The sequence below is a fragment of the Lactuca serriola genome, chromosome 2 (genome assembly GCF_051521515.1).
Source record: "Lactuca serriola cultivar US96UC23 chromosome 2, Lser_US96UC23_V15, whole genome shotgun sequence".
NCBI classification, from domain to species: Eukaryota; Viridiplantae; Streptophyta; class Magnoliopsida; order Asterales; family Asteraceae; genus Lactuca; species Lactuca serriola.
In genome coordinates this window covers 115831773-115903861 of record NC_136409.1, presented here as the reverse complement: position 1 = coordinate 115903861, position 72089 = coordinate 115831773, and the positions used below count along the sequence as shown (strand labels likewise).

Genomic DNA, 72089 nt, shown 5'->3' with positions numbered 1-72089 from the left:
CCCAACCATACCAATGGTGAAACCCTTAAACCACCAAATTTGAAGGATTTGGCAACCATACATGATTATAGACTACTGAATGGAATCTCCAATTTCAGTTCCATTGGAATCCACATACGAAACTCCTCCTTTAGTTCCATCTTGTAATAAACCAAAAAAAATCTTATAATTATTTAAAAGTCATGTAACAACTGAATGAACTGCTGTTGATGCTTTTAGGTATACAGGTGAAAATATAGATTTTGGAAGTGGAAGCCTTTTTTAGTTACCGATCAGAATAGAGCTCTCCCTCAAAAGAAACATAAGAGAATTGTCAAGACACCAACTCAAGTTGCAGCAGTAGAGATTTTGGTGATCTTGGAATCCAGGGGATTGGAATTTCAATAGGGAAGTTGGATTTATATGTTGCTGCAGCTGGAATAAACCCTCAAAGAGTAATTTTCACACTAATTTAATCTCACTACTTTAGTGTTCCTCTAAATATATATATTTATGGGTTAAAGGAGGATGCTAAAAGCCACAAATAAACAAAGATATGTTGTTATTTCTTGAAAATAGCTACATACTTCCATTTATTTGTTTATTATTGCATTATACTTTTGTTTCTTCATGTTATTTTTCTTTAATACATAATCATTTTTTCTTTTTATCAAAACAGGTGCTTCCTATTATGATTGATATTGGAACCAAGAATGAGGCCCTTCTTAAAGACCCTTTTGTGTATGATTCTTCCAATACTTTCCCTATTCTATAATGTTCACATATAATTGTTAATTATTTTAATAGCTTATATTCACGATAATGATAATAGTTCCTTTTTTTTCTATATTTAGTCCAAAATCGAAACCTTTTCCAGTTTTGGTCCTGATTTCAATGTTTCATATCGATTTTGATCCCTAGAACCTAGAAATAAGGACTAAAATGGATATAAAACCTTAAAATAAGGAGCAAAATCAGAAGTTCTATATACCAAAATTGATATGGAACTTTTAAATAAGGACAGAAATTGAAAAATGTTACAGTTTTGAACTAAACGTGGTAAAAATATCAGTGGTGAAGATATTGCAATAAGTTTATGGAAAGAATTCACCAGCACAGCTTGCAAATCCGTTGTGCATTTTAATTCCAGCACCATAGCGCCAACGGCGCACTGATTCCATTCTAGTTTAATATACAAAGTCAAATTGAATAAATTTAAAGTGTGAATAAGGTGATGATCTTCGGCAGTGATTCAAAAATTGCTTTTGTTAATTTGTTTCACTGATTGACATTTATAAAAATAAAAACCTAAATGTTACACTTTCATGAGTGATATAGCTTTCATATTCTCTCCAAATATTCTTCTTTGCAATTAAAGTTCTTCTCAAGGTTAGTAGTTTGATTTCGTTTAAAGTTATATAAATTACATTAATTTTTGTAACGCGTTATTAGCACGAAAGCTCTAATCAAGGTTATTAAACAAGTGGAAATCACATCTATCTAAATCAAGGTATGTATTACCTAGTAAAAACACTATTAATTATAAAAAGCCTCCATCATATAATAATTAGTAAAATTATACCAAGTAAAGTTATGTATTAATTATAGGTCTTATTAAATGATTTATAAAATACATATACATATATACACAACGGATATATGTATGCAACGGTTATAAACAACAAAAACAACAGCTATATTTTTTTTTTACCATAAATAAACATATTACCCTGCTGATTTTACCCACAACAAATATATCTCTATTCTATCAAACAAATCAATTTCAAGAAATCAAGCTTCAAGATGTTTCATCATTTTATGATAATCATGACTATAATAGTCATGTTACTTTTCATCCTAATCCTTAACATAGAAGATAATATGGAATTTCATCTACTTTTAGGCTTGTATGCAATGTTAGCTTTACCGCTTCTTTTTTGTGTAATATTAATTGAAATAAATGGATTTTAATTTTAATTTTAATTTTATATAAAATTTATAGTTACAATATGTCCAACATTGCAAAGCTTGAGTTTGCAGCACTTGAAGTTAGTGGTAAAAACTATGTGTCATGGATGATAGATGTAAAAATGCATCTTGAGTCCATGGGAATCCCAAATGCTATATATGAATTTAGTAATTTCTTAGCACAAGACAAAGCAAAAGAACAAGTTTTCCTTCGTAAGCATATTGATGAAATGTTAAGATTTGAATATCTTGATGTTACTAATCTAAGTATTCTCATGAATCTTTTGAAAGAAAGATTTGATCATCAAAAGGAAGTTATACTTCCAAATGCTAGAGATGAATGGAGAACACTGAGGTTTCAAGACTTCAAGAAAGTAAATGAATACAACTCATCTTTGTTTAGAATATGTTCACAACTCAAGTATTGTGGACAAAAAGTTACTGATGAAGATATGTTGGAGAAAACTTACTCCACATTTCATGCAACAAACATTACCTTGATGCAACAATATCGGATGCAAAAGTTCACAAGATATTCTGAATTGAATGCATGTCTATTTGTAGCTGAGTAATACAATGAACTCTTGATGAAAAACCATGAATCTCGTCTAACGTGATCAGTTGCACTTCCTGAAGCAAATGCTACAAATACTAATGGTCAATGAAACAATACACGTGGACGTTGGCGTGGCCGTGGTCGAGGACAAGGTCGTGGCTATTTTAATAGAAACCAAAGCCATAATCAGAACCATAATTTTGGTCATGGACAAGGTAATAATCGTGGTCGTGGCCAAAAAAGGAATAATTACCAATCTTCACAAAGAAACAATGTCCATACACAAGATAATGCCAAAGTGGCAAGGCATGACATTGGGACATCACAAAAATCTGATGGTTCATGTTATAGATGTGGTAGCACTGGCCATTGGTCTAAGACCTGTCGCAAACCTGCACATCTTTGTCAACTTTATCAAGAGTCCACTAAAGGAAAAGGAAAAGAAGAAAACCTCATTGATAATGTTGAATTCATGCTGCTAACTTAAGCTGATTTATGCAATGACATGGAAGACATAAACTAAAAATCTCTATTATTATTCTAACAAAACTTGTTTTTCCTTCATTTGTTTTTCATGTAATGTCTTTCCTACAATAAATGAACTTTCTTTATAATAATAATTATTATTATGATTATTCGCTTATTATTTCTTTCATATGTGAGGTTTAATATGAGTTCAACTGGAGCACAACACCAAGAAAAAGGTTGGAGATTTTTGTATAGCAGATAGTGGTAGTACACATACTATTCTGAAATCAAAGAAAAAATTTTCAAAATTAATACCAACAAAAACAGTCATACATACAATATCAGGTCCTTCAGACCTATTAGAGGGAACTGGGAAAGCCCATTTTTTATTACCAAATGGTACAAGCTTTTGTATAGAAAATGCCTTATTTTCTCCAAAGTCTAATAGAAACTTACTATGTTTCAATGACATATATTTCAAAGGATATGACACAAAAACTGTGACCATTGAAAATAAGAAAGATATGTATATTATAGACAAAAATCATGTGATTGAAAAACTACCAACACTCGATTATGGTCTGCATTATACATACATACACATGATTGAATCAAATATGGTAATCGAAGAAAAAATTGTGATCCTGGGATATTCAGTTTATGGCATGATAGGTTGGGCCACCTAGGATTAACAATGATGCGAAGGATAATTGAGAATACACATGGGCATTCATTGAAGGACCAAAAGTTCCCTCAATATAATAGCATAAAACCATGTACATCTTGGTCCCTTGGAAAGTTAAATATAAAACATTCTCCAATGAAAGTTGAAAGGGAGTCACCTAGATTTCTAGAAAGAATTCAAGGTGATATATGTGGACCGATTCACCCACCATATGGACCATTTAGATACTTTATGGTCTTAATAGATGCATCCAACAAATGGTCTCATGTTTGCCTATTATCAACTCGTAATATGGAATTTGCAAAGTTTCTTGACCAAATTATTAAATTAAGGGCACATTTCCCTGATTATACTATCAAAAGAGTGAGACTTGATAATGCTGGTGAATTTACATCACAAGCATTTAATGACTAGTGTATGTCTGTAGGAATTGTTGTTGAGCATCCAGTTGCTCATGTACACACACAAAATGGTTTTGTTGAATCATTGTTTAAACATCTCCAACTAATAGTTGGACCATTGATAATGAGGACCAAACTTCCTATTTCTATTTCGGGCCATGCAATCTTACATGTTGGATCATTGATACGCATGAGACCAAGTTCATATCATGTATATTCTCCACTACAACTTGCTTTTGGTTAAGAGCCAAATATATTGTATTTGAGAATTTTTGGGGTGTGCAGTATATGTCCATATTGCACCACCTCAACGGAAAAAAATGGGTCCTCAAAGAAGGTTGGAAATATATGTTGGTTATGAATCAGTCTTTATTATAAGATATCTTGAACCATTAACATGTGATGTTTTTATAGCACACCCTAGCAGATTGCCAATTCGATGAGGCATATTTCCCATCATTAGGGGGAGAAAAGAAGATTCTGGAAAAGGATGTGTCATGGCATAAGCCTTCTTTATCATATCTTGACCCTCACACAAAGCAATGTGACATGGAAGGTTAAAAGATAATGCATTTCCAATAAATGGCAAATCAATTACCTGATGCATTTACTAATACAAAAAGGGCGACTAAATCATATATACCAGCTGTCAATGTTTCAGTTCGAATTGAAATTCCACATGGACAATCTGATTATAAATTCACTCAAGAGTCTAAAACACGCCTGAAGCATGGAAGGCCATTTGGTTCTAAGGATAAGAACCCACAAAAAAGAAGACGAGCAGGAAATGCACTAGATCATGAGGAAAGTGTTCCTGGAGAAACACAAATTATTCAAATCCCCCTAGGAAAGGAGGATGACACACAAAATTATGGTCAAACAAATAGAATACGTGCAATATTTTCTTATTAATCGCATATGATATTATAAATTAGGATCCCAAACCACATTCTGTCATTGAATGTCAAAGAAGAAATGATCGGGCTAAATGGAAGGAAACTATGCAAGTTGAATTAAATTCTTTTAGCAAGAGAAAGGTTTTTGGGACCATTATCCTCACACCTGGAGTTGTGAAACCCATTAGGGTATAGACCGATCTTCGTACAAAAAAGAAATGAGAAATACAAAATTATAAGATACAAGGCCAGTTTTGTTGCTCAAGGTTTCTCTCAAAGACCTGGAATTGATTATGAAGAAGCTTATTCACCGGTAATGGATGCAACCACTTTTAGATATTTAATCAGCTTGGCAGTCTCTAAAAATTTAGAGATGCGTCTTATGGATGTCGTTACAACTTACTTGTATGGATCACTTGATAGCGATATTTATATAAAAATCCATAAAGGATTTAAAATACCTGAAGCATTAAGTGCAAAACCCAAAGAAATGTATTCTATAAAATTACAAAGATCTTTGTGTAGGTTAAAGCAATCTGGAAGCATGTGGTACAATCGTTTAATCGATTATTTGACAAGTAAAGGTTATAAAAATAACACTGTTTGTCCATGTGTATTTGTTAAGAAAACAACATCTAGGTATGTGATCATAGCAGTATATGTTGATGATCTAGAAATCATTGGAATGAATAAATAAATACTTGAAGTGATTAAACTTTTAAAGAACGAATTTGAAATAAAAGTTCTTAGAAAAACCGAATATTGTCTTGGTTTACAGATTGAGCATATGCCTAACGGAATACTTGTGCATCAATCAAATTACAAAGAAAGAGTCTTGAAACATTTCAATATGGACAATGCTAATCCTTTAAGCACTCCAATGGTTGTTAGATCATTAAATATTGACAAGTATCCATTTCGTCCAGGTGAAGAAAATGAAGAAGTCCTTGGTCCAGAAGTACCATACCTTAATGCAATTAGAGCTCTTATGTATCTTACCAATTGTAATAAACCTAACATTTCTTTCGCTGTAAACTTGCTAGCAAGATTTAGTTCAACCCCAACAAAAAGACATTGGAATGGAATCAAACATATTTTTTGATACCTTTCGAGGAACTAGTGATTTAGGGTTATTTTATCCTAACAATTCAAAAGAAGGCTTGATTGCTTATGCAGATGCATGTTATTTTTCTGATCCTCATAAAGCTATATCTTGAACTGGATACGTATCCATGAATGTTGGTACCGTAGTTTCCCGGCATTCTAAAAAGCAACACTTGTTGCCACATCCTCAAACATGCTGAAGTAATTACACTAAATGAATCTAGTAGAGAATGTACATGGTTAAGATCGATGACACAAACTAGTTTTAACTTCATGTGGACTTGAAAAGGATATAGGTCCGACTTTAATTTGTGAAGATAACTCGGCATGTGTCACTCAAATTAAAGAAGGATTGTGATATGCCATCTCGGGGCCTTTCGGGGCGAGGTTGTATTAGGGCAATTGGGGCTCGTTTGGAGCCCAAAGCATGTGGATCTATATAATTCTTCAAGAAGGAGGATCCTATTGTTAGTTCTTGTCATTTGGGATCGAAGGGGAGTTTTGCACCATGTCCTCAGGTTGGTCAGGGTAACTCATGAGGAGGCAGGGTAACTCATGAGGAGGAGGTCAGGAGTACTTCAGATGCTTTTACGGGTATGTCATCTTCTGTCTTCTTCTGGGTTGTTATCGGGAATTTGTATTGTGTTGGAATTTTTCTAGGTTTTGGTAAGTTACATTTCACATTTATTCTCTGCTAGTGTCTGGATTATATTATCAAGGATTGTGATATGCCATTCTGCATGCCGGGAGTCTTCGATGATTCTTCAGAGGGTCGTATCTTGTTGAGTAGGTTCAACTTGTTCTGTTGTTGTTCTGAGTCTTTGTCGGGATCAATTCAGGAGTATTTCTTGGAGGATCTTTGGTCAGGGTTAGCGGGTTAGTTCTCCAGTGAATTCATGGTTCAGTGGTTTTATCATATGTTCGAGTATGATCGGTAGTTTCGTATGGAAGAACTTTTGGGTTCAAGCACTACAGTTGTTAGGAAAGGAGCGGTTGTAGGAAGATGATGGTGTCAGTTCATGAGTTGTTTGGTCATTGGAAGTGCCAGGGGAGTTTTATACTCGCATGGGTTGTACATGGTTAGAGTCCAATGATTCTTCGAGAATGAAAGTTGGGGGTGAAGATTCGTTAGTTTAGGCCGAGGGTTGTGGTTTTAGTTACTAACATAAGAACTTAAGGAATTGGTATGGTATCATGGGAAGTGATTTTGATTGACAGTCTGTTTAAGAGTTCAAGAGTATTCTTCAGGATTTTAGGAATTCGATAATCATTGAGTTTGGGTAACAATGGAACATTAATATTGATTAGTGCAGGTCGTAGGCAGTTCATGCTATATAAGGTTGATGGGTTGGGAACCCATCAAGTTAAGGGATGAGAGAACTTCGTCTAATCCAAGTGGGGGAGAATCAATCGGGTTTTCCGGAAGGCATGAAGGGTGTAAACTAGGGCAAGTTTCACATCCTGGGTAGGAGGAGAGATAACTCAAGTGGCTGCTTATATTGAGGTTGTGCAAGTACGAGTTCAGTAAAATTCCAACCGCTGGTCGGCGTCCTCTTTATTATGCATAACAGGCTTGTGGTTGAGCCAAGGTTGAGGGCTTCGGAATTCGAAGTATGACCCAAACACCTGATTGGATGCAGTGGGATGAAGGTTTTGGCTCAGGATCAGTTGGGTTGTGATGGTTGAGGTATGGTAAGGCCATGGGTGGTATCCATGGTCTGCTTGAGGTGTTGTAAAACTGTGATGGGCTCATAACATTCACTAGTTCGAGGTAGACTACCATTGGAGGTAGCCATGAGCATATCGGGGGAATCAGTTTGTGCCTTGGGCAAGCCGACTAGGATTGTCGAGGAGTATTCTCTGTTTTAGTTTGAGGACAATTGGGTTCCAAGGCGGAATCGGTCATGAGTAGCTCTTGATGGGTTGGGCCCGTAGGCGAGGCTGCTTCGTGGTATAGTTGGGCGGGACCCGTGGGCGAGGCCCGTGTGATTATGGCAATCCAGGTGAGACCTGGTAGAGACCGTTGGGTCAAGGATTGGATCTTGAGTGGACGGATTAAGTGGGTGATCAGTATGTTACGTAGAGGGGTTTATAGGTTGGGTAGCCTTTTTATTTAGACTCTTTGGAACCTGGTGGTTGGACCAGGTGCAAGACTGGTAGTCTCAGCGATGGTTTCAGAACCTTTATATCTCGGTCTAGCAAGGGTTTATCATTATCAGAAGGTCTTGGGTGAAATGAAAGTGCACATCCATGGATCTCTGGTTATGAGTTGAGAATCAGGTTGGTTTTTAGGTAAGATCTCGAGTCGGGTATCGCAAGTGTTTTGTCCAGGATTTTCGTTTTTGTGAGATAAGGATCACGGTATCTATATGCCGATGGAATCAATCGAAGGGTTCAAGGGTAATGAATGGGTTCGGTTTTGATGGTTGATCATGCTCTTGTGATTATGTCTTGGATTGGTTCTATTTATGAAGGGCATCAAGATAAGTTAAAGCAATATTATTGATTTGGAACTCGTATGTGGAGTAGCTTGTTATTCAGAGGAGATGTTAGGTCACTTGTAGTTGGGATTGGATAATCTCAGAGTAAATGACTTGATCCTGTTACGCAGCTCTCGTCTGAGTCTAACCGTTGTAGGGATAAGTCTCTTACTCGATGGATTATCTGAGCCTTCTGTTAAGTATTAGTGTTCTGTAGGGATATTTCGTATGTGATTATTTTTCTAGTGGGAACCTCAACTTATCATAAGTTGAGTAGTCAGTTGGGAGACAAGTGGAATGGATTCAACAATGATTCAGTATGGGCGATCGGTCAGGGAGTCAGACTATCTTGAGACTTCAGATTCCATATTTAGTAAATGTGATTATGTTGCAATGGATTTTTTCATATTCGGGTTATAGAGCCCTGCGAGGGTTGGTTTCGGTTTCCTTGGGAAAGATGGGGTATGCTCGGGGTTATGGCCGTGTTGCTCAAGTTGTTGGCCATGATAGAGATGTTATGGAAAGATTTCGAGGAAGAAATCTAATTTAAGGGGGGGGGGGAGAGTTGTAACGCCATATTTTGAATCGTTCTCCATTTTGGAGTAGCGATCAAGGATTGGCTATGATCTAGCTTGGTACCCTTGAAGAATTGAGATTTGGACACATTTGGGGTTGGATAATGTAATTTGGATGATTCGAGTATTTCGTTTGTGTTTTGGAGTCAGAGGATATTTCGGTAACGCGTCAGCTCGGAATTTTATGGAAATTAGAGGTTTGTTTGGGGAATGGTAAGGTATGTATGGGTTGATTACAGTTTAGGGCTTCTCATTACCTTTTCATGCATATAAGGATCGTCAGAATCGGATTTATAACGAAGAAGTTATAGCCTTTAGAGTGGTTAAGGGTATAAGAGCGAACCCTAGTACGCAGGGCGTACTTAGGGAGTACGCGGGGCGTAATGATGAAAAGGGTATTACACTGCGTGTAATGTTGTTTACGCTTAGCATACTATGAGGGTCAAATTGGGGTTGTGAGACCTCGTACGCTGGGCGTACAAGGAGTACGTGAGGCGTACAAGGGGTAAAGGAAAACCCCTAATTTAGAAGTTGTATCCTATATAAACACATTAAGTCTTTTTAGCTGGCCTCTTTACCAGCCTCCTAGTCCTCAAAACCCTAAAAATCTTCTCTAAGCCTCCATGGTTGTGATTTGGAGCTCATGGTGTGCATTTTGTTGTTTTTGAGCCATTTCCAAGAAGATGGAGTTTGGTGCAATGTTGTGGATCAAGGAAGAGCTTGTGGATCTTCATTATATGCTTCATTTCCGGCTTGTTTGAGGTAAAAAGCTTTGATCTTGTTCATTGTTGGCTTAGATCTATGTTGTATGAGTTATTGTCCCTTTTGGCCCCAAGAATGAGATCTAGTGGTTTGGTACCACTACAGGAGCTATGAGTTGCCACTCTTGGTGTTTCTGAGGTTCTAGATGCTTAAAGTTGCCTCCTTTAGGGTTTGGAATTGCCCATGCATGAGATGGTGTCCTTTTGGTGAAGGTATAATGCTTTATCTTGAAGATTGGTTCTTTTACGACATGCAAAGTCACCAAGTCAGTGACTTTATGGTTCTAGACACTTGTGTGGGCTTAGATCTGCTATTTGGACTTCTGGACTTAAGCATTAACAGCTTAACGTTGAAATTGGCTTAATGGATGAGTTCTTTGGGCGTATAAGTTTGTACGCGTAGCGTACAAGCCAAATTGCATATACGCTTGGCGTAAATGTAACACCGTAAATTTACAAACAAAATTTTTAAATTTTAATACTCGGAATCACATAATTAATTTTCAAAATCACAAGTGTCGATGTCATAACATTTTCCAAAATAGTTTTCAAAAACAATTGTTCAAATCCAGGATCCTCGTTCATGACTCTTTCCTCGTGTGTGTGTGTGTGCAATCGAGCCACCGCCTTCCCACGATGATGATAGAAACCTGAAACACATAACACATAACATAGTAAGCACGAAGCTTAGTGAGTTCCCCAAAATACCACATACAACACATATTAGCCACTCGAGGCTATAACTCTGTTGACCCTCTGGGTAATGTGTCTCAGTGGGACCCTCCAGTCCCATAACTCTTCGGACCTCTGGTCCTAACTCTGTGGACCTTCCTGTCCTAACTCTGTGAACTCTGAATCATACATAGCACAAATCGCATAGAAATCACATCATATAAAGTGCATACAAAATACTTTGCCACATAACTCTAATTACTACTCTAGGTAAAGTATAGTGAGAAGACTCACCTCGGATGATGAACCACCCCTATAAACGATGTTGCTATGCACTGGCCAATAACTCTGTGCCAAGCCCACAATTATCTCATTTAGAAACTAAGCCCAACTCCCATTCTTTAGGTCTAAAGATAGCCCACTGAGCAGCCCAAAATTGACCTAAAACCCATTGGTCCCACCAAGGCCCAATTCTCAATCTAAATGCCAGACCCAACAAAATAAACTCCATAAGCCCACTAAAGGCCCACTTTAGCACTCTCTCCAATGGGCCTCACCCCAAGCCCAAATATTGTTGGATTAATGTCTAAGATCATAACTATATTTGGTATGTACTTGACCCGACCCGGCATTGTCCATTTAGGTTGCACTTCACCGGCACAATTTATATGGATAGTCTTTTAAGAATAATATATTTATGATTTATATTAATATATTATAAGTTCTAATATATTAATATATAATCATATTATTTAATTAGTATTGATCAAAGAATTAATTTATAATTAATTAATTGATCAAAATGAACTAATTAAATATAGACTCTTGGATATATATGTGTAGTAGGCCAAGTTCATTCAGGTTGGGCTAAGTCTCCATGGATAGTCCATGGAGCTTTAACCCATGGATCCTAGGAATTGAAAGGTCATGGGTATTAGGGTTTAACCCTCATCCTCCACACTATATAAAGGGTCTTATGGCTCATGAAATTTGGCGAGTGGCTAGTGTGGATACATTAAAGAGGGTAATAACCGATTTCATAAGTGTGAGCCAAGTATCCATATTCTCTAAAGGGTTTCCAAGGTGTTTTGGTGATTTGTGATTCCACTTGAGGCTTCCAGACTATTGGGGCTAATCTCTTAAAGTTCAATACTTCAAGCTTCATTAAAAGGTATGTATTCTAACTTGTTATGTTACCCAAGTATCAAGGATTGTATGCTAGATAGGGTAATACATTGGAATACTCATATTTGCATGTATAATAGAGAAAACATAGATCCAAGGTATTTAGGGTTGCATGTACATTTAGGAGTGTTAGAATGCTCAAAACCCAACAGTGGTATCAGAGCCATGGGTTGTTTTCTGTTATATTCATGCAAATGTTTGATTTTCAAAGTTGAAAAAAAAAGAAAAATAAAACATGAAGTTTGTCAAATTTTAAGATAATTACTTATTTTGTGAAAAACTAATTATTTGTAAAATTTAAATCATTTGCTATATGAGTTGAATTATGTCAAATTTAGTAAAAGATTAAATGATATGATTATTTTATTTGTTTTAAGAGTTTGATCTAAATGTTTTAAGGAGTTACAAATTTTGTCATAAAATTTTGGAGCTCAAAAGTTTTTTTTTTTAAAGTTGTGATCTTAAGTGTTTTGAAATCTCCATAAGTTATGGATATGAAAAAGTTTTAAAAAAAATTGATTCAAAGTTTTTATGGAGTTACAAAATTTGGTGTTAGTGTTTTAAAGAATTCCATAACTTATTCTTAAGTTATGGAACATGAAAAGTTTCATAATAAAACAAGCATTTAACTCCATAAGTTATGGATTACCAAAAGTTTTATGTTTCCTTGATTTATGAGTTAGTTTAGATTAATGGAAAAAAATTGTGTTTTAGTTGTTTTCAATCCTAATTAATCTAGAGGTAGTTCATAAAATGTGTTTTTGTAACTTGTCTTCAAATTACATAAAGGTCACATTTATGAATCTTAAAACTCATAAAAGTGCCATAGGTTACATAAAAAAAATGAAGAGTCTTTTTCATTAAATAGTATTATGACCCCATAACTTGTCATCAAGTTATGGATGTTTAAGAGTCACTTCTTTAAAAGTGTTATTAAAGAATAAGAGGTTACATAAAAAATGAAGAGTCTTCATTTTAATGAACCATTAAACTCATAAGTTAACCCATGAAATTACACTTTGCACTTTGCTTAAGTCAGTTAGTGGGGCGTGTGTGGTTAACCAACACACTAGCTTGATTTAACAAGGTATGCAAAGGGTAACTTAATGTTTATCATAGTATTGGTGGAGCATGTGTGGTTAACCGGCACATCGATTGAGGGGTAAATATTAAGGGTACCAAGTATATTTGAATGGTTATTCACACCTTGTTTTGTGATCCTCGGCATCCCAGTCACAAAACCTGAAGGGACACTCGAGACTGAAAGATGCCTTTGAAAAGTTCAATGAATCTCAAAAGAATCTAGGAGTTTCAAAACCAATTAAAACCTAATAATACATTTCGTTTATCTTGGTGGAAATTGGTGAATCGTCATTCACCTACCTTCAAATATTTTATAGCTTGGATTACGGCATCCCTCTTCCAAGTTATAAAATAGTTTGTTGGGTCCTCGCCTTAATATTTCATATTGGGGGTTATATTAAGGACTTTAGATCAACTATCTTGAATATCTCCCAAAAAGATGTCTGGTTCAGACATCTATGATCCTCCCAAATCTCTTGGAATTTCACTTCCTCCACCTCCTCCAATTATTCTCCCCAACCCACAAGTTCAAGGTCACTCAAGCCCTATTGGCAAGCAAGGTCTATGTCTGATCGCATCTTGGAGATGAAGTCACATACTGACAAGCCGGGAGAGTTGGGTGTCAAACTCTTGCGAAAGTTGGTGGTTCAATCACTTTCTAATTCACATAGTGAATTCCTTTGGGACTACTATGAAACAGACTATGACATGACCCTTAATGATCTTATCTATTTGCTTGGTGCTACTGAATCAACAATAATTTGGAGCACTGCGAGAGCAAATTTGATTAGTAGATCAACTTCCCAAACTACCATGGACATTGACAATGCTAACATTGGATATATAGAAAAGCCTTATCTTCCCAAGGAAATGGATTGACCATAGTCAACTAGGTTGACCAAATGGTAAAGAGAAAGGCTAAGTCTGCGATTGTCCCATGTACCATTCCCAAAGAGTCCCTACGTTTCTCTTGCCAAAGGAAGGGGCATTGATTGCGAAGCAACCTATTTACCTGAAAGATCATAAGGTTGATCAAGTCAAGAAGATTGACTCTACTTCAGGTAAAGTCCACTATCTAACTTTGTTAAGTTTCTATTATGAGATTCTTGTTACATGATGTGACTGGGTCACATATTGATGTTTTAAGAATCAAAGAAAAGTGAATAAACTTAAAGGAAGTATATGTTGATTCTGATCACGAAGATGGATCTCGATCGCATGGTTCTGTGATCAGAATTTTGAGTTGTTGCTTAGGAGTTACAATATATTGCTTAGGAATAGATAACAACAAAGTTTTTCATGTGCTTTTGCAGTATAAGGATAGTTTTTCCGCAAAGTTTTTAAAATAAAAGGAAAAAAATTGATTTTATTTATTTTAAAATATCCTTACAATGGCATTTGTGAAAACAAAAAAATTGTTGCTTATATGATTCCATTAATAGCAAGAGTGGAAATATGAATTTGATTCTTTCATTTGTGGTAGAGTCTAAATTTTCCAAATAAGGAAAGATTCTCATCACCCAAGTTTCAGTTGGATAGAAACTTGGAATCATGCAAGTTGTATAGTATGATGAATGAGAACTTTCAAGAGTTGGAAAATTAAGACTAATTACTTGTTCACATGGATGTGTGAGTCAAGTAAAGGACTAAGGGATCGAGTACACATTCTTGTGCACTGATCAACCCACCACAAATGTAACTTGAGTGACACATCTTAAAGAAGGTTTATTCACACTAGTGAAATGTAAGAGTAAAAGGCTTTCTACTCTTGTACATTTGAATTTGGTAAGTTGTGATGTTTTGGATAAAACAAAGACCAACTTAGGCCAATTGTGTTAAGTGTTTGTCTTGATTAGAATCCACACTATCTCTTGAATATTTGGCAAGAAAGTCTTATAGGTCAAGGAGACAATGGGAGTCTAAAAAATCCTGAAAGGGTTTCAAGAAGTAATCAAGATTTAAACCTGTATTTCATCACTAGCACACAACTAGAGGTTTATAACCAATCGTGTTGACATTTTTGTGTCCATTCCAGTTAAGTTGGCTATACATTTGAGTTCTACATGTTCTCATTTGTTTGCATAGCTACTTGGAAGCAACGGCAGGCCCTTGAGCTACCAGGTTGCAAGAGGTTAAGATTGCACAAGTTCAATCCATATGAGTTAGGATTTGTCACTAACCTAGTCTTGTGATTATGATTTGACAAATTCACATGGATAAGAACACATACACCATAAAATCTCAGTGTCATAAGGTTTCTCTCTGATTCATGGAAATGATGGTGAGGAAATTCTTTCACTAAGTAGATTTTAAGTAGATAGCAATTATGATATTTGCAGTTCTCAAAGTCGTTAGTGGAGCGTGCGTGGTTAACCGACATACTAACATGGACTTATGAAAAATGGCAAAGGTCTAAACAATTGAGACTATGATTACGACATCCCTTTTCATGGTTCTGAATTTGTTTAGACACACCTGTGAGCTATCTAAGATAAGGTCTATAATTTTGATAAAGCCTTATCAAAGTAATCTAGTATCAAAAATCTGAACTTTGGTAAGAATGTCAATAAAGTATTGACTTCTAGAGGTCCAACTGTTTTCTGGATTCATGTCAAAGCTAGTGGGAGCATAAGTGTTATGCTAATAATCATCATGTTAGTGGGAGCATGATAATTATGATAAGTATTGAAAGTTAACAATGTTAATTATAGATAACAAAAGTTTCAATACGTGAGGTTGCAGAGGTTGAAAAAGTTCTTTTACTATAATTAAGGGAGACGAAGTTATACTTCATTTCAATTCTAAAAAGCTTAGATTGAGTTTATAATCATTCTAAAGAGCTTATATTGAGATTTTAATCACCACTAGTCAAGAATATATATATATATATATATATATATATATATATATATATATATATATATTAATTTCATGTTGGATTGGTTCAACTTAAGAAAATTCTATATATTGCGTTCTCAAAATTCGATTATGATTACGACATCCCTTTTCATAGTGAAAATTTGAGAATATGGCAAACAAAAAATTATTATGGCAAAAGACTGGTCTAGAACCATCTCTTTATGTGAAACATCATGAATCGTGTCCCATTTACTTTGGGTACAAGATCGATTACATGTGCTATACTATTTATCCTTTCTAAATTTTCCAAATGCCTTGGGGCATTAAGGGGAACAATGTCTAGAATTGGATATGACTAAAGTGATTAAGCAATTATTGAGGACAATCTAAGGTTTACCAAAGATTGGTTGCTCAAGGACAGTGGGAAGTATACTGTTAATATTGAAAGGACCATATTGACATAGTCTGAAAAGAGGCAACTCTTGTTCAGAAGTGGTAGTCAAAATGGGAATATAGAGTTGTCTTCATAGGTGGAAGCAATCTATGTAAGGTTAAAGAAACTTAATGCAAGAAGCATGTTCAAAGCTATGCGCTTTGAATCTGAGACATCGTTTCCATGGAATTGCTCTCCATTGGGATACTCTATAACGATTGTTGCCAAGCCTTTGTGGCTTTGTGCATAATCATTACAAAGTTTAAAATCAAAACAAATTTCGATAAATGTTAGGAATTTGGAATTCTTACATTTAAGACAAGGATTTGGGAGTGTGAAAAGAGAATCATTGAAATTATGTTCAATCGATATAGTTCACAAAGTAAAGATCATAGATAAACATAGAGTGCATACTTGGTGTATGGCAAAGCTATTGTTTAGAAAAACATAGTGTACATGCTTGGAGCGTGGGACAACTAGTGTTTTTAATTCAAGTATAAAGTTGATAAAACTGAAAAAATGAATAATGAGTAACCAGTATGATGATAAATAAAAGTGGTCTATTTATATTCATAGGGTTTGATACCATATTTGATTCATTTATTATTGTGTTTCACTTTGCATGTTTTGACTTCCATAATAACTAGGTTATTCTTCCAGAATGACTAAGTTAGTTAAAGCATCCACACTCGGTCATATGTTAGAAGTAGATATGAATCAAGACTGTCATGGGTTGGCTTGTAGAGGTCCAAGTTGGTGGACAAAGTTGTGCTACAACACTCACGAGTGCTCATAAGTTATGAGTACTGGATTCAACACGCGCTCCTTTGAATCACCTCATGGATTTTATCACGAGTGATCATGAGACGATAATATCTTATATTATTTAAACCTAGAGATATGAGTTGTTACTATGAGTTGGTTGTACATTGATTGCACGAAAACGCATTCGGTAACTCGATGTTATAAAACGTGCCTTTGTGTATGATTCAACAGGTAGTACAACAAGCCATATGAGTTGAAGTTTATCCATTCTTTTTACCTTCGGGATAAAAGCGATATCTGTGGGCCCCTCAATGATTTAGTGGTGACACATGTGAGTGCTTGGCCAAGCCAGGACTGATTTCATTTGTTCACTCAGTCAGTCATCATAATCGAAAATCGGGAAACAACAAATGGACAGAGAGAATGATTGATAATCCTTGTCTCAGTCCATATGATATCTAGAAGGGAGGAATATATGATCCCTTATCTAATGGACAAGTCATTGACAAAGGTCAGAGTTCGTTGACAAGATCAGAGTTCGACAGCGGCTTTAAGAGCTACGATTGCCAGTTGGTTTTTAAAGTCATACTCAATAATAGTTTTAGACTTATCCTAGTAGGAGACTGTTGGATTAATGTCTAAGTCCATAACTATATTTGGTATGTACTTGACCCGACCCGGCATGGTCCATTTGGGTTGCACTTCACCGGCACAATTTATATGCATAGTCTTTTGAGAATAGTATATTTATGATTTATATTAATATATTATAAGTTCTAATATATTAATATATAATCATATTATTTAATTAGTATTGATCAAAGAATTAATTTATAATTAATAAAGTGATCAAAAGAAACTAATTAAATATGATATATATGTATATATATATATATATATATATATATGTGTGTGTGTGTGTGTGTGTGTGTGTGTAGTGGGCCAAGTTCATTTAGGTTGGGCTAAGTCTTCATGGATAGTCCATGGAGATTTAACCAATGGATCCTAGAAAATGAAAGGTCATGGGTATTAGGGTTTCACCCTAATCTTGCACACCATATAAAGGGTCTTATGGTTCATGAAATTTGGCGAGTGGCTAGTGTGGATACACTAAAGAGGGAAATAACCGATTTCATAAGTGTGAGCCAAGTATCCATATTATCTAAAGGTTTTCCAAGGTGTTTTGGTGATTTGTGATTCCACTTGAGGCTTCCACACTATTGGGGCTAAGCTCTTAAATTTCAAGACTTCAAGCTTCAATAAAAGGTATGTATTCTAACTTGTTATATTACCCAAGTATCAAGGATTGTATGCTAGATAGGGTAATACCTTGGAATACTCATATTTGCATTTTTAATAGAGAAAACATAGATCCAAGGTATTTAGCGTTGCATGTATACTTAGGAGTGTTAGAATGCTCAAAACCAAACAAATATATCGTAGGCCCATAACTTCAGACTATTGATGGCCCAACAGCCCAAAGCATGGCCCAATACACAAAGACCAATACAGACGAGTTACGCGGGGCGTACACCTATGTACGCTAAGCGTAACGACTTGATGGCGTGTACGTTGGGCGTACCTGCACGTACGCTCAGCGTAACCTTCCTGTTAAGCCGTTTTCCATTAAGTGCTTGTTACTTCATCCCAGAGGCTAAAAATTCAGATCCAAGACCTTATTATCCTCTTAATCCTTTAAGTCATAATCTTCGTGACTCGCAATCCACCAAATAAGCTCAAACCCAAAATAACCCTCTTGAAGACCAAAACACTCAAGGATGAAGATATGAGATGTTCCAGGGTTTCTATGAGGTTAGTGAACAAACAAGGAGGCTAGGGTTTGCTCTATAATGTTTTATAAATAGTGGCACACCCTAAATTTAGGGTTTTTGAACTCTAGGCGTACCCTGGGCGTACGCCAAGGAGCACCCGCGACCATTTCCCTTATACGCTAGGCATAACCCAGCCCTACGCTGGACGTACCCACGCGCTTTCAAATTCTCATGCATGGCTTTCCATGCCAACTTTTCTCCTTAAGGGACCAGTTATGTTAAAAACTTCTAAGTGTCATAGCTTCCTCACTTGATGTCCATTTTCGACAAACTTTATATCCTCGAAAGGGTAACGAGAAGCTCTACAGTTCTATCACCTTTATATATCCTAGAGCTCGCTCGAACCCATTTCCAAGGTTTATGAAATGACCAAACCAACACCTGTCGATACCCTTGGGACCTAAAACACAACCCAAACCCTTTTCTCACACAGTACACCTTATCCATATCCAAGAAGGCCTAAACATTTCTCCTTTAAAATCTCGAAACCTTCTCATATTCAGATTACGAGCCACGAGTCTTGAATCACAAACAATCTGAAACAAGATGTTACAATTCTACCCCACTTAATTTAGATTTCTCCCTCGAAATCGTTCCTTTTCTTCTCATAGCTCGAAACAAATATCCCGAGAAGCACAACCGGAAAATCCCCTAACATTCAACAATCCTCATTCTAGGACATTTGTCGTCAAATAGAAATTCCCAAGCCGAAGAAGGACGGACCCCTTTTTCGATCAAGGTACTTGCTCTGACTCTCTAGAACTGGAAACTTTAGTGGTATGTCTCCTCGATAGACCGCCCATGCCGAATATCAACCCGATAATCGCTCATCAAATGACGGACTCGGATAAAACACTCCCAACTCGGAGTACTTGGTCATCTCCCAATCCAAAGATTGAACCTCCAAGGGCTACCCCTGGCACACTTGATAAAATGACTTTACAACCCTCCTGCTCACCATAGCTATCTCAGCTCATCGCGACACATGAGTCACACAGTTCGCTTTACCCCAATAGAATACTACAACTTATCTGAAATCGTCTCACCTTCGACCTCTGTCGTCTACTAACCACTGATTCCATGCGGTTAACGGTTCTTCCCATACCAACGAACTAACTCACTCTGATCTAATACACCTGATGAAGAACAATACTTCTCAAATTGACCCCATCTACGAATCTGAAACCTCATCTTGCCTACTAAACACACAAACGAATCGAGACTCAAACTCGAGATTCGGATTCAACAACACAGTTGGAACCACTCAATTCCAAACTGGTACTCAACTTATGACCCCATGACTTGCAACCCACACTTATACCACTTCTCCAATTCCCTTGGGTTGCAACAACCACAACTCACTTCAGGGCATAACGATTCCCGAAGGATATGGAGACCCTGGTCACGCCCCTGGTTCGACCACTAGGCTCTGAAAAACTCAAATATTAGGGCTACTCAAACCTAAAACTCTTATGCGTCATGCTCTGACCAGAGAGTACCTCGCCACAACACCCCCTCGCTAACTAGTTAGTATTACGGCTCCCCGTGGCATCACAACAACCTCTCACTGACTAGTGAGTACTACAGCTCCCCGTAGCATCACAACATCCTCTCACTGACTAGTGAGTACTACGGCTCCTCGCAGTATCACAACAACCTCTCACTGACTAGTGAGTACTACAGCTCCCCGTAGTATCACAACAACCTCTCACTGACTAGTGAGTACTATGGCTCCCTACAGTATCACTACACCCCTTTGCTAACTCATGCATGCTGCAACTCCCTACAGCCTTACATCACTTTCTCTTATCACCCACGGTCTCAACCTCAAGTCAGCACCACACACTGCATCCATTAACCCACGTTCCACGGTCCATCATAGATAGGTGCACACATACCCATCCAAAAGTAAGCGTCACTACTCTTCACGACAACCGGCACAACAACTCCTTTTCTCGCTGAAATCCTCATTCTTTAATAATCTCCTTTAACATCAATTAGTCAAAGTGCCCCCACTGGAACCATGGATGCTTGCTACACCAGTTGCCAACTCTCAACTTAGAACTCAGAATAATCTAGGAATAAGGACATCATACTCGGATACCTTGGATCTCCAATCTCGAACCTCACGATGTTGTGCCCAATCTATTGATCTCACACTCACAACCCCATGCTTGGATACCGCATGATCTTGCAGAATCTCTCAACCGATCTCCCTCTCGCACCACTTGTAACCTCAGAGTATTCCATCTCCCAATTTGAAACACTGAGGCATCGCCAATGGCTCAGAAAATGATGTCGAAAACCCGAAACTCCCCCTCTACTAATCATTACTCACACGGAAATACTCATATCGACTCTAAAATTGGTTGACGAATCAACGGCTGCCCTTCCAGGGGTATAGATTACATTCTATACCTTTACTTGCAAACCTCAGCTATTGCATCCGCAATCCAGCGACCCAATCGCACTCAAACTCAACATATGCTAACCTCGAAAAGCACGGCCACAAAGAATCTTCCACTTTACTCATCATTTCTCAAACACATACCACATGCATTACCTCGATCTGTACCTAGCCTTGATCACCAATAACCTTGGACTCATGAGTCCGCACTGCAGGTCTTTATATCCAGATCTTTAACCGTTCTCGTACAAATCTCTGATCCCCTCAATAAAACACCTGGTTCTCCACCACTTAGGGTTTGAACTGTCATCAATTGGCGCACCAACAATCTATCCCACAGACTGTTTCCACTAGTAACATCGCACCTACTCTTGGAAGGTGCTACGCAGTGCTCAATGATCTCCCCGACAGAGATCAAGCAACTCCCAATACCCCAAATCTTAGATGAAATCCTCAAAACTTACCATCATGACTGCCTCTAGTCATTCAGAATCTCACACCATTACATCACCAGACCTCCCAACTGTCCAGTATCAACCCTGACTCTTAGTCTGGAAATAATGAACTATCATTCTACTCATCCTCGACTCCTCAACCAACGCTCCATCACATCACTTATGATAATAGCGGATCCCACATTACCGCTCTCGATACCCATCGAAGACAATGAGAGCCACCCGCCTGATATACTCTTCTTGATCGTCCGACGCTGCAGCTAACACATGCCCTACTATACTCAAATAGGGTGCATCCTGGTTCTTGACCATCTCAGTCCCCACTGACGACCTGATCGAGCTATATCTTTACCTCGCGGCATACCTACTCCCATATATTTTGATTGAAGATCACCATCAGTGAGATCCCACAGGGCTCACCCCTAAACTCAGAAACCGAAATCTCAACACCTCATACATCTCCCACAAGAAACAGAATTAGCACCACTCATGTCACAGAAAGTGACATCTCCACTATCGGCCGGTCGCCCAACCCAGACTGTATTCTTCCATAACGCACCATCCCTACTCATCCCTGAGTCTTGCGACTCCAACTGGCATCTCACAAACAATCCCTCGGAGCTAAATCGATTTCCCTCGCAAAGGATACTCCACTAAAACTTGTTCATCATGGCCCTCTGGCCCCGTATGCTTTCACATTTGCTCTCAATCTAGACAATCACCACGAAATAACCGATGAAACCAGAAGCACTAACCGCCACATGTCGTGGTACTCAACCCATGTGGTCACCTCTCGTTCTGCTATGAATCATGGTACCCGAACCATGACGTCACCTCTTGATCTGCTACAAATCATGGTACTCAAACCATGACATCACCTCTCGATCTGCTACAAATCATGGGACTCGAACCATGATGTCAACTCTTGATCTGCTACATAAATCCTCCAGAATACTCCCTGCATCGAGTATGGGACCTCTGCTTTCAATAGTACAGGCCCATACTACTTGCCACATCTACCCATACTCTCTACACGGACCATCCCAGATTCGCTAAGTAGCTGCTCAACCTCCTCAATCACCAATCCCAACACACGTGCTCGCTCCCCAGCGAAATGCTCTACTATGATAGCGTACTCATCTGACTAAGGCCACTTCCTAGGATCTTCCTAGGTTCTCACACTTCTCCTCCAACAGCTGCTGAGAAACTCCTTATGATGTCAGTCATCTACCTCCTGAATATCGTCACATTCACTTAGTAGTTGGCTCCCATCATCGGGAATTCCACAAAGCACGAAGCATGCAGCATTCGCGCATCGAATAAACACGTAAATCCCACTCTAGGTGATAACTCCACTTGCTCTACTCCTACTCAAAAGATATCACCGAACTCTACAACTCTACCCCTCGCGGGTATCTAACTACTCTCTCGATAGGCTCCATAAATGCTCATCTAGGTATCTCTCCAAGATTACTCCTATACTCAAATCCCTTTCTAAAGTATTCCTGCTGGATACTCTCACTCAGTACATACTCGAAAGCGCATCACAGATAGCACCAACTCCTAGGCTAAGGCATCACAATTTAGGCCACTCTAGTCCTAAAAATGAATACCTAGACTACTCTAGCATGCATAATATCTCATAATATCCTATAAAACATAAGTAAGGGTATTTTGGGAAATCACCGTTCGGGCGCTGGCTGATTGTACACACTGCTCGTTTCCTCTTTCACTTAAAATTCTCTTACTTATTTTTAGAAAAAAAATCGTTCCTTTTGAAAACTTTTCTCAAATCCTTAGTTTGAGTCCAGACATACCCGAAGGTGTATCCAAATCCCTCAAACCAAGCTCTGATACCAACTTGTAACACCGTAAATTTACAAACAAAATTTTTAAATTTTAAAACTCGATATCACATAATTAATTTTCAAAATCACAAGTGTCGATTTCATAACATTTTCCGAAATATTTTTCAAAAACAATTGTCCATATCTAGGATCCTCGTTCATGACTCTTTCCTCGTGTGTGTGTGTGTGTGTGTGTGTACAATCGAGCCGCCGCCTTCCCGCGATCCTGATAGAAACCTAAAACACATAACACATAACACAATAAGCACGAAGCTTAGTGAGTTCCCCAAAATACCACACACAACACATATTAGCCACTCGAGGTTATAAATCTGTTGACCCTCTAGTCAATGTGTCTCAGTGGGACCCTCCAGTCCCATAACTCTACGGACCCTCTGGTCCTAACTCTGTGGACCTTGCAGTCCTAACTCTGTGAACTATGAATCATACATAGCACAAATCACATAGAAATCACATCATATAAAATAGATACAAAATACTCTGTCACATAACTGTAATTACCACTCTAGGTAAAGTATAATGGGAAGACTCACCTCGGATGATGAACCACCCCTATAAACGTTGTTGCTACGCACCGGCCACTAACTCAGTGCCAAGCCCACAATTACCTCAATTAGAAACTAAGCCCAACTCCCACTCTTTAGGTCTAAAGATAGCCCACGGACCAGCCTAAAATTGACCTAAAACCCATTGGGCCCACCAAGGCCTAATTCTCAATCTAAATGGAAGACCCAACAAAATAAACTCCACAAGCCCACTAAAGGCCCACTTTTCTAAACTGGGTCCACTCCCTCCAATGGGCCTCACCCCAATCCCAAATATATCCTTCACCCAATACAGACGAGTTAGGTGGGGCGTACACCTATGTATGCTAAGCGTAACGACTCGATGGCGAGTACGCTAGGCGTACCTGCACGTACGCTCAGCGTAACCTTCCTGTTAAGCCCTTTTTCCATTAAGTTCTTATTACTTCATCCCAGAGGCTACAAATTCAGATCCAAGATCTTATTATCCTCTTCATCCTTAAAGTCATAATCTTGGTGACTTGCAATCCACCAAATAAGCTCAAACTCAAAAGGTAACAACATACTTTCATATCAAGGGCTAGACATCATGCATGAATACAAATGGGGCATCAAGATGGCAACTTTACTGCACAAGGGGTCCTTTTAGTTCTGAGGGTGGCAACCCTAAGCCTAAAACCGAGATTCCAACATAAAGGTCCAAACTTGTGACCAAAACAACTCCAAAACACCACTTTACAAGATCTATGCATTCATAAGTAAAGTTATGAACTTTATACCTCATAAGAGCTCCAAATGATGACGGTATTCCAGATTTATGAGCTCCAAGCTCCCAAGTTCTTTCTTTCCAACTTCTTCTTTTGAAAAACCCAAGGTTACATCACCAAAATAACCCTCTTGAAGACCAAAACACTCAAGGATGAAGATATGAGATGTTCCAGGGTTTCTTTGAGGTTAGGGAACAAACATGGAGGCTAGGGTTTGCTCTTTAATGTTCTATAAATAGTGGCACACCCTAATTTTAGGGTTTTTGAACTCTGGACGTACCCTGGGCGTACCTCTTGTATGTTGGGCGTACGCCAAGGAGCACCCACGACCATTTCCCTTATATGTTGGGTGTAACCCATCCCTACGATGGGCGTACCCACGCGCTTTCAAATTCTCATGCATGGCTTTCCATGCAAACTTTTCTCCTTAAGAGACCATTTATGTCAAAAACTTCTAAGTGTCATATCTTCCTTACCTGATGTCCGTTTTCGATGAACTTTATATCCACGAAAATGTAACGAGAAGCTCTACAGTTCTATCACCTTTATATATCCTAGAGCCCGCTTGAGCCCATATCCAAGGTTTATGAAAGGACCAAACCAACACCTGCCGATACCCTTGGGACCTAAAGCACAACCCAAACCCTTTTCTCACACAGTACACCTTATCCATATACAAGAAGGCCTAAACATTTCTCCTTCAAAATCTTGAAACCTTCTCATATTCCGATTAGGACCCACGAGTATTGAATCACAAACAATCTGAAACAGGATGTTACAGTAAAGCTGAGTAAGCCTCGCGTACTCAGTCAGGAGGGTTTTGGATTTTGGGCTTCGTGTTGGGCTTCCTTTTGGGGCTTGGGTGTTTGAGTTCTTAATTGGCCATCTGAGTACAAGTGTTTTGCACTAAGAAAATTGGTTGGGCCTTAGGTTAACGCCCATGTGAGGGATTTGGTCCCAATTTGGAAAATTGGGCCATATTTGGGCCTTGGTTGGTTATTTGGTTTTTGGGCCTTTCAGGATGTGAGTTTGGGCCTTGGTCTTCGACCAATCTAGGTTAGGGGTAAAATGGTCTTTTTACCATGAGTCTGGATTTATGGTTATGGTTTGGAACCTAATTGTTAATTGGGTGTTGTTTTGATATTGACAGTTCGAGGAATTTGTCAACCAGCAGCCAAGGATCGTCTGTGTGATTCGACAGTGCGAGGTGAGTTTTCTCACTGTATTTAATGGGACGAAGGAACCAATGAAGACCCATAGTTTTTATGTTAGAGTGCTAGATGTCTTCGTAACTCTTGCATACGTTATAAGATGGTATGCTTACCGGGCAAGGTCCGATGCTAGACGGGCCTGATGAGTATATTGTATGCTAGTTATTAGTATTTGTTTTTATGCTTACCGGGAAAAGCCCGATGTTAGGCGGGACTCGATGATGGTATGGTATGCTATAGTCTTTGTGATTATTGCATGTGTTAGTAAGGGTATATGTTTATATGATTATATTGTTATACGATTATGATTGTATCGGGTGAGGCCCAATGTCAGGCGGGGCCTTGTGAGTGACAAATTTGTAATCTGAGCGGGGTTCGATGCAGGGAGGGGCCTGACGCCGAGCGGGGCCAGAGGTCGAGTGGGACTCGAGACCGAGCGAGGCTCGATGAAAGGCGGGGCCCAGTATGTGATTTATGTATGTGTGGTATGAGGTATCTTGGGGAACTCACCAAGCTTTGTGCTTATGATGTTCAGTTTATATTTCAAGTACTCCGATTTTCAAATGGAAGGGCTCGGGATGATTGTAGAGCATACACCACATGCTTCCGTATTCTGTGAATTACTCTGATTTAATGATGTTTTTTAAATCTTGATTACCTTGGTTTTATGGAGATCGTATGTATTAACGATTTATTAATTTAAATACAAAAACTTTATGTCATTATTTTTGGGACGTTGCAATATATATATATATATATATATATATATATATATATATATATATATATATATCGGAAAACCTTAGGAACAATTATTAGGAACAATTATCTTTGTAGGGTTTAGATTTTTGCCACAGATGTTTGTGGGATTGGTTATTTTGGCTCCTGCCTCCTTAACATCCAATCAAGTTCTTACCTCCCGATCCTTCCACCTCCGATCACTTTATCCTCTCCCAAATTGAGTCTCCTCCAACTCCCGCTCCACCAAACTTCTTCCTTGCTGGAAACCCTCGACGCTCAAATCACAGTGCGTCGTCACCCTTATGACCTTCACGACGAAAAAGACAAAGAACAACAGTAGTCGTTGTGGAAGGCGAACGATTTCAAAGCTCGATATCGATTTGAATATAGAATTAGTCTACTTTATTAAGTCACACTCTCGATGTCGATGTTAACTTTGAAGTTCCAGAAAACGTCCAACGTTCGGCCGCATGGAACTATCGAAGCTCCACTGGACATCTATAAATCGTGAAAAGTTAAACAGATCATCTAGTTGCTTCTTGTCATGGGTCTTCTTGTTGCCGTTACAACCTAAAGCAACGAGTAAAAATGCGAACATTGCCCCCTTTTTAGCATTTGTCAACACTCAAAACAAAAAACAAAAAAATAAATAAAACATATTTATTCTCAAAAAGTTGGTGTTATATCTTGTTTCCCATTTCCTCACTTTGTGTTATAACACCATTTGCTTATGTGGCATGCGAGATGACACAACTTGATGTTGCATCTTGTTGCCCACACCTAATGGTCTAAGTTGAATTTCATGAATCCCATTGTTTAGTTGAAATCGAATTAAAAGTAAGCATATACATTTCCTTTTATACACAAGATCTCGACTTTGGGGTTCTCTATGGTATACATTTCCGCCGATTCTTACTTTCTGTCATTTTCAACTAAACACTGTCAGCTTCTTCCCTTGTGGGCATTCAACAGAAAAACGCCTATCAACAACATTAACAACATGGTTGATCATAAACCTAACCTTAATGCTTAGGTGAATATTCTTACTAAACCCTTATGGGGAAGACGGTGAAGGTAAGAATAAGCTTCCAACCTTCAATTTAATGTTAGATTCAGTAATTATTAGTTTTTTAATTATTTTGAATCCAACTATCTGTTATACACTTGGAAATTTGAGTTTCTTTCTTATATTCATTGGTTAGTGTCAATTTCGTCTTTTTAATGTGTATCCTACATTAACTGAAATTGAACTGTGTTTGTGGAGTCTTAGGGAGGGCAAGGTGGGCATGTGTCCAGGGCCCATTTTTTTAGGGGCCTAATTTTTTTCTAAGTATATTCATTACTTTGTTATTTAAAGATAAATACTGCTACTTGCCTCCCGGGATTTGTGAAACACATATCAAGAGGTAAGTCTAAGGAATGTAATCAATGATCATAACAAAATAAAAGGAAACAAATCAAATGGAAGAAGATAAGATTATGTATCTATAACTGTTCCTGAGAACTCGCTACCATAATCATCCGCTTCAAATTGAATCTTTACCATTGAAGTCATCCTCTCTTGGTTCTCACCATGCCGCTCGTCTTCATGGATCTATCCCACCGTTTGCACACTGGCCGTCTTCCTAGTCGCCAATCTTTGTTTGCATCTATTTCAAATGTGTCGTTGTCTTTCTGAGTTATTGTCTTTTAGGACGACCTTGACAAAGGTAATGCTTTTTTAATTTGTTTTGTTCTTTTGGGTTTGTCTGTCTAATTTGTTTTGTGTTTAATCAATTACTCATGACTTTTTTTTTTGTTACTGAACTCTATTTGTATCGAATGTGCTCCAACTGTCTATATTGATGCCTTGATTGATTTTTAGGTATATACGTTGGTGTTTGTTCTCTTTTTCTTTCTAAAGGGTCTAGTGTTCTCAATTATAAGTTTGAGTGTTATTCTTATGTTTAATTTAATTAGTTTTCCAATGAACACTTCTATCAAGTACGTAATGGTTTATTTAACTGTAATATAGGTACATGATTGTTTTTATATTTACATTTGTATTAATATTTAAGATTAGAAATTGTATGAACAATATATAAGTTTGCTTTTAGAATATCAATCTTAAAACAAACAAATTGGTATCACATACTACTAAATTGTCAATCATACAGGAGAAGCTTATCGTTTAGAGTTTGCTCTCATTGAAAACAATTTGGGTACTTCTATGTTTCTAAAATGTTAATCATATAGGATAAGCTTATTGTTTAGAGTTTGCTCTCATTTGAAAACAATTTGGGTACTTCTATGTTTTGGCCCCCTATTTCTATTGCTCGTGTTCCGTCCCTGGGTCTAAGGGCCATTTTTTTTTCTAGCTGGTCCTGGGTATTTGGCCTTTTTTTGCTGGCTCGTCCTGGGAAGATCGTATTCTTAACTTCTTTTTTGTGATTTCAGCTTACTAAAGAAGATGAAGTTCAGAAACGAAAGTTTATAATCGTAAAATACCACCATGTCTATAACATATACATAAATATATTATTATTATTATTTTAAATTTCTGATTTATTTACCCTCTCTAGGTGTTAAATGAATAATGAGAAGTAGAAAATTGTTTAACAGAGAAGACGCAACAGCAAGACTCACTTTCAACACATGATGATCCACTTCTTCTGTCATTTGATGTTAGAATGAAAGCAAAGGCGAAGGGAAAGTATACATATTGTTAAGTCATCACACAGTTCAAAAGTTTATTAAATTCCACATGTTAATTATCTAATATTTAATGAGAAACTTTTTTTAATTGTTACGTGAGATCTTTTTATCCTGCCTACACCATTAGTATTTTTTAATTGTTTATACCCTACATAGATTGAAAGATTACCTTGCTTGATTTTCTTAGTATTTATCAAGTTCTTCATAGCAAGCTCAATGTTTGTAGTCTCACATTTGTATTGATAATTTGATATATTAATATGTGAATGTAATAAGTGTAACATAACACATGTTACCATACCTGAAATGATAGAAATAACAATACACTTTTGGGTTTTGATTTTGCAGGTTATGATGCACGAGTATTTTAGTCAAATGCATAATTGGCAGAAATTCAATTTCTATATTTCTAAATTTCTCATTTGGATCATAAATGCTATGAAGTATACTTGGGTATTTACAATCAAAAGGTTGTTATGTGCTTTTTTTTCCTTAGTAAAGGGCGCCTTTTATGGGTCAAGTATGTAATAGAACCTGTTTTGTTGTCTCGATCAACTATCTATGTAATGGAACTCTCTATTGCAAATCTATTTTAAATTGTAATGAAAATAACATAAGAAACACAGTGGAACCAAAAATTAAAGAAACATCAGAAGCCACGTGAAGCATGGCCTCCTTCTAATTGTTATAAAAAAATTATTGTTTCATTGTTTAATGCAACCAATCAAGCAAAAGGATTCTTAGGAACATTTCTATGGGAAATTATCTATTGTACCAAACGTGGAATTAATTCCATTTCCCCAGCTTAATTCTTTCTCTGCATTTTCATTCTTTGTTGTAATTCTCTTTCTCCGTATTAAATGTGCCCTTAGTATCTTTCCTTTCATTTACAGTGTCTTTCGATTTACGGTATTTCATGATGTTGTGAAATGAGATTTTAATAAAAATATTATTCTCAAAATGATTCAATTCTACCAAATTAATAAAGCATGTTAATAAAATAGATATGTAACGTCTCAAATACTAAGGTCAAAGATTTAATTTTTTAGAATAATAAAAACCATCTTTCAAAACATGTTCATAAAAACATAATAGAATCAAGTATGACCAAAATATACAAATACATCAGAGTAAAGTAAAATGCGAAGCAACGTGATGTGTGCGATGCGATCACCCCGAGCTCTTCCCCTTGGATCCGGAAGTACCTGAAAGATAAGCTGAAAATCGTAAGCACGAAGGTTACTGAGTTCCCCAAAATACCACATACCATACATATCAAACATATAACGGGTCTCGCCAACATCGGGTCACGCCCGACACCGAGGCCCGCTTGAAACAGATTTGTCAGAAATATGAGATGGGCCCCACCTCATCACATTCATTAGGCCCCGCCCGGTATACATATAAACATATAAACACATGCAAAAATCACAAGGATAAATAACATACAATATACTCATCAGGCCCCGCCCGGTATACATATCAACTCCGTATATGCAAGAGACATACAGACAACTAGCATCCTAATCATAATAAACCATCGGCCGACATTGGTGACTTCGACCCGCCGAGCACAGTAAGAAAGCTTACCTCAAACTGCAAAATCTCTTAGATAAAGACTCAGACTGCTGATCCGAAAAAATCTACGCACTAACACCATTAAATAATATCCAATTAATAATTAGGTTACAACTCATAACTGGGATCCTAGTCCAACTATCCAACACTCAGGGTAAAAGACCATTTTACCCCTTCCTAACTTGGCACAAATTCCAAGGCCCAATCCAATAGCACCAGAATGCCCAATAAGGTCCAACTTCCTAATTGGGCCCAAAACCCATCATGGGCCTAATTTCAATAAGGCCCAAGGCTTAGAAATGGCCAAAAAAATCAGAAGGCTAGTGGTCCAATGGGGCCCATAACTCTTTTAGCCTAAAAGTGACCCAAACCGAGAAAGTAAACGACAACTAAGTACGCCCAACGTTCTACAACGATTCCTAGTACGCGCTGCGTACGAGATGGGTACGCCCAGTGTACTACCAAACGGGTCATGATCGGGGACTTGGGAGGGTACACGCAACATACACATATGTATGCCCAACATATGTGCCCATTAAGAACTTTTCAATTAAGTGCTTAATAGTTGCAACCAAAAGCTCAAACTTCAGATCCAATTCTAGACTAACGTCTTAGTCCATAAAGTCATGAAGTTGGAGCCTTTGCATGGCTCAAAAGGATCCAAACCTCACTTTTAGCATTCTACTTTCACCATAATGACCTAAACACATGCATGGTTGACCACAACCATCAAGATGCTAACTTTATGGACTAAGGACCTCAGAATAATCAAGAGAAACAACTCCTAACTTCTGGAGTGGAAGAAATCCACTAGATCTAATCATATGACCAAAATGGGACGAAAACTTCATAAAGACTAGATCTAAGCAAACAAGGAACAAGTTCCAAGATTTATACCATAATGAAGCAGGAAAAGATGAGATAAATCTAGATCTACATGCTCTCTTTTGATTAAGGGTCCTTCTTCCAAGTTCTTCTTCTTAAAATCTCACCAACACACACCAAAACACACATAAGAGGGTCAAATCTCTTCACAAGGGGCTATGGTTTCGAAATGTGACTCAAAGGGCTTTGGAGGCTAAAGAATGAGAGGACCAAGGTTCATAATATTTTTTAAGTAGGGCCAAACCCTGAATTTTAGCGTTTGTCCCCTATATGCGTATGCCCCGCATACGAGGAGTATCCCCCGCGTACTACAAGTTTTCTGAAAAAGGCAAAACTACCCCCAAGGGACGAAATCTACAAAGTATTTACATACCAATGGTCAAAAATGAAAATACCTTGAATCCGGTGTTAAAAGATCCCAAATAATGCTCCTTTCTAACAAATACATGTAATCCCATAAACAATCATTTTTTCTACTTCTTAGATAATAGGTTGTACATTCATAAATGTTGGAAAGATGGGGGAGCTTGCTCCTATATTCATTATACATAACACTTTAAATTAGGTGTCACGTGTATCCACTACTATCTTTGTGTTATTTTTCCGTTCAAACTATTCATATATTAGTTTTTTCACTTGGATTATCTTTATGTTATTTGTTCATTAAGACTATTAAAGACACATCTAATCAAATTATTTCTTTAAAATAATAATAATAATAATAATCATAATAATAATAATAATAATAATAGTAATAGTAATAATAATAATTGTAACATCCCAAGATCAGGTATACCTTATGAACCCTTGTTCTTTTGGTAATTGTCAAGTTTGGCCCTTATGTGAGAAAAGGTGGTAAATAAGTATGTGGGTGGTACGCATGTGTACGCTCACCGTACTCATGTGCGTGTTTTTGACACGGGCACCACCTAGTACACTGGGCGTACTAGGCCCAGAGTGAAAACCCTAAATTAGGGTGTGTCCCTAATTAAAGGACATGATGGCCTCATTTCTGGCCACCATTCCTAGACATCAACCCTCTCAAACCCTAATTTCTCGTCCCTTGAGCTTGTGTGTCCATTTTTGAGCTATTAATTGTTCTTGTGGTTTCTTTGGAGTGATGAAGGAGCTTTGAAGAGGAAGGAGTGGGAGTCCAATCTTTGGATCTGAGCTTATCTATGGTTGGAGCTTCAGTTAGAGGTATAAAGCTCAAAGTGTAACATCCCAAAATTCAAGGCCGAAAATTTCGTTTTAATTAAGTTATTATATAAAACCATCAGTATAAAAACATTCATTTTAATATCTCACATCAAAACCAAAGTGCCAATAATCAAAACATATTATCATAAAACCATATCAGAGTGTAATCCCAAAGATCTCATGTGCGGAAAACATAGTGTGATGCGCTGCGATCAAGCCGGCTCCTTTCCTTTGAAAACGAGTACCTGAAACCAAAACTGCAAACCGTAAGCACGAAGCTTAGTCAGTTCCCCCATAATACCACACACCATACACATATAATGAACAGCTAGGAGATACAGGCCTCGCCCACTCATGGAGATACGAGCCTCGCCCATACTCCGCTAGCTGGGAGATACAGGCCTCACCCACACTCCACTATCTGGGAGATACGGGCCTCACCTACACTCCACTGTCTCTGAGATACGGGCCTCTCCCACACTCAGCTAATAAACCATAGCATACAAGTATCACACAGACAACGAGTATAAACAATTCTATCATACAAGCATATATCATAATCAAACTCAACTATGAGATACGGGCTCTGCCCACACTCCAATACTAACGTATCATCTATACGGGCTAGCCTTGGTGCCTTAGACCCGTTCCTACTAGAAGGAAACTCACCTCACATTGTTGAAGTCTCGTAGAAACAATCCCATACTATTGAAGTCCTGCAGACTCAACCCCAGCTGCTAGCTGACAGATTCCCGAACTGTCAACACTAAAATAACACCCAATTAATAATTGAGCTCCACTACATAATCATAAGTACGTTCTTTGTGTAATTATCACATTACCCCTAGCTTGGCTTATTCAAGCCCAAGGCCCAATCCATAGACCCCAAGTCAAATTGGAATCAAAGCCCAACACATGGCCCAATTATCCAAATTGGGCCTAGGCCTATTCATGGTCTCATTCTAAGGCCCAACATCATTTAATCATTAAGGCCCAAACTATGGCCCATCTATGGCCCGATTTTCCAAATTGTGCCCAAACCCCTTACATGAGCCTTACCCTAGGCCCATTAAATTATTCTAGTCCAATTGCTTGACTTTGGATGACCCATTAATAACCTAATCATCAAGGTACAATAGAGAGGCCCAACAATACACCCAAATGAAATTAGGGTTTCACATAAAGTGATGATTGGGGTTTAGTTTCCTACTTAACCCATTAAGGACTCAATCCTCTAAGGACTTAATCCATTAAGTCCAATATCTCTTAGATTAATCTTTGACAATGATTATTATTTAATATCTCAAGTAATTAAATAATTCTCGAGTGTGTCCCAAACAATTCCCACAATTAAGGTTTAATGCCCTTAGGGTTTTCCAACCCAATACTAGCCCATTAGTGCCTTGGTTCGACTTTTAGGTCACTTTGGGCCTTATTGGGCCCATTAGGCTCTCTTTGGGTCAATTAGGGTCCATTAGACCCATTAGGGCTTCCTTAAGCCCATTGATCACATGTTTGGGCTTTTATGTCCATTAAGCCTCATTGGGCCCATTAGGGTTTAAAGGCCCATTAGGGTTTTAGTCCCTTGTCCAAACATCCCTAAACTAGCAATCCCAACACAACTAAGCACACAACCACCTGACACGGCGGCCCGTGGCGGCAGGAGGCGGCAGCCACTACCCTACGGTGGTGGTTTTTAGTTTCTTTTCATTATTTTTCTTTCCGGTTACAATTACAATACTTTAATCCAAAACTAAACACACAGACATAATGTAACACCGTAAATTCCAAAATAATTTTTCGCATAAAATAAAATCATTTTCCTTAAATTTTCATAAAACATCAATGTTTTAAGACTCCAATCCATATCATACAAAAATCCCAAGATCACATATCATAAAATCCCATGCGTGTGTACAGATCAAGTCGGCGCCTTCCCACGGTCATCACTATTACCTGAAACAAACAACACTAACACTGTAAGCACAAAGCTTAGTGAGTTCCCCAAAATACCACGCATAACACATATTAGCCACTCGAGGCTATAACTCTGTGGGTCCGTGGACCCTACTCTGTGAACCCTCTGGTTCTAACTCTGTGAACCTTCCAGTTCCAACTCTATAAACATGCACAGCATAAATCACATAGAAATAATGCAGTACAACACATAACATACATATAGCATACAAATACTCTGTCACATAACTCTGATTACCTACTCAAGGTAAAGTATAGTGAGAAGACTCACCTCGCGTATCTCGATAGCTCGCAAATCCCTGAAATCACTAGTGCTTGATCTCCCGAGCTAAAGTCCTCCTATAACACAATACATCTCTAATTAACACTTTCCCAACTAAGTTTGACTAACCCTATCAAGTCAACGCTGGTCAACTCCAGTCAACGGTCAACGGTCAACTCAACTCGTCGAGTCTGGCGTGGACTCGCCGAGTCTCTACGGGGACCCGATTCCTCTGAGTCCCTTCCGACTCACCGAGTCACTCCCCCGACTCGGTTACTCAAACCCTGGTTCGAAATCACAGAACAACCCGCACCAACTCGTCGAGTCTGGAAATGGACTCGGCGAGTGCATTCCATGCACAACCCCAAACGACCTTCTGAGGTCAGATCTGCTTCACTCACTCATAGATCCAGTCCTTCCAAGCTTATTCATCACGTAAAGTTCATGTCTTGGCGGTCATAACACACCCAATGACTCACAAATGGTGTTTTGACCTCAAGCACAAAGACCCCAATCCAAAACCTCCATGGATTCATAAAAAGCTTGGACAAAGGGACACTCTGGACCTCCAAGGGTCCAGATCCAGAACCTAACTCACTTAAGGGACTAAGGAAGCACTAGATCTAGCCACAAAAGGGCTCAATAAGCCCTAAATCAACATGAACATCAACATAACAGAGAATGGTTTGAAAATAGTACCTCAAACGTGATGTTTTGGCCCTCAAATCTTCAGGAAGTTGATCCTCTTGTTTCCCCCTTGGCTATTGCTTCCTTTCCCTTGCTAGATAACACCTCCAAGGTTAATAATGGCTCCTTAACTTACTCCAAATGCTCAAGCTCACTAGGGTTTCACTCTGGTGACTGGTGAGCACAAATGATGGCCATAAGGCCCTTTAATTAGGCCCCAAACCCGAGAAATTAGGGTTTCATTAAACAGCACAGACTCGTCGAGTCCATTCCTTGGACTCGCCGAGTCCAGGTGCGAACCCGCATCCAAATCCGCGATCATACTCGGCGAGTCTAGGCTCCAACTCGTCGAGTCTCTTCTTAATTAACAAAAATAAATAAATGAATAATACCTGGGAATCCGGGCTATTACACAAACTCCATAAAATCTGTGACTTTAAGCCTTTGCATGGCTGATAAAGTCACAAACACCAAAAGTCTCACTCTCTATTCTAAAAAGGCTCATATCTCATGCATGGCTTGGTTTAAACGTCCAACTCTCGATTTTTATGACTCTACATGACTAAAAACACTTAAAGGAGATAATAATAAACTCTAGAGCTCAATATCTCATAAAGCAACCAACTTTGGGTGTAACAGCCCAAAGTTTTGGTCCCAAAGTTGGTTGCTTTATGAGATATTGAGCTCTAGAGTTTATTATTATCTCCTTTAAGTGTTTTTAGTGGTGTAGAGTCATAAAAATCGAGAGTTGGACGTTTAAACCAAGCCATGCATGAGATATGAGCCTTTTTAGAATAGAGAGTGAGACTTTTGGTGTTTGTGACTTTATCAGCCATGCAAAGGCTTAAAGTCACAGATCTTATGGAGTATGTGTAACAGCCCGGATTCCCAGGTATTATTCATTTATTTATATTTGTTAATTAAGAAGAGACTCGGCGAGTTGGAGCCTAGACTCGCCGAGTATGATCGCGGATTTGGACGCGGGTTCGCACCTGGACTCGGCGAGTCCAAGGAATGGACTCGGCGAGTCTGCGTTGTTTAATGAAACCCTAATTTCTCGGGCTTGGGGTCTATTTAAAGGGCCTTATGGCCGTCATTTGTGCTCACCAGTCCCCAAAGTGAAACCCTAGTGAGCTTGAGCGTTTGGAGTAAGTTAAGGAGCCATTATTGACCTTGGAGGTGTTATCTAGCAAGGGAAAGGAAGCAATAGCCAAGGGGGAAACAAGAGGATCAACTTCCTGAAGATTTGAGGGCCAGAACATCACGTTTGAGGTACTATTTTCGAACCATTCTCTGTTATGTTGATGTTCATGTTGATTTAGGGCTTAGTGAGCCCTTTTGTGGTTAGATCTACTGCTTCCTTAGTCCCTTAAGCGAGTTAGGTTCTGGATCTGGACCCTTGGAGGTCCAGAGTGTCCCTTTGTCCAAGCTTTTTATGAATCCATGGAGGTTTTGGATTGGGGTCTTTGTGCTTGAGGTCAAAACACCATTTATGAGTCATTGGGTGTGTTATGAGCGCCAAGACATGAATTTTACGTGATGAATAAGCTTGGAAGGACTGGATCTATGAGTGAGTGAAGCAGATCTGACCTCAGAAGGTCGTTTGGGGTTGTGCATGGAATGCACTCGTCGAGTCCATTTCCAGACTCAACGAGTTGGTGCGGGTTGTTCTATGATTTCGAACCAGGGTTTGAGTAACCGAGTCGGGGGAGTGACTCGGTGAGTTGGAAGGGACTCAGAGGAATCGGGTCCCCGTAGAGACTCGGCGAGTCCACGCCAGACTCGGCGAGTTGAGTTGATCGTTGACCATTGACCGGAGTTGACCAGCGTTGACTTGATAGGGTTAGTCAACCTTAGTTGGGAAAGTGTTAATTAGAGATGTATTGTGTTATAGGAGGATTTTAGCTCGGGAGATCGAGCACTTGTGATTTCAGGGATTTGCGAGCTATCGAGATACGCGAGGTGAGTCTTCTCACTATACTTTACCTTGAGTAGGTAATCAGAGTTATGTGACAGAGTATTTGTATGCTATATGTATGTTATGTGTTGTACTGCATTATTTCTATGTGATTTATGATGTGCATGTTTATAGAGTTGGAACCGGAAGGTTTATAGAGTTGGAACCGGAAGGTTCACAGAGTTAGAACCAGAGGGTTCACAGAGTAGGGTCCACATACCCACAGAGTTATAGCCTCGAGTGGCTAATATGTGTTATGCGTGGTATTTTGGGGAACTCACTAAGCTTTGTGCTTACAGTGTTAGTGTTGTCTGTTTCAGGTACTAGTGATGACCGTGGGAAGGCGCCGACTTGATCTGTACACACGCATGGGATTTTATAATATGTGATCTTGGGATTTTTGTATGATATGGATTGGAGTCTTAAAACATTGATGTTTTTATGAAAATTTAATGAAAATGATTTTATTTTAAGCAAAAAATTATTTTGGAATTTACGGTGTTACAGTATGAGCCTTTAAGGAGTCCAGATCTAAGATTTGAGCTAAGGTCTTAACGGATTAAGACCAAATGAGTAGGAAGAGAAAAACTTGGACGTACATTGAGCGTAATCCTAGTACGCGCAGCGTAGGGTCGGGAATCCCTGATGCATGCATGGAGATCGAGTACGCCTAACGTAGAGGGCTGGAACGCGCGACGTACGCACTGCCGTTGACTTTTTAGTTGACTTTTAGGGTTTGGTCAATTTGTAAAATGGTCTTTTATCCTTTTGTGAGTTTGTAGAAGGGTTTAGTCTAGCTTCTTTAAGATCCGTTATTAATCAGAGATAATTATTGTATGCGTTAGGCGAAGGCTAGACCGGTGATTTGAGTTTCAGGTTATCCGATTTCTTATGAGGTGAGTCTTCTCACTTACCTTAAGTGGTAAATTTGTTTGAATAGAGGGTCTTGTGTGCTCATATTGAGTATTCTTGTATCCTGCATTATGTCTTGTGATTTATGTTGTGTATTATTCTGAGCTTGTTGAGTGAGGACCAGAGGGTCCACCCGAGTTGTGGGTCTGGAGGGTCCCACTGAGACACATTGGTCGGAGGGTCTTATTGAGCATATCCATGAGAGGCTAATGTGATGTGTGTAGTATTTCGGGCAACTCACTAAGCTTCGTGCTTACCGTGTTATGTGTTATGTGTTTCAGGTACTTCTCAAGATCACGGAAGGCACCGACTTGATTGTACATACACGAGTTGGAGATATGTTTTTGGAGGATCCTGGATTATGTTTTAAACAATTAATGAACATGTGCTTTTGATAACTTGATATGGGTGATTTTTATAGTTGTGATAATGAGATTAATGTGACTTTTAAATGAAAATTTTGTTTGGAAATTTATGGTGTTACAAGCTGGTATCAAAGCCTTATATTGAGGGATTCGGATATACTTTCAGGTGTGTCTGGACTAAAACTGAGGATTTAAGAAAAAAATTTCAAAAGAAATGATTATTCTAAAACGAGTAAGATTTTTAAAGAAAAACGAGTTGGAGCAGTTTGTACAATTAGCCAGATCCCGAACGATGATTTCCCAAAATACCCTTACTTATTTGAGTTATGAGATATTTATGAAATGTTAGGGATGCATGCTAGAGGATAGGCTAGGTATTTTATATTTAGGACTAGAGTTGCCTGATTTGTGATGCCTTAGCCTAGGAATTTCTGCTATCTGTTGTTTCCTTGAGTATATGCTGAGTAGGAGTATCTAGCAGGATCACTTAAAAAGAGTTATGAGTTGAGGGTAAATCTAGGAGAGATGTCTAGATGAGTATATGAGGAGTCTATGGAGAGAGTAGCCTAATATCCATGAGAGATAGAGTAGTTGTGAATTGGAATCCTGGGGAGGAGGACTTGGGGTGAGTACAAGTTGGTGTGGAATGTAGTATTGGGCCCGTACTACTGAAAGCACCGGATCTGTAACATACACGTTCAATTATCATGTTTTGTAGTTTAAAAGAAATAATAAATAAATAATATTATGAAATATTATATGACATTGAGCATTGAGTTCTAACATATAGTTTTTACTAGAAATGAAGTAAAACTATGTTTAGAATCACTCGAAAAATATTGGAAGTCTTATGAGATTCCAATCAAATGTCAAATATTGAAATTTAGGCGAAAACATCATCGAAATAGGAGTTATAAAGAAGAAGTTATGACCAATCGAAGATCCGCAACAAAACCGGCAAACATTATTTAGCATAAAAAGTGAGTTTTCGATAAACTACTTTTTAGCTTTAATGATCTAAACAAAAGTCGTAGTATTCATTAAACTGAGAATTTTCATAAAAAGAACGTCCAAATCTGACTTCGTATGAGGAAGTTATGATTTTTCTAAGTTTCTAAATAGCAGTAGACAACTAAAAACTTGAAATAAAGATCGATTAATTTTTAGCCGACATAATCTAAATGAGAATCGAAGGTCTCGTTAATAGTATTACAACGGTAAAAAGACAGACGAAAACAGATGTCGGATGAAGAAGTTATGAATTTTTAACGGATTTTCCTGTCCTTGTCTGTTAAAAATAATAATATTAAAAATAAACTCAATACACTACAAGAAAAAAGGCCTTTTACGACGCTCATTGCGCGTCGTAAATGGCTCAGACGACGCGCAAATGCGTGTCAAGGAAGGCCATGTCATAAAGATAGACGACGCGCATTTGCGCGTCGTCTAGAGACGACGCGCATTTACGACGCGCATTTACGACACGCATTTACGACGCGCGGTTATGACACGCAATGCGTATCAAGGAAGGCCCTGTCATAAAGGAAGACGACACGCATTCGCGTGTCGTAACCTTACGACGCGCGTGTTAATGACACGTAATGCGTATCAAGAAAGCCCCTGTCAAGAAAGGCCATGTCATAAATGAAGATGACACACATTTTTGCGTATCGTAATTTTAAATTTAAAAAAAAATTATTTATGGATTTACTTATTTTCATATTAAATTTGCATTTTATGTCACATAATGGAAAATAAAATACCATATACAAATAATACAATGCATTGCACAAAAGTTAATGTTATACAAATAATCATTCGAATAGTAGACAAATGTAATACTACAAATAATCATTCCAATAGTAGACAAATGTAAGATTTCAACATTTTTTATATAATTAACTAAATTATTAGCCAAATTTCCTAAAATACCAACATACTTTTCTATGAAGAGCATTAACACTATTCTTTTCCATCAAAAACTTCAAAACCTGCATAATTCACTACTAGAAAAACAGCCTTTTCCACACCAATAGCAAATGGCAAAGTGGAAGGGTAAACTTATATCTCTATTCTATGATAAAAAAAACAGCCACATGAAAATCTGAAAAAAGATAAAACCATAAATAAAAATAAACCCAATCAGGCACAAGACTTTTGGAGCAGTAGCACATATGAAATGGACAACAATGATTAAAAAAAAAAAAAAAAAAAAAAAAAACGAGTTTTGGTGTTGGGTTGAAAAAGTATGAAGTTCTTCTAGACGATAAACCAAAAGAATTCACTAAATAAACTTCTATATAATAAAAGAAGTAAAATTAATTATACCTTGTCATTTGGAGCTGCTGCATACCCATAATGAAGAATGGAGGAGTGCAACAACTAGAAGAAGAAGAAGAACAGAAATAGCTCTTATTCATGAAAAAAAACATTTGTACCCTTTGGTATCTTTTAGAAATCAGCAGAAGAGTGCAACAGCACTTACAATAAGAAATCAGCATCAATTGCAGCAACAATTGCAGGAATCAGATTACACTGTAATGCTTGATTCCATTCCCTCTTTGATTACTGCATACCAAACACACTACCTTATTTAAAGTAACTATGACAGACTCATCACTTCACTCGGTAAAAATTGTACACAAAACCAAAAAGCTCTCTTACTTCATCTGAACTGTCTTCTAAATCAGACGCATCACTTCACTTGGCTTTCTTGGTGGCTGCATCAGCACCATTCTTGGCAACAGCAGCTGGCTTTTTTGGCGCCTCCTAAATTACATAGAAGAATACTTAGAAAAGTGGAGAACAACATGTATCATGTAGAGAATGCTGCTAAAAAGTGACAAAATTAATGTGAAATTAGACAAACTGTATCCAAGTGCCAAGAGATTTACACTCTGACTCACTTCTTCATCTGATGAATCACTATCATCCGATGATTCAGATTCAAATTCAGATTCATCTGAACTACTTACAGGTTTACTAACAGTTTTTTTATTCGATCCAATTTTAGCTGTAGGAGCGGACTGTTTCTTAGGTTTAGGTTCCTGCAACATGTTAAAAAGGCTTGTAGAAGGGTGAAGAATAAAATAAATGAATATTTTACAACATGTGATAATGACTTCATATTCAACTTCCCTTAGCTGATCAATGGCCTCTGAGATCTCTTTTTTTAAGTTCTAATTCAGACAAACATAATAGGAGAGAAAATAGACAACATTAAAAAAAATCTAAAAAAGTTAAAATTTTTAATAAAAACCTACCATTTATCACCCCAAGTTATGTTGTTGAACCAATTTAGAAACAAACATGCAGTTGTTAAAAATAAGTAACAATTAAATATTGTTGTTTCTCAAATGTAATGCATTACTAGGATTGAATTGTGAAGAAGTAATTAAGAAACTTATATGGATTACTTAGCTAGCTAGGTCCATAAACCTGAAGCTAGCCCTTTTAAGTTTTACATATTTTAGTTGATCCCTTGAGGATGTTTCGATTTATGATAGTTTATCTAGATGTTTATAGAACCATTTGCAGGTTCAGGTAGTTTGGTATATATGAAAATGTCAGAAAAAAAGAAAAATGAGAAGAGAAGAGAATGTAAATGTAGTCATGAATTCATGGAGGTCCCATTTGTGCTGGAGACTTGGCAACTTCTTTAAAGAGTTAACAATGCTCTTAAAAGTTAGGCGTTGAGCAGGATCACTGTGAAACACATGGAAAATTAATTAACCAGTTTAGAAAAAGTACAAGAGGAGCTGAGATAAAAAGATTGATAGATAGATAGATAGATGGCAAGTGTTTGTTAAATCTTACTCGGCCCAACATGATTCCATGAGTGAAGTTAATGCCGGAGGGGTGTTGATGGGTATCGTTAGTTTCCTGTTCTGGAAAGCCACTGCTCCCACAACCTGAATATAATTTAAGTAATTTAAAAAAGATTTTTTCCCTTATATGATAAATAAAAGGATTATTTTAATTTATTTATGATTAAGCTGACCTGGGCAGGGCTGAGTCCGTTCCATGGCTGCTGCATGGTGACGAGCTCCCACAAGATGACACCGAAACTGTAAACATCAGATTTTTCATTCGAGGGCTCACCACGCAGGAATTCAGGGGCCATCCATTCAGGCTGTCATCATTACATATATAGATATATATATATATATATAAAAAAGAAACAGTTAATTACTTATACTAGTATATTATAATTACATGTGCATATATGGTATATTTCAGACAGGACAAGAAACGACTAACAAACTGTAATTACAGAAGCTTACTGTTCCTGCAACAGATTTTGATGATATGAAAGTATTTGCTTTAAATCTGGATAACCCAAAATCACAAACCTACAAATACGTACATTTATATATAACATGTGGGTCAAATACAGAAAACGGTTAGTTACAAATTAAGTACGTGTTGGATTAATGTAAGTACCTTGACAGTCCAGTTTTTATCGACCAATAAGTTTGGAGATTTGAGATCCCAGTGAACGATTGGAGGATTAAGACAATGAAGATAATTGATACCCTTTGCCTGCAACAACAAATAATAATTATTTTAATTATTGTTGAAATTCAAGATTCATAATAATAAAAATTTAGTGTAATTAACCAACCACATCCAAAGCCATGCGTATACGTCGCCTTTGATCCATAATTTCACCAGCTGTTGGTCGATGTATAAGACGAAATAGACTACCCCTGTAATTAATGTTTCATCATCAGTTATATATAACAAAAAGCAACTTTCCATGCATGATAATGATATTGATTGAGTTATACTGTATATAAAATGAAAAGGGAGGTTAGGCTACCTAGGTAAGTACTCTGTCACTATTGAAAAATGTGGGCGAACAGTCACTGCACCCATGAACAGAACCACATTCGGATGCCGCACTCGTTTCATAATTGAAACCATACAACAAACCAATATTCAACACCAAATTTAGAATACAATTTTTTATATAAAAACATACATTATAAATATAGAAATAATGTTTGTTATAGTTATACTATATATATACCTCCCTCAGAAACTCCTTCAACTGATCATCTTGGAAGTCCTGGACAGTTAATACCTTAACTGCCACATCCTACACATACGTACAATAAAAAACAAAAGAGTTAAATTAATTAGATTCTGAAAATAATAGTATATAATCAATGATGCATTGTGTTTTGGTTATAGAAAAAGACCAACCGATCCATGCCACTCTGCTCGATGCACTGTCCCAAAAGAGCCTGAAACAACCAACATTACCCATGTATGTTAATGCTATATTTTATTAATTAAGTAGTTATAGTATATAATATAAATGATTTGGAGTTTGGAGTAGTAATTAAGGTAATGGTTAATGGCGAATGGTTACCAGCACCAATACGCTCCTTGATATGCAAGTCATCCCAAGCTATCTCCAGCCAGTCCATTGCAAGAGATGGCTCAAGGGTCAAGTACCTTGGAGCAGTCACAGGAAAACTATTGCTTCTAATTGTACTCTTGCCTTGATCAATATCTGATAACTGCTCACTACTACTGTATTTCACTGCTTTTGGCGTTTCAATCATCTCACAAACTCTATAGTTTCTATCAATTGGGACTGGGACTGGGACCGGGACACATCTCATTTCCTTTGATTCTACTACACTGCTTTCTTCCTCACATACTCCCCCTCCTCCTTCAATGCCTGCATGCATTCATTTAATTACCACATTAATTCATCATATACATTATTTAGGGGGTCGGGACAGTTTTATGTATGTATGTATGTATATTAATTAACAATTAATAACCACGTACTCTTCACTTGAGAAATGGATGCTCGGTCCACATAAACTTGTTCAACTTCTTTCAAATGAGAGCTTTGAAATGGTGAAGGCACCGAAGAAAGTATATCTCCATTTATTGATGAATCCGGATTATACATGTTTCCTGGTTGCCCAATTAGATCCATTACATACTCCCTACATATAATTAAACAAAACATACATTAATAAAAATAAAATAAACAATGAAATTAGATATAAGAATTTGACCTTGTGGATTTATCGTTTTGAATTTTGACAAGGCATGAGGATCTATGATCTTCAACACAATACTTGCAGCCTCGAGCTATGCGACAAGGTAGTCCCACATAGTCTGCCAGTTTCTGCATATGCATCCATATATATTAATTTCCATCGATATATATAAGTAGCCAGCTCCATCATATAATATATATTGAATTTAAATCATATATATGTAGAAGTAGAATAGAAAAGAAACAAAGAAGAGGCGAGGAGAGGAGATGACCTAAAATCAGAATCTGCAATTGAAAAAGCATGACGAGAGGCGCTTGTTGTTCAGAACATGTTCATAGTTATAAACTTTGTAATGGAACTATAAATGGTGAAATGAGATCGAGAGGCACTTGTTCGGCCTTAAGATGTCAAGGATATCAGTTGCCTTCTCTAAGAAGTTGTTCCAAATCCACTCGTACCTCCTCCTCCGAGTTCTGTACCAGAATATACACACAAGCCATTGACTTGAAATTAGGTTTTTGCTGCCGTCGACAGTCATAGAGCGTCGGAATCTGATTGTCGTCGAAATGTTATATAAGGATTTCGCAAGGTTTAATAGTGAAGATGGGGTGAGAGAGCTACAAATGGTAATGGTGGATGAAGTGTTGGTCGATAAGGCATGTACATCGTCGGCGTGCGATGCCTAAAGATTCGGTGTGGGTTGGAGGTGGGTATGAGGCGGGGTTTTAGGGATTCGTTTAATCGAAGAGGATTTTAAGAATTTCAAAAATATGAAAATATCGATTGAGGTCAAAAATATGATTTCAGGAACCTCACAACTAAAAATCGCATATCAGAATCCACACAATCTTTTGGGAAGTGAATGTGATGTTGCAGTGGTCTGTTAGAGATAGACAGAAAGGAGGGACATGGATGGAGGAAAAGGGTGGCCTAGTGGTTCTAGGCCAAAAAACCTTTGATCAATTTCATGGCCTGGTGACCAAAAAACCTTCGATTTCACTAAGAACCGGAACCCTAGTTCCAACAATAGTCGATTTTTGGTATTTGATTGAGAGAGAGAGAGAGAGAGAGAGAGAGAAGAACGATTGAAAGAAGGTAGAGTAGAGCTTGGCGGTGTTTTTAATTTTTTCAGAATTTCATTTCCCCCTTTCCCCCACTATTAAAGGATGGAACGCGCGTTCCATTAAAAAAATATAAAGCGACATCCTTAGACGACGCGCATTTTATTATAGGTGCCCTCCGTGTTTTTTTTAGACACTAATTTAAGGGCGCGCAATAATGCGTGTCTTCTATCCTAAATTTTTTTGAAGAGATGACATTTTTCTAATGTCACTCTCCTTTGCGTAACATAGATCAATGAGCGTCGTATTTTGCGCGTCGTAAAAGGCCTTTTTTCTTTTAGTGATATTAGCCGATGGAGTCTAAACGAAAGTAGTAGATTAAAATCTTGCCTATGCGTGCATATAAAGAACGTCGAAAACGGAGCTCGTATGCAAAAGTTATGGATTTTTGAAGATATGGGCACAAAAACCAAGAAATTTTTCATGGACAAGGTCAAAATCCGGACACGTCACCCGGATCCTCACAGCTTTCCCCGTGTCTAACCCTTGTTTCACAACCCCTCGCATCTGATGGCTCGGCCCAGTACGAGACCGACGCATGTTACGTCCGAGCTCCAATGCCTACCACGCTCGCATGCGCGCTACGTGTCCCCTCCTCGGTCTGAAGTTCACCCTATTAATAGGAGGGTGCGAACCGTCCCGACTAATGTTATAAATTCTCAAATTTTTCACACCTAAACCTGTATTTTTGCTATTTCAACTTCTCCAAAGCCCCGAGATCATACCGAACAACTGAAAAAACGTTCCGATGTGCCCGAAGACCCCAAAAAGTTATCTTTTCAGTTTTGAAGCTCAAACCTCGCAAGGCTCGGTTTTCAATAAAGCTCTCGGTTTCCATTGAAGAAAATTATTTATTAGAACGAAGTGCTGCCCAAATTACTATTTTAACCTCCAGTTATTTCACGGTGAGTTCAATATATAGGAACAATTGTATGTTATGTGTTATATATGTTATGTACTTTTCCATGTTATTTTCCCGTGTTATTATTGCGTGCTATTTTGATAGCAAAGTTGTACCTTTGGCCATGTGATCAGTGAAATAACTTAGATTCATATTGGTATTGGTATTTAGCCTCTGGCTGCGTAGAGCATGTCTCGTAAGAGAATGACTTCTACCACTATGGCATTGGCAGAAGGTTAGATAGGGTTAAAAGCCTGAAATCTACCAAAATGTTAATCAGAAATTATATGTCTTTTGAGTCAATTGGGTTGAAGCTTTATTGATGTATATCAAGTATTGAAATTGTTATGTCTCAGTGATTGTATATCTTTGAATCAAATCATCAATTGATATGGAAAGGTTGTCACATGATTCACATATTCTTTTGTTGTTTCGTGTTCCTCTTTGCTTATCCCATATTGATGTATATATATGGCATAACATTATATTGTATCTATTATTGGACCCACTAAGCGTCACTGCTTACCCTCTCAGTGTTTAAATTATTGCAGGTGATAAGCATCCAGTATAGTTAAATCCTATTAGAAGATGTAGAATATATAATATTATAGCTTTTGTATTTAGTGTATAAATTCCTGAGAAATTATGTACAATAATATACTAAAATTTAGTCGGTTTGTATCCAGTCTTTTGTAATTAAACTATCAATGTAAAATATTGTTTTTAAATATGAATGTAGCATGTTTTTGAGTAACTTGGAGTAATAATGTTAAATTATGAAAGAGGTCCTTTCAATCATGGTATTAGAGCAACAATTTAAGTGGACTAAATACCACTGACTGGTATATAGACTTAAACCATTTGAAGTTCAATATATGAACGGATTCATAGTAAGCATATGGATACAAACCATAGGAAAGACATAAGTGGGGTATTGGGTAGTGATAAACCCTAGTATTCTTAAATATTAAGTTACTTCAAAATTTTCAGAGAATTAGTTTAAGTAAACTAGGAATTTTGAGAATTTCTATACTTCAACATGGATTGCTAAGTGATAACGATACAATATGTATCTGGTATACTTTAGGTTGAATACCTAATGTACACAATCACTAGAATATTAAGAGGAGATATGCCTTATATTCTATTATGTGCTAAATGATAAATAAATATAGCATGCCTTATGATGCTTACCTATATTGCTATTACTTGAGGAAGTTTAAGGTCTGTTGCCGGCCTTGGTTTAGAAAAGAAAATTTTATGTTTAGAATTATATGAATTTCCGTATTAGAACTGATATTGAACTTTCGAAGTGATAAAAAGATTTATGATAGTTGACGTCGATAACTTCATAAATAAACGATCGAAGAATATCGTAAAACAATACCTATCAAGTAATATTGTAAATATTGAATTAATACCTATAGAGTGGTATTATACATTCAAAGTATGTTTGATGATATAACATCTTTGGAAGAATGATGTGCGTTTGAAACACATTTGGGCGAGATGAATATTTTGGTGTAATCCATGAAGTTGTTCCACCGCTGACCAGATCAAAGTAGTGATTATTTATAGAGTTAGAGGAGCTGAAAATGGTGATAAATACTTCGACAGTATCGAAATTGATTGTGATGTAGTAGGCAGTTCGAGTAGTATGGTAAGAGTTGACATGTAATCCTATACAAGATGCTCATACTTAGTATTTAATAACACCAAGTGACAATTGACTTCTATCAAATCCTTATGAAAGTCCCATAATGTGTTATGCCGACTATAACATACATGATTGAGATGGTTGTGAAAGGCTGAATGACTTACTAGTCAGAGTAAGGTAGAGTATATAGATGAAGAAGATATACACTCATAGTATTGTATGAGAAGAGATATTGCTGTTAAGAATGACAGAGAACCAAGTCGAAGCTAGTAGAATATGCTGAGATGCAGTTAAAATGCAGACTTCCTAGGATAGATTCCTAAGAAGTAGACTTAAAAGATACACCCATGAGAAGAAAATTATCACATATCAAGGAATGACGATGTCATGAAAGGATAATGAAATGAACAAATGTGCATGGGACTTAAATGAGCTAGAAGATGATGTAGGTAGTTGGAAACCGTTTGTCTTCACACTGCTAGAGTAAATTTTGGTGTAATATGTCTTGGAGAGTAGACACTACCCGAGAAAGAATTTATATGAAGATTTGCAAGTAAAATTGCTATCAACCTATGAAAAAAGTATTAGAATATGCTAGATCGAGTATATGCGTGTGAAGAATTCTAGAAGGCGAGTATAGGTAATCCATGATATGTTTGTTAGAAACGCGAAATCCCTAGTTGAGTCTAGGAGAAATTGTTGTATGTACTTGTTTGAATACATTCATGTGTGGTAAGTTGCTTTGTGATTTTGAATGGTGACTTGGAAAACTATGAGACAATACTTGGGACGAGTATGAGTAGGTGTGAATAGTAGTAGAGACCTATACTACTGGAAGCACAGGACTCACACTTGGATCAGGGAAATTCATAAGGGTACCAAGAAGCTAGTAATTGATTCTGTTTTTTTCATGTATGTGGTTACCATCGTTTCAGTAATGACTTAGAAGATGATTGTTTTTCCGACCCTAGTGGTCATATCAAACCGAGTCCGAAAAATATGAGTATGTTACATGGTTCAAAAAACCAAGATCGGTGTAACATCCGGCTTAATCCAGGAGATTGAAATGAAAGATAATCGAAGCGACCAATAGAAGTATCACGATCACCGTTATAGTAAAGAATCTTGTTGCAAGAAGTGCTACATGCTAGAATGTGATCATATTACATTAGAACATGAAGGAAGGTTACTCACATTATAGTATTTGACTATTAGAGATGAGAGTTTCGTTCATTGTGGGTCTTTTGCGTTATGCAATCATAGGTCATTAGAATATGACCATTCGAGTTTCGTTCGTTGTGGGTCTTTTGCGTTATGCAATCCTGGATTTAGTCTATAAATCAAATTTAAGAAGGAACAGCAGTCTGAAATGAGAATTGAGTTTTAACTCAAAAATTAGGACTGAAGGCCCAATAGATAATGAAGAGCAAGTGCAGATTTGAACACCGCCATCAATTAAGAGGTTTGAAGAGTTTGACAATTGTTTAGTTAAAGGCCGTACATTTGAAATTGCCATAGAGGAGGCACACGAGAACTCAAATGTTGTGACAGGTTCATTTCTCGTCAACTCTAGAATTGTTCATATATTTTTTAATTCTGGTGCCTCAAATTCAATTGTGTCTCATGAATTCGCGTATTCCTTTCAAATTGCTTGTTTTACATTCGCCCAATCATATCATGTAGATACCGAGGGAAGTGTATCATTACTTGCTGATAAAGTCTATAGAGATTGTGTCATAGAAATTGAAGGTTATAGTTTTCTTGCTAACTTTATTTCTATCTCCTTGCCCAATTTTGATATTATTCTCGGCATGTATTGATTATTAAAGAACCACATAGAACTCTTGTGTTACGAAAAGATAATACGCATTCCCATTGAAGGAGAAAATTCTATTTTATGTCATCGGTAAACAAAGACTTAAAATCTTAAAAATGATCTATTTCCTAAAAACTCATAAACTTACATTGAAGGAGTATTCTACTTATCTAGCCTATACAGTTGATACCTCGAAAGAGGAGAAGAAAACTATAAATGATGTTCCCAAATATCCTGGCGCTTTCCCCGATGATTTGCCTAGACTACCCCGGATAGATCTAATAGAGAAATGCACACAAGTGTACTTGGATGAAATTGTAGCGAGACATGGTGTGCCGCTAAAGATTACTTCCAATCGTGATAGTAGCTTCACTTCTCATTCTCATACAAGTATGCAATGTGAATTGGGATCTCGTGTTACTCTTAGCACAGCTTATCATCCCCAGACAGATGGTCAGAAAAAGAGAACAATCCAAACAATAGAAAATATATTGAAGGTATATGAAGCACTATATGTGCGTAAATGTCATACTCCATTATGGCGGCATGAGGTAGGACAGAAAGTCCTTAGTGACCCTAAAATGATTCAAGACACCACTGATAAAATTCTAATTGTACAAGAAAGAATGAAAGCGACCCAGGATCGACAAAATTCCTATGCAGTAAAGTGAAGACGACTTATAGAAATCCAGGTGGATGAATTCATAATGTTGAAGGTATTCCCATGGAAAGGCATTATGCGATTTGGGAAGAAACGAAAATTAAGTCCTAGAATTGTTGGACTTCTCAAAATTTCTAGAGAATTGGTAAACAAGCATACCGCTTGGAAATTGTCGGAAGATTCGACAGTTATTCATGATGTGCTTCATGTAAGTTATATGTGTAAATGTTTTAGCATATATGATGAAACGGTCCAGTTATCCGAGGTAAAACTAGATAATAAATTAAGATATGTAGAAGAGCCAGAAGAGATCGTAAACGAAAGAACGACTGAATTACGTAATAAAGAAATGGAATTGGTGCTTGTCAAGTGGAAACACCATCAAGGTCCAAATTATACTTGGGAAAATAAGAATGAGATAAGAACGAAATCTCCCCATTTGTTTAAATCGTTGCGATTTCGGGGACGAAATCCTAAAAAGTAGGAGGTATTTGTAACATACATGTTTAGTTATCGTGTTTTGTATTTTAAAAAAAATAATAATAAATAAATAATATTATGAAATATTATATGATGTTGAGTGTTGAGTTCTAACAAATAGTTTTTACTAGAAATGAAGTAAAACTATGTCTAGAATCACTCGCAAAATATTGGAAGTCTTATGAGATTCCAATCAAATGTCAAATATTGAAATTTAACGAAAATATAAAATTTGAAATAAGTAAATTTTATTATTGAAAGTTGTAAAGAATCTTGTTAGAAACATTTAGGTGAAAACATCTTCGAAATCCGAGTTATCACGAAGAAGTTATGCACTACTAGAAAAACAGCCTTTTACGACGCTCATTGCGCGTCGTAAAAGGCTAAGACGACACGCAAATGCGCGTCAAGGAAGGCCCTGTCATAAAGAGAGACGACGCACTTTTGCGCGTCGTCTATAGACGTCGCGCATTTACTACGCTCATTTACGACGCACAGTTACGACACGCGTTTACGACACGCAATGCGTATCAAGGAAGGTCTTGTCATAAAGGAAGACGACACGCATTCGCGTGTCGTAACCTTACGACGCGCGTGTTAATGACACGCAATGCGTATCAAGAAAGCTGCTGTCAAGAAAGGCCATGTCATAAATGAAGATGACACACATTTTTGCGTATCATAATTTTAAATGTTTCAAAAAACATTATTTATAGATTTACTAATTTTCAAATTAAATTTGTATTTAATGTTTCATAATAGAAATAAAATACCATATACAAAAAATACAATCCATTGCATAAAATTTAATGTCATATAATTCTATTTCTTACAATATATAAATTTGCATTCATCTAATCTACTCCGTGTTTCATACTAACAATTGGAATGAAGAATGCAACACTTGCATTTGCAGCATCTTATCTCTTTCAGCTTGAGCTTTCTTTTCCTCTTCTAACTCCAGAGATATTCGCTTTCATATTTTCAATATTGGTAAAGGGGTAAAATATTAATTTGTGGAGTATATTATAGGGCATTATGACTTTATATATACCTAATACTACACAACCTAATACTACATTATTATTAAGAGGTTTTCCCTAACTATATAACTTAATACTACATTGCTATTAAGGGGTACCTTCTTATTGTATCCTGTCCACATCATAAGCTTTATTGCTATTTTCTTTTTTAACAATAGCCATCATAACAGTTAATGTATCTCTATATCCCCCTTCCTTTGTAGCTTAGTCCAATTATAGAAATGCCAAAGTACAATATCTTAATAAGAAAAGAATTAAAAGCACATGATGTTTTAATTTGTAAAAGTAACATGCTGTGGAAATATAAAGATCCAAAATAAGACTCGAATTAATAAAATTCAGATGGTTTGTGGTGAGAGGTTTTATTATAAAGGAGTTTTAAATGCATGCCAACCCATTGGTAAACTCTATCATTTATAGCTTTGGTAATAGAAAATAAGGTTTAAATGTTTGTTTATGCAATAAAGTTATCATTGACAAACTATCATCATCTTTAATTACAACTTGTTTAATTGGTTGAAATGTGTAATTTGTGTCAAGTGTTTAAATTAATAAAAAAATACTCTATATAAATTAGTAAATATATAAAACAATCTTATATAAATTGACAAAAAAAAATGAATCTTTATCTTTTATCTAAAACTTTAAGTGATGTCATGAAATGAGATAATCGATTATTGATTATAATAGTAAATATTTTGGTCTTTAAGTAATATATGATTATACATTTCGTCTAAGCTGCCATTTTTTACATAAATTATAAAAATAAAATAAAGATTAAATAAACAAACATTAATTGGAAAAGAGAAAATATACCCATGAAAAAGAAAAAAAGGAAACACATGCTTGAGTGGGTGTCCAAAAGAGAGGAACATTTGTCACCTGAAACCAAACCCCTTTTCCACACCAATAGCAAATGGCAAACTGGAAGGGTAAACTTATATCTCTAGTCCATGATAAAAAAAAACAGCCACATGGAAATCTGAAAAAAAGGTAAAACCATAAATAAAAATAAACCCAATATGGCACAAGACTTTTGGAGTAGTAGCACATATGAAATGGACAACAATGATAAAAAAACGAGTTTTGGTGTTGGGTTGAAAGAGTATGAAGTTCTTCTAGACGTTAAACCAAAAGAATTCACTAAATAAACTTCTATATAATAAAAGAAGTAAAATTCATTATACCCTGTCATTTGGAGCTGATGCATACCCATAATGAAGAACGGAGGAGTGCAACAACTAGAAGAAGAAGAACAGAAATAGATCCTATTCATGAAAAAACATTTGTACCCTTTGGTATCTTTTAGAAATCAACAAAGGAGTGCAACAAAACTTACAATAAGAAATCAGCATCAATTGCAGCAATAATTGCAGGAATCAGATTTCACTGTAATGCTTGATTCCATTCCCTCTTTGATTACTGCATACCAAACACACTACCTTAGTTAAAGTAACTATGACATACTCATCACTTCACTCGGTAAAAATTGTACACAAACCAAAAAGCTCTCTTACTTCATCTGAACTGTCTTCTGAATCAGACTCATCATTTCACTCGGCTTTCTTGGTGGCTGCAACAGCACCATTCTTGGCAACAGCAGCTGGCTTTTTTGGCGCCTCCTAAATTACATAAAAGAATACTTAGAAAAGTTGAGAACAACAAGTATCATGTAGAGAATGCTGCTAACAAGTGACAAAATTAATGTGAAATTAGACAAACTGTATCCAAGTGCCAAGATATTTACAAACTCTGACTCACTTGTTCATCTGATGAATCACTATCATCTGATGATTCAGATTCATCTGAACTACTTATAGGTTTACTAACAGGTTTTTTATTCGATCCAATTTTAGTTGTAGGAGCGGACTGTTTCTTAGGTTTAGGTTCCTGCAACATGTTAAAAAGGCTTGTATAAGGGTGAAGAATAAAATAAACGAATTTTTTACAACATGTGATAATGACTTGATATTCAACTTCCCTTAGCTGATCCATGGCCTCTGAGATTTCTTCTTTTAAGTTCTAATTCAAACAAACATAATAGGAGAGAAAATAATCAGCATTAAAAAAAATCTAAAAAAGTTCAAATTTTTAATAAAAAACTACCATTTATCACCCCAAGTTATGCACGAAGGTTAGAAACTTTTCCATCTCTTGTCTGTTGTGGAGCTTTTAGATCACCTATGCATTCAAGATTCTTTTGGTGTCCAGATATCAGATCACCTATGTATGTATCTCAAATAGAAACCTAGTTTCATATCTTTTTATTATTTTTTTCTTAAGTATAAAACGTATGAATCAAAAGCACATGGAAGAAGTTATCTCACCGCACAACGTACAACAACAGGTGCCCATTGACTTTCAACACCTAACATTAGTATATGTTCCAAAACATTTCTCTACAAATAATAGATGAAAAGAAACTGAGTCATGATGATGCATAAAGTTTAGAGTTTTATATTTATGAAAATAAATAGAATATTTAAAAAAACACAAGTTTTTTATGCAAATAAATAAAAAAAAAAACGAATTGTTAAAACTTAAAAGATAGGGATATAAAAGTTACCTCATTCCAGTCCAAACAGTCGATAGCTTTGACACATTGATTTTCCTCTTTTAACCTTTTTTTAGCATTCCTAAAAGCTCGCATCATCACCCTTGGTTCCCAGCTAAGTCCACATGTCTCTTTAGGACATTTTTAACCACAACTGGTTCGCCTCTTCTCCAATGCATTTGAAAATGTTCAAAATCTTTATCTTCTAAGTCAATAGCATCATGGCAATATAGTAAATTTTTGTCATTACTACTACTACTACCCTCCCTAGAAGCCGATTTCCTTACACCACGTCTATGATGATGATGATTTTCCACACCAATGGCAAATGGCAAAGTGGAAGGGTAAACTTATATCTCTATTCCATGATAAAAAAAATAGCCACATGAAAATCTGAAAAAAGATAAAACCATAAATAAAAATAAACCCAATCTGGCATAAGACTTTTGGAGCAGTGGCACATATGAAATGGACAGCAATGATAAAAAAAATAAAAAAAATAAAAAACCAGTTTTGGTGTTGGGTTGAAGAATTATGAAGTTCTTCTAGATGATAAACCGAAAGAGTTTTGTTGTGGTGAAGAAATATGCTTTCCATCTGATACTCTTCATTTCTGGTTTCATTTTCCTCATTACCTACTCCAAAAGTAGTTACTTAATATCACCAAAAGATGAAAGCACCATATACAAGCAACTTATAATGTTATAATATGCACTGAGAAATTGAAGATTATTTAGTAATGAGCTAATTTCAGTTTATTCATTACATAGTGGAATGATAATGATATATACCTCAATGTGAGCTTCAGAACTTATAGCATTGGCATATTGGATCACAGAAAGCTCCAATTTTTACTTCAAAACACGACATTCAGTCAAACTAGGGTGCATGGTCTTAAGATCTGTCTAAAATTTCTCAATCCCCTGAAGTAGAAAAAAATTCAAATATAGTATCACTTACTAAAGTAGCAAAAATAACATATTATTCACACTAACTGTGTATACTTCCTGCAATTTATTGATTGTTTTTGGTATGCTACAACTTAACTTAGTTTTTAATTTTTTTAATTGTTATTTTGTCAAATCAAAGAATAATTTATAAACTAACATTTTCAAATGCTACTTACTTATTTTTTAAGAAATTTAATATTTTATATGGAATTTTTCTATCAGGTAAAGACTAGGAAATAACATACAAAATTGACCAAGTGATATCAAATTTTGACTTGTGCTCATGAGCAGGAGGAGCCCTTGGAGCAGATTTCACAGCCATTCCCACACTAATTTTGTAACCTCTCAATTCATAATCTGATCAAACATTAAAAAAAAGTAAATTAGAGATACCCATAAAATAATTTATATAGTTGAGAAAAGAAGGTACTTTGGTTGTAGAATCCCCCAGCAGAATGTGTTGCAGAAGAATCCCATCAGAATGTGATGCAAGAAGGGACCCGAATTTAGGGTAGGCCCATGCAACCTGCCAGACTGGACCATTGTGACATGTCAATGTGGTAAGGGGGTGTGAGGTGGCGGTGTTGATGGTGGTGGTGACACTGATTATCTTGATGGTGGTATCAGAGGAGGCGGATGCTACTCGTTTTCCATAGTAATCCATACAGACATCAAGGATTATGTATGTATGACCTATTTCAATCTTCTGCCCAGGCATGATCTGTTGAATTTGAAGAAGATTTTGATCAGTGGATGTGAAAAGAAATTAAAGAATTCATATAATCATTAAGTTTGATAAAAGAATAGGTTTAGTGTTATGAAGAAATTGAATGTTCCAAATCTGCTCAAGGATATGGTTGAGAGAAGAGTGTAAACGTAATCATCAAAATTTTCCCCAATTCAAAATTTTGAAAAAGGCGTTTATAATCAGGACGCTGTTCTTCCCCAATTTCTAAGAATTCATATGCTGCTACACAATTATATACGAAACAGAACTTCTAATCTATGAAATTTCATATTGAGGCAATTAAACATTTCTCAATTCTAAGCCCTAATTATAGATCTCTATTCAAATTCTCCCCTCGGATTGGAAGTTCAATATCAAGATCGCCAATTTGGCAAAAGAAATAAAATAGAAGTGTCATATAAAGAAAATTTTCATCATTGATGCTTAGTTTTGAACCATTCATCAGTCTCATATGTTTTGGTTCCCAAATCAGAAAAATCCCCTTTACAAATAAATAGACTAAAGAAGGAGCACCACATTTTCGCATCTAACTAAACCATAAACACTGAACTTCAAATAATACCGATTTTATAAATATTTAAGAATTGAATAATGTTAATCCTCTATATAAGAAGTATATATGTAGATGTAGAATAGAAAAGAAACAAAGAAGAGGCGAGGAGAGGAGATGACCTAAAATTAGAATATGCAATTCAAAAAACATGACGAGAGGTGCTTGTTGTTCAGAACATGTTCATAGTTATAAACTCTGTAATGGAACTATAAATGGTGAAATGAGATCGAGAGGCACTTGTTCGGCCTTAAGATGTCAAGGATATCATTTGCCTTCTCTAGGAAGTTGGTCCGAAGCCACTCGTACCTCCTCCTCCAAGTTCTGTACCAGAATATACACACAGACCATTGACTTGAAATTAGGTTTTTGCTCCCATCGACAATCATAGAGCACCGGAATCTGATTGTTGTCGGAATGTTATATAAGGATTTTGCAAGGTTTAACAGTGAGGATGGGGTGAAAGAGCTACAAAGGGTGATGGTGGATGAAGTGTTGGTCGATAAGGCATGTACATCGTCGTGGTACAATGCCTAAAGATTCAGTGTGGGTTGGAGGTGGTGCAGGTGGGTATTAGGCGGGGTTTTAGGGATTCGTTTAATCGAAAAGGATTTTAAGAATTTCAAAAATATGAAAATATCGATCGAAGTCAAAAATATGATTTCAGGAACCTCACAACTAAAAATCGCATATCAGAAACCACACAATGCTTTTAGGGTTTCTTTTGATCAAAGAGGATTTCACAACATACGAAGAAGGAGGAGAGTATCAGGCGGGGGTTTTCAATTTTTTGGTATTTCATTCCCCCCTTGGCAATTAAAAAATTGAAGAATGTGTGCCGATGAAAACAAATTATAAAGCGACAATTCTACACGACACACTTTTTTATAGTAGGTGCCCTCCGTGTTTTTTATTTTTTTTTGTTGGACACTAATTTTAGGGCACACATAAATGTGTGTCCTCTATGCTTCATATGTTGGAAAATTGACATCAATTTTTACGGCACGTATAAATGCATGTCCTCTATCACTGCGTGTCATTGATTGTGCGTCGTAAAAGGCTATTTTTCTAGTAGTGATGACCAATCGACGATCCGCGACAAAACCAGCAAACACTATTTAGCTTAAAAAGTGAGTTTTTGATAAACTACTTTTTATTTCTTGTGATCTAAACGAAAGTCATAGTATTCATTAAATCGAGACTTTTCATATAAAGAACGTCTAAATCTGACTTCGTATGAGGAAGTTATGATTTTTCTAAGTTTTGGAATAAATGTAGTCAACTAAAAACTCGAAATAAAGATCGAGTGATTTTTAGCCAACACAATCTAAACGAGAATCGAATGTCTCATCAATAGTAGTACAACGATAAAAAGATAGACGAAAACGGAAGTCGGATGAAGAAGTTATGAATTTTTAATGGATTTTTCTGTCCCAGTCTGTTAAAAATAATATTATTAAAAATAAACTCAAAATTAACTGACGAAGTCTAAACAAAAGTTGTATATTATAATCTCACCTACACGTGCATATGAGGAACGTTGAAAATGGAGTTCGTATGAGAAAGTTATGGATTTTTGAAGATTGGGGCACAAAAACCGAGAAATCTTGCATGGATAAGGTCAAAATTCGGATACGTCACCCGGATCCTCGAAGCTTGCCTCATGTCTGACTCGTGTGTCGCAACCCCTCGCCTCCGATGGCGCGGCCCAGTCCGAGACCAACGCGTGTTACGTCCGAGCTCCGATGCCTGGCACCTTCGCTTGCGAGCCACGTGCCCTCTCCTCGGTCTGAAGTTCACCCTATAAAGAGGAGGGTGCGAACCCTCCCGACTAATGTTAGAAATTCTCACATTTTCACCCTAAACCTTTATTTTTGCTATTTCAACTTTCCCAAATCCACGGGATCATACCCAACACCTAAAAAATGTTCCGAAGTGCCCAAAGACCCCAAAAATTTGTCTTTTCGGTTTTGAAGCTCAACCCTCGCAAGGCCCGGTTTTCATTAAAGCTCCCGGTTTTCATCGAATAAACTTATTTATTAGAATGAAGTGCTGCCCAAATTACTATTTTAACCTCTGTTTATTTCACGGTGAGTTCAATATATAGAAACAATTGTATGTTATGTGTTATATATTCTATGTGCTTTTCCATGTTATTTTCCCGTGTTATTTTGATAGCAAAGCTGTGTCTTTGGCCAGGTGATCAGTGAAACGACTTAGATTCACAATGGTATTGGTATGTAGCCTCTGGCCGTGTAGAGCATGTCTGGTAAGAGAATGACTTCTACCACTATGACATTGGTAGAAGGTTAGACAGGGTTAAAAGCTTGAAATCTACCAAAATGTTAATCAGAAATTATATGTGTTTTGTGCCAATTGGGCCGGAGCTTTATTGATGTATATCAAGTATTGACATTGCTATGTCTCATTGATTGTATATCTTTGAATCAAATCATCGATTGATATGGAAAGCTTGTCACATGATACACATATGCCTTTGTTGTTCCTTTTTCATCTTTGCTTCTTCCATATTGATGTATATATATGGCATAACATTATATTGTGTATATTATTGAATTCACTAAGCGTCACCGCTTACCCTCTCAGTGTTTAAATTATTGCAGGTGATAAGCATCCAATATAGTTAAATACTAGACAAAATTGCAAAAATGGTCCCTGTGGTATGTAAATTTTTGGGGTTTTAGTCCAAACCACGAGTTTTTTGGATTCATGGTGCTTTTGGAGTGGTTTGTATGTAAAAATAGTCCCTCCGAAAATTGAAATGACTATAATACCCTTGAGGAATTTATTTTTCATTTTTCTTAAAATTTAATATTTATTTATTTATTTTAAAAATTAAAAAAATAATAGAGTCTCTCTCTCTCTCTCTCTCTCTCCACATCTTCGTCTTCTTGTTTCCACCTGTACGTAGCATCAAAAAGAGAAAAAAAATTCCCTGAATTCTCCCAAATTCGAACGCAAGTATGTTCACGGTAAATTTAAATTTTGCCGTATGTATAGATATCAAACTGTATCAAGATGCTGTAAGTTGACTTGAAATCTGAAGATGCTTGCATAACTAGCTTAAAAAGGCATAATCGGATATCCAGTATTCTTACCCCTTTCTGCTTTCTGAATTTCTAACCTGAAATTTTTTTCCATATAAATTTAGATTGCATCATTAAATCGTGTTCTTCATGTGTGGGTGCAGAGATGGGAAGTCAATTTAGAATGGAATCAGTGATCTATATGTCATCATGTGCTGCGACTATCTTCATTGGGGGGGGGGGGGGGGGGGCTTGTAATAGTTGGGATCTTATTAATGACTTTGCTGACTACCTGATTTAAAAACTCTTAATTTGCCAGATCAATTGTCAACTGATTAAAACCGATGACCACGAAGAACAGTTCGTCAGCCGTGATAAGCAGCTTAGGTTTTGAATCCCTGATTTGGTGGGCTAGTTCCTTAATGGTGTATAGAGGATTATCGGTGGTAGCGATGATGCCAATAGATGTAACAACGAGGAAGGCCACATGGAAGAGGATGGAGTTTAGAGATAAGATCAGAACGACATCTCCTTTCGAGATGTTGTAAGTGTAGTGTAATGTGTGTGCGAAATCAGAGATCTTTTGTTTGAGTTGGGAGAAAGGGAAGATTTGCTGGGAGTTAGGGTCGATTAAGGTAGGGAGATCAGAGTAAGTAGAGAGGTTGCAGAAGAGAAAATCGACAATGGAAAGGGTGGGTGATTGCAAAAGGGGGATGGGTGGTCGGGCGGAGGTATAGATTCCAGTGTTAGGATTGTAGAGAGAGTGAGGGTTTTGATGGTCCACAATTGTTTACAGGGGAGGGAGAGAGAGAGAGAGAGAGAGAGAGAGAGAGAGAGAGAGAGGTCCTTTATTATTTTTTTAATTTTTAAAATTAATAAATAAATATTAAATTTTAAGAAAAATGAAAAATAAATTTCCCAAGGGTATTATAGTCATTTCAATTTTCGGAGGGACTATTTTTACATACAAACCACTTCAAAAGGACCATAAATCCAAAAAACTCGTGGTTCGGACTAAAACCCCAAAAATTTGCATACTACAAGGACCATTTTTGCAATTTTGTCTAAATACTATTAGAAGATGTAGAATATATAATATTATAGCTTTTGTATTTAATGTATAAATTCCTGGGAAATTATGTAAAATAATATACTAAAACTTAGTCGGTTTGTATCCAGCCTTTTTTAATTAAACTATCAATGTAAAATATTGTTTTTAAATATGCTTGTAGCATGTTTTGGAGTAACTTGGAGTAATAATGTTAAATTATGAAAGGGGTCCTTTAAGGATTTGTACGCAAACCAAGTAAGAATCCTTAGGGTACTAAAGAGCATGTAGGGGCGGGAATCGAGTGTGAGTATGATCGAGCGAGTCTCTGATGATTTTTGTTTTGTGTTTCAGAGACATCATGGTGGGTATACGCCACAACCTCGAGGGAAGTGGGACTAGTGACGAGGAGATCCGCAGGATCATCCATGAGGTGGTGGCCGCAACTATTCAAGAGGAGATACCGGAGATTTTTGGGTCTATTAAGACCACCCTGATCGAGACTTTTGATGAGTGGCATGCCAGTGTTACTGAGGCCATTGCTGCTTCTGCCACCGCAGCTGTCGCCATTGTCAGGCCACAAGGAGGTGACTCATTGTTGTTTTGGGAGTTTAGCAACACGAAGCTACCAGAGTATGATGGGACACAAGATCTGATTGATGCTATGAGATGAATCTCTGATATTTATGGATGCTTTTAAATGTGCTTGTGCGCAGATCATTTGAGGGTTCGGTTCGTGCTAAACCAGCTTCGCTTGGGAGCGAAGGATTGGTGGAAGTTTGTGACAGCCAGTTTTACCCCTGCAGAGCATATTGCAATGACATGGGAGAGGTTTACATTGTTGTTCTAAGATGAGTATGTTCCCCCGATGGAGAGGGAACGGTTGGCCCAGGAGTTTCTGTCTCTCAAGAAGAAGACAGAGTCAGTGACAGAGATTATAAGGAGGTTTCACGAGAGGGCGTTGTTCTTCCTTGAGCACGTGCCTACCGATCAGGAACCCATGAACCGGTATTTGAGCATTATGAGGAGGGATATTCGATATTTCGTGGAGAACTCGTCTTATCAGACATTTGCCGAGTTTCAGGAAAATGCTAAGAGGAGGAAGATTAAGGTGGAGACTCAGGCGAGGGAGGAAGCGGAGTCTCAGGGGAGAGAATGGAGGCCGACACAGTCGCAGTCGGCAGCGAAGCGGGCTAAGCCCACTAATTCAAGATCAGGAGGCCAGAAGGGCCACACTTGTGGAAAGTGCAGAAAGAGTCATGTGGGATCTTACCGGACGTGGATTTGCTACAAATATGGCAAAAGGGGGCACATGACGAAGGATTTCCTCAAGGGCTTTGCATTTTGCTTTCACTGCAATCAGACCGGCCATCGGAAGGCCGAGTGCCCTCAACTTGTTCACGGATCAGTTTAGGGTTCCACTCCTGCTGCTTTGCGTGCTAATGATTGTCGACCGGTGAAGACCGAGGCTCCGAGGGCTCGTAGGAGTTTTTCAGCTGACAGCGGAGGAGGTCCGTGCAACACCTGATGTCGTGGCTGGTACGTATTTCCTTATTTATTTATTTTGAGATTTATTGTGCTTATTCAGTGCTGTATTTAGGTACATTTCTTATGAGTTTTGTACTTGCTTCGGTGTTATTTGACTCGGGTGCTAGTAGATCCTTCGTGCCTTTAGCTTTTAGTCATTACATCAGTATCCGACGTGAGGCATTGAGTTGACGTCTGAGGGTTTCTATAGCCGACGCGCGTGTGGTTTTTGCTACTAATGTATTCTGAGGATGTCTTTTAGAGATTTTTGGTGTCGAGTTTCCGATAGATCTGGTGCCGATAGCGATGGGGGATGTTTGTGTCATTGTGAGCATGGATTGGTTGAGCCATTATGGAGCTATGATCGACTGTGAGCGTCATTTGGTGACTATTAGAGACCCTAGTGGGGGATTGCTTACAGTATATGGCGAGGGTACCAGATCCGGATCAACTTTCTATTTTGTTGCCAGGGCGAGGCGGAGTTTAAAGTAGGTTTGTATAGGCTTCTTGGCATACGTGATGGATACGTGGGTTGTTACAAAGAGACCAAGTTCTATCTACGAGGTTCCGATAGTCTGCGAGTTCCGAGATGTTTTTCCTAAGGAGATGCTAGGCGTGCCTCCCGAGAGGCAGGTGGCGTTTCGGATTGATTTGGTTCCGGGTGCGGCGCCTATTGCCAAGGCACCTTATCGCCTTGCGCCACCAGAGATGCAGGAGTTATCCACACAACTCTAGGAGCCACTTGGGAAAGGTTTCACCAGGCTGAGTAACTTGTCATGGGGAGCACCTATCCTTTTTGTTAAGAAGAAGGATGGTTCACATCGGATGTGCATCGATTACCGGGAGTTGAACAAGCTGACGGACAAGAACCATTATCCGCTACCGAGGATCGACGATTTGTTCGATCAGTTGCAAGGGGCATCTTGGTTTTCCGAGATTGATTTGAGGTCTGGATATCATCAGATGAAAGTTTGCGAGGAGGATATCCAGAAGATGGCCTTCATAACTTGTTATGGGCATTACGAGTTTCTGGTGATGCCTTTCGGACTCACCAATGCACCGATAGCGTTCATGGATCTCATGAACCGGGTGTGCAGGCCCATGTTGGATGTGAAAAACTGAAAATTTTTGCTTGATAAGCTCAATCAGTCAACTCAACTGAGTGGTAGACTCATTGGTAATGAGTTCTAGCCTTGTTAAAGGTCATTCTAAGGAGTTTTAAGCCTAGTACACTTAAGGAATGAGTGTTAGAATGTACATGCTAGAACCACAGTGTAGCAAATCAAACCTTAACCTCATCAAAATGAGTTCACAGCCACAAGGCAATGAGTTTACAGCTGTAAACTCAAGAGTATATATATGGTCCTTGGCCATTTTTCTCATTCTTTCCTTTCCTTGGCTAGTTTTCTTCAAATCCTCTCAACTATCATCAAGATTTCCTTCCAAGATCTTCATGTAAGTAAGTATTCTTCCTAGATTTGTTGATACATCTCTTAATCTAGTATCATTCCATGATTTCATGCATGGAAATCATTCTTTTCTTAGATCTTCAAGTTTCACCAAGAACACACACTAGTGTTTTTGGCTAAAACCGACCATTTCAAGCTTCTAGATCATAAGTACTCTTCCCTACACTTCATATCTACTAGGAAGCCTCTAATCACACCCTTGAAACATACATTTTCCTTAGAACATCTTGAGTTTACAGCCCAAGATCTTCCTTGTCCGTAAACTCAATGTTGTAGCATGTATGGGACATAAACCTTCCTAGATGCAAGGCTTGTGAACTAGAACCTTTCCTTGATGATTGTAGGACCTTAAATTTCTATCAAATACATAATTGATCATGAGTTTACGGCTGTAAACACCTTTGGGCCGTAAACTCATCAAAAGCCTCAATAGAGGTGGTCTTTCTGATACTTGTGTAGAGCAAAAGTCCCTAAAGTTCCCCTAGCCTTGAAACCAACATGTAGGCATGTTTGACCATGAGTTTATGGCCGTAAACTCACTTTTCCCATAAACCCATGGTAGTAAACTCAAGTTTGTGTTGTTCCACTCTCCTTTGATAAATCACATGTGATTCCAACACTTGGTCAAAGTGTTTCCTAGTCCCGGAAGGTGTTTCCTTTCATATAGTTGCTTATAAACACTATATTCATGCCAATATATGTCATTTAGGACTTATTGTGTCTCGGGACTTCATTCGTGGAACTTCTCATCCTTGGACGCGTATTCGTTGAATCACCCACATCAGGTGAGTTCATACCCCGTAATGAAACTTTTAACTGTTTTAAATGCTTTTATGGGGCAGGGGGAATACAAGTTGAACACAATGATAATTGTGTAATTGTTTGTTATAAACATCTTTCAAAATGTTGCTTATGTCTTCTATAAGTGGTCAAAACATTTCAAAAACTATTTTCCAGTTATGTTGCTTTATAGTTTAACAAAACTCCGTTTTTAAAGTAAAAGCATAAGTTGGTAGTAAAATGAGTCTTTTCAATGTCAGTTCAAGTAGAATACTAGTAAAATATAATAGGTATAGTTTAGGGGTTCAGTTCATACTAGATACAATACATTATAACAAGAGAAGGTACTAAGATACTATAACAGAACGAACGTACTAAGATGTTGTAGCATGGCACTATTATAGGATCTAATTATACCAATGAATCACTAACGCATTGTTCTAAACAAAAGGTGATATTTATATTGGGTATACATGATCACATAATTTTTAATGTGGATGTTCACGGTTTGCAATTGATTGCAGAGGTCGCGTTTGGGTCCTAGAATCTTTTGACAGGGAGAGCGTTTAGTATGGACCTAGCCATCACATTATACCTTATTAATCAATTTAAGGCATTTAGTACAATAGTAGTTACTATATACAATACTACAGTACTTACATTTTACAAATGGCAAACAGAACACTCGGGTCTAGTACATTCAATAGAAAGAGACCATAATGCTAACCTTATGATTCCTTAATGTATACATCAAGGGATATATATAAATAGGATCCGACAGGTAATAGGATGTGTGCTTTCCGCTTCATTTCCTGTTCCTTGTTTGGTTGTGGACTTAGAGCAAATTCACCCAGCCTATCATCTATTCGATTTTAGTTATATATATGTTATGTACACATTAAGTCATCACAAGGGGTACCAGGTATGGGTCAAGTCATAGGACACTAATTCAATGCACAATTTTCTAGTACAAAGCATACTTTTCAAACAGAACTTTTGGCATTCAAAAACTAGAAATTTACCAGTAAAGGGTTTAATCCATTTTATTAAACCAATGTTAACTTAAAGGACTTTTAGGTGATTGACTCTATAATGCCTTAGTTTATACATCATGGTTATATAGCATTAATACCCAACAGGTAGTTCGATGTGTGTTTTCCGCCTTATTTCCTATTCCTTGTTTGGTTGTGGGCTTAGGGCAGATTCAACCAATTAACTATCTATTCGATATTAGATTATATATAGCCAGTATAAACTAAGTGATTATAGAAGTAATCACTGTGGTCACTACTTTATTAAAAGAAATAAGGGTTTTCTTAAAGGATCTTTTCATTAAATATAAAGGAACTATTACAATTAACTCCATGAGTAACAAGTGAATACCCTAGGGTTATATACAACGAGGACCTAACAAACAATGGGATGTTTGCTATACGCCTTACTTCCTGTTCCTTGTTTGGTTGTGGACTCAAGGCAGATACGCACAATTGATTGTTTGTTTACTCTGAGTTTTATATAACTTGTATCCATTTAGTACTCATAGAAAGGATTGTAGAATCATTTTTATGTATCTTTCATCAAATTAGGAAATATAGGATTTTCTAGAGGAACATGCGAACTTTTCTAAAACAGACTTATAACTTACTACATTGTTACTACAACTTTCTACAACTTACTTACCTCACCAAAATCTTATGAACGCACCAGCTTAATTGCTAATAAACTCTTTCAAATAACTTGTATTCTCAGGAAACTAGTAGACAGGTACTCGCTCTGGGAATTCAGAAGATGGAGCAGTATAGCTTCAAGTCTTGTTTTGTTATTTGCTTATGTACTCTATGTTTTGTGAACACATACTTTGTAAACACTTTTTTTCTAATGAAATGGTTGTGCATTACTTCCTTACTATGATACATGTCTTGTGATACTAAACATGACGTCCTCCACCCCCGAACGTTTCCGCCGTTCCGATTTTGGGGTGTGACAGATTGGTATCAGAGCATTGTTTATAGTGAACTAAGTATATCAACCGATAAAAGATATACAACTATAAATACAATGGGGCTTAAGTGCTCTGGATAATGATATATTTTTAGAATATAACTATAGGTTATAAAAATATACCTACTTGCTTATACATGATAGAACTAGTGTCACGAAGAGAACAGAACTAAAGTATTTAAAGGTTAGGCACTGTCGTCAACTTGAACAGTTATGTAATCATAGCTAGGATCAATATAGCCTGATCAACTATATTCATTCGAGATGTGACCAACATGTTTTTGGGAATGATGTGGTGTTGCAATAATGTTAAAACTTACATGAACACCAGTCAAGAGAATACTAGATCAATTACATTAGAGTTAGAATACTATAGGAGTATTCTATGATGCTATAACGCGATAACAAGTTTGAAACATACCAAGAAGATTACCTTAAAATACTATAAGAGTATTGTAGGCACTATATAAATAACTTATGTGATAACTTAAAAGACCCTTGCGGGTAGAGGTGGACCTCAACGTATACTGATAGAGGAGGCACATAGGTCGAGATTCTCGATCCATCTCGGAGCCACTAAGATGTATTTGGATCTGAAAAGAGATTACTGGTGGCCCTATATGAAGAGGGATATGACATGGGTAGTTGAGACGTACCTGACCTGTCGTTGGGTTAAGGCGGAGCACCAGTGTCCACATGGCCTGTTACAGCCTCTAGAGATTCCCCAGTGGAAGTGGGAGCAGATTTCCATGGATTTTATCACAAAATTACCGAGGAACTTGCAGGGTGTCGACACGATATGGGTGATTGTGGAGTGGTTGACGAAGAATGCTTACTTTATTGCTATTAGTGAGAGCTCTTCCACAGAGAGATTGGTCGAGATTTATGTGAGAGATATGGTGGCACGACATGGGGTGCCGACTTCAATAGTGTTAGATCAGGATGTGCAATTTACTTCCATGTTCTAGAAGAGGTTTCATGAGAAGTTGGGTACCCGATTGCACTTCAGTACCGCATACCACCCACAGACTAACACGCAGAGTGAGCGGGCGATTCAGACGCTGGAAGAATTGTTGCGAGCATGTGTTACAGACTTCGGAGGAAGTTGGGACACCTATTTTCCCTTGGCTAAGTTTTCTTATAACAACAGCCACCATTCCAGTACCGATATGCCTCCCTTTGAGCTCTTATATGGGAGAAGGTGTTGGACTCCCATCTGTTGGTGAGAGGTAGGGTAGCAAGTGATGGGTGGTACAGAGATAGTGCTCGAAACGACTGAGCAGATTTAGCAGGTCAGGCAGAGGTTACTGACAGCTCAAAGTCGCCAGAAGTGTTACACAGACCGGTGACGATCAAAGCTTGAGTTCCATGTAGGAGACTTTGTCCTCCTGAAGTTATCCCCATGGAAAGCGGTAATCCAATTCAGGAAACGGCAAAAATTGGGTCCCATATACATTGGGTCCTTTTAGAGTGACTGCCAGAGCTTATCGGTTGGAGCTACATGCTGAGTTGAGCCAAATACATAACACCTTCCACGTGTCTCAATTGAGACGACAGTGGTACCATTATAGGACATTTAGATTGATGCAAGTCTGAATTACATCGAGAGGCCGATAGTAATATTAGATAAGAAGGTGAAGGTCTTGAGGAATAAAGAGGTGCCCTTGGTTCAGGTCCAGTGGCAAAATCGGAAGGTGTCCGAGTGGACTTGGGAGTCGGAGTCCGAGATGCACGAGCAGTACCGAGAGTTATTTCCAGAAGAAGACTTCGATGGCGAAGTCTGATTCTAGCGGGGGAGAATTGTAACATCCGAAGACCAGATATACCTTATAAACCCTTGTTCTTTTGGCAATTGTCAAGTTTGGATCTTATGTGAGAAAAGGTGGTAAATGAGTACGTGGGGCGTACGCGTGTGTACGCTCAGCGTACTCATGTGCGTGTTTTTGACCTGGACGCCACCTAGTACGTTGGGTGTACCAGAGGGTACACTGGGCTTACTAGGACCATAGTGAAAACCCTAATTTAGGGTGTGTCCCTATTTAAAGGACATGATGGCCTCATTTCTGGCCACCATTCCCAGACATCAACCCTCTAAAACCCTAATTTCTCGTCCCTTGAGCTTATGTGTCCATTTGTGGGTTATTAAGTGTTCTTAAGGTTTCTTTGGAGTGAAGAAGGAACGTTGAAGAGGAAGGAGTAGGAGTCCAAGCTTTGGATCTGAGCTTATCTATTGTTGGAGCTTCAGTTCAAGGTATAAAGCTCAAAGCTTTCTCACCCTTTTTATTTGTACATCATTTTAGTTCATTTTAGGGTTTTGGTCCCAAAGTTGGATGCTTTATGAGATATTGAGCTCCAGAGTTTATTATCAGCTCCTTTGAGTGTTTTTAATGGTGTAGAGTCATAAAAATCGAGACTTTTACGTTTAAACCAAACCATGCATGAGATATGAGCATTTTTTAGAATAGAGAGTGAGACTTTTGGTGTTTGTGACTTTATCAGCCATGCAAAGGCTTAAATTCACTAACTTTATGGAGTATGAGCCTTTAAGGAGTCCATATCTGAGATTTGAGCTAAGTTCTTAACGGATTAAGAGCAAATGAGTAGGAAGAGCAAAACTGGATCGTACGTGGAGCGTAATCCCAGTACGCGCAGCATAGGGTCGAGAATCCCCAATGCATGCATGGCGATAGAGTACACCCAGCGTAGAGGGCTGTTACATGCGGCGTACGTGTTGTCGTTGACTTTTTAGTTGACTTTTAGGGTTTGGACAATTTGTGGACTATTGAGACCGTGGAAGGGTAAAATGGTCTTTTATCGTTTTGTGAGTTTGTAGAAGGGTTTAGTCTAGCTTCTTTGAGATCCGTTATTAATTAGAGATAATTAACGTATGTGTTAGGCGGAGTCTAGACCGGTAATTTGAGTTCAAGGTTATCCGAATTCTTACAAGGTGAGTCTTCTCACAATACTTACCTTAAGTGGTAATTTTGTGTGACCGGAGGGTCTTGTGTGCTCATATTGATCAGTATTGTTGTATCCTGCATTATGTCTTGTGATTTATACTGTGTATTATTCAAAGCTTGCTAAGTTAGGACCAGAGGGTCCACCCGAGTTGTAGGACCGGAGGGTCCCACTGAGACACATTGGCCGGAGGGTCTTATTGAGGATATCCATGAGAGGCTAATGTGATGTGTGTGGCATTTTGGGAAACTCACTAAGCTTCATGCTTACCGTTTTATGTGTTATGTGTTTCAGGTACTTCTCAGGATTACGGGAATGCACCGGTTTGCTTGTACACACACGAGTTGGAGATATGTTTTTGGAGGATCCTGGATTGTGTTTTAAACAATAAATGAACATGTGATTTTGATAACTTAATATTGAGTGATTTTTATGGTTGTGATAATGAGATTAATGTGAATTTCAAATGAAAATTTTGTTTGGAAATTTACGGTGTTACAATAATTTAATTCAAGCCTTAACACACTTATTCATTTCTTAGACATGTAAAGATAAAACATGGTTTTACTTTTGAATATTATTCGTTAACTAAAAAAATATTATGAAGACGTTTAAAAGATGTCAATATTTAAAGTTATTGAATTTTATTATTTATTAATCAGCTAAAATATTAGTAATTTTAATATTTTAACAATTTATTTTAATATATATGTATATAGGGGACGGTTTATTTGATATTAAAAAAAATTTAGAGATCCTAAGATTCAACATGAGCCATACATTCATCATTTGTCGCTCTAACGCTCCAGTGTACCAACAATAGCAGTATATGCGTAATCATAAATGATTAAACATATATGTCTGTTCACAGACTATGTAATCATATATGATTATGACAGTTGGTGGCTGAAAAGGTGGTGGTGGTAGAGGTGGCTGTGGTATAAGTGACAGAGGTGACAACGGTAGGGTCGGCTGGTGGTAGAGGTGGTGGTAGTGGTGGTAGCGATGGTGGTTGTGGTGGTGGAGAAGGTGGCGGAGGAGAAAGGAACGAACGATGCTATATAATCATTTATGATTATAATACGCCTCCCACGACGATAGGCCGGAGGGTTATAGCGGCAGACTTGAAATATGTGACTTTGGTTGAATCTCAAGATCTCTATTTCACGCCCCTTAGAGCGGGCCCGAAACAGGCGAGCCTCGAAAAGGCGCCTCCGACGGGGAGCCGAGTCAACGATCCCGGACTCCCGCGAGGCGGCTACACAGAAGGCTCGCCCTCAGCAGAATATTGTCTTTTAGCCACAACCCGGAGACAAAGGCTCCAGACGACAAAGCATCCATATAGAGCACAATCGCCTGGACCAATCACGGGGCTGAGCGCGAATGTGGAGTAGGGCTCCCCAATAAGAGCGACGAATCCTCTCGGGACTGCAATACCATTCCCTAGTACAGACTGACGAAGATCTCCACTATAAAAGGACCTCACCTTGGTTTCGGTAAGGCAAGTCATTCCACTCCTCAATCTCTCATTCTCACTATAACCCTCAGCATACTAACTTG

The 72089-nt window shown here is 37.5% G+C and overlaps 1 protein-coding gene, 1 long non-coding RNA gene and 1 pseudogene across 3 annotated transcripts; 2 read left to right on the top strand and 1 right to left on the bottom strand.

The window, feature by feature from the left end:
• The first annotated feature begins 1988 nt into the window (after window positions 1–1988).
• On the top strand, window positions 1989–2519 carry LOC145089500 (uncharacterized). The gene has a single exon (XM_079027930.1). It carries the CDS (start codon window positions 1989–1991, stop codon window positions 2517–2519), a length of 531 nt encoding a protein of 176 aa, XP_078884056.1.
• Window positions 2520–28134: 25615 nt separating this feature from the next.
• LOC145090415 (uncharacterized) lies at window positions 28135–29913 on the top strand. The gene is made up of 3 exons (XR_013701553.1): window positions 28135–28384; window positions 29112–29153; window positions 29237–29913. It is a non-coding gene; the product is annotated as an uncharacterized LOC145090415 (long non-coding RNA).
• Window positions 29914–42586: 12673 nt separating this feature from the next.
• Window positions 42587–45352, bottom strand: LOC145089499 (serine/threonine-protein kinase CTR1-like; annotated as a pseudogene). Its single transcript, XR_013701396.1, has 12 exons — window positions 45234–45352; window positions 44998–45161; window positions 44570–44884; window positions 44401–44441; window positions 44226–44293; window positions 44015–44116; window positions 43817–43901; window positions 43636–43734; window positions 43476–43544; window positions 43193–43324; window positions 43009–43103; window positions 42587–42897 (listed from the first exon to the last, which is right to left on the bottom strand). The product of XR_013701396.1 is annotated as a serine/threonine-protein kinase CTR1-like (transcript).
• Window positions 45353–72089: the final 26737 nt, after the last annotated feature.

Coding starts and splice junctions, on each gene's coding strand:
- LOC145089500 (XM_079027930.1), top strand. CDS start 1,989: ATGTCCAACATTGCAAAGCTTGAGTTTGCAGCACTTGAAGTTAGTGGT.